This window comes from Leptodactylus fuscus, chromosome 7 (genome assembly GCF_031893055.1).
Source record: "Leptodactylus fuscus isolate aLepFus1 chromosome 7, aLepFus1.hap2, whole genome shotgun sequence".
NCBI lineage: Eukaryota > Metazoa > Chordata > Amphibia > Anura > Leptodactylidae > Leptodactylus > Leptodactylus fuscus.
In genome coordinates, this window is record NC_134271.1 from 96,962,891 (window position 1) to 97,024,517 (window position 61,627).

Below are 61,627 nucleotides of genomic sequence, written 5' to 3' on the forward strand. Positions count from 1 at the left end.
CAGTAGCGCGGCAATCTGCAGGCCCGGCAGCTAAGACAGTCCCCGGCATCTGCTGTAATAGACCGGCAGATGCCGGGGAGTGTCTTAGCTGCCAGGGCCTGCAGATTGTCACGCTCCTGCCGCTGAAGAAAACCAGCGGTGGCAGTAGCGCAGCCATGCTGTAAATCCGCTCCTCCTCCCACATTCGGACTATAAGACGCACCCTCATTTTCCTCCGAAATTTGGGGGAAAAAAAGTGCGTCTTATAGTCCGAAAAATACCTAGAATACCTAGACCTATACCTAGACTGAAACCATCGGCATGTCCATAGGTATGCTTCGATTTCCAAAACCACAACGGTTTTGGAAATTGTAGTGTGTCTGCTGTATGTATTTTCCCGCAAAGTGGGGATAGGATTCTCTAGAATCCCACCCAGTTTGTTGTGAGAGTAAAAAGCCGCAGTGTTAACGCCAAGTGGGACTCTGGCCTTCGGAGAGACTGGAAATCCGTATGATCCAAACCTAGAGCATTTAGGGTGCATTCACACAGAGGAATATGGTGAGGAATTTCAGCGCTGAAAAAAAGCCTCCCATTGAATTCAATGGGAGGTTTTTTTTCAGCGCTGAAATTCCACACCAAATTCCTCCCCATTTTCCTGATTGGACCCTTAAAGGTCAGTACTATCTGTGAATAGAGAGCTACACACACGTGGACAACCAGCTTGTCACATCATTTCCACACTGATGCATCTCCCGCCGCAACAGACACATTGAATATCCCCCATTTTCTGCAGGTCCAACCTTCATATCCAAACCGTATATTACTGCATGAAAATGCGTAGGCGACAGTGACATCTCATACCTTTTTTTGTGGCCTACCAACATATAATGAAATGAGTAAAAGGAGACTGTATATAGGATCATTAGCTTATACATTTTCTTTCATACTGTACATAGACAATTCTAATACAAAAAAAAACAAAAAAACCCCAGTTTATTCAGGATTATAAGTGTAATTTTATACACCCTCCTTATTTTCTGCACCACCATCTATTCTGACAGTGAAGTCGAAATGAAGTGCATGTAGCAGCAGCGCCTTGCGCCACATTATTCTCTGTACAAGGGATGGAATGGGGACAATGTGACCTTTATTAACCAACTGAACTGTCATCATCACCGCAGGTATAAAACTAATGACTAAGTAAGTAGACCTCTGAAAGTATGACAGCAATGTACAGAGGACTTCATTCTGTGCCAGGAAAAAAGGGAAGAATCGGCCTTATGATTCAGCAGCCGAGATGAAATCAGAGTCTGTAGACCAAGCTCACAATGTGCTGCCTTTAAGTGAAATTGGGTACAAACGGGTGCCATAAACTTGACTCGACCCGTTTATTGATGCCATAGACTCCTACACACACACAAAAAAAAAAAAGTAGTAATCCTGGGAATTGCATGTAATTTCCCTAATAAATAAATCCTCTAGTTTCCTGTTTAGCTGGTATTTCCGGTTTTTTTCCAGCTTTGGTGTATAGACTGAGACAGTCAATTGAGTCACTTCATTATCATTAGATACCAGTGTCAGTAGTCGTTTCAATTTTATTAAAAGGCAAGTCAGCAGAGTCATCTCATCAGTAGAGGGCAGGTTCAGCAGGGTCATATCATTAGAGGAAAGGGAACAGAGTCTGCAGAGCCATCTCACTACTAGAGGGTAGGGTCCCCATTCTAATTTAATTGTTAAAGGACAGAGTCAGCCATGTCATCAATAGAGGACAGGGGACTTAATGACAACTTTGTTGCACTGCTAGAGACAGGACCGTAACACTATACACACAGATAAGGCTTTTTATGCAGCTCCACTGGCACTCCATGTCTCTGGAGGAGAACTCTGAAATCCACTTTCTGCAGACTGTATTAGACTATGAACACTTTTCTGACCATTAACTCATTGCAGCTGCCATAAAGCACACACCTAAATTTCATGATACATTTTCCTATTTAAAAAAAAAAAAATGACATTATACACTGCAGAAATCATTCACTTTGTTTATTGATGACTTCAGAGGAAAAGAAAAAAAACAAAAAAAAACAAAACATAGCTGTCAAAAATCCTAGCTATGGTGAAAACCAGAGGAGCCAAGAAGCCACCACATAGAAGCAGCTTACTGCGTGTAGTTTCGGAGGTGTTTACTCTCAGCCCCTCCAACACTGAACTGGTTAAAGCTTTTGTGTGGACCCGTAAACCTCCGAACTACCAGTGACTGAGCGTGCTGTACTAGTCATGTGACTGATGGTCTTAAAATATAGATTTCTATTTACATGTATATATTAAGCTTAACTAACTGTCTTTATCTTGTCTTCAAATCGAGGAAGCAATAGTTGCCTTAAAACAAACTGGGTATCAAAGTCTGAGTACAAAACCGTACAAACTGAGTCTGGCTAAGTGCAGGTCATAAACCTTGTGCAAAGGGATTATATGACAAAATGTCCAAGAACAGCGCCCTCCCTGTTCATAGATGGTGTCTGATATTGCAGTCTCATGTAAGTGTATGGGGCTAAACTGCAATGCCAGAGACAGCCCTTGGACACGTTTGGCGCAGTTTTTGGAAAAAGCAGACATGATTTTTTTTTTAATCACATACAACCCCTTCAACAGGTGAAGACCTAAATCACAGTTTTCCCTGAAAATAGAATATCCTCAATAAACATAAGCTTGTGTCCTTTAGTCATATTGTTTCTAGAAGAGCTGGGAGTCAACCATATGGTCATCATTGTCTCTTTCTGAATGTCTTGGAATCCTGAAAGGTAAATTCACTTTATTGTGGAGCGATATGATTATTAGGTTATTTATCAAGCCGTTGATATTCAGCGCGTTAGAAAGACTTGGCAAAGACCCCTCACGAGCTGGATTTGCAGCCATACTGCTTGTCACCCAGATGCAGTAGAAATTTTTTAAAACTGAAAGGGCTATTAAAAGTCTTATATTTAATGGGGATTTCTTTTTTTTTGGCTTTAAGGGGGGAAATTTGCTTTACTAAAGTGCCAACATTGGCAAATTTGGAATTTTGAAAGAACAAAAAAAAACTTGATATAAGTATATATTATTTAAAAAGCTATTTCTTCTAGGAGCATCAAACTATGCTCTGAAGACAAACCATCAGGATTAAGCAACAACCCTCCACGGGCACCAGTAGTCATTTCTGCCATCTTGCTGCTCGGTGATCGTTGCCTACTCCTGCTCTACGAAATTTAGAGTCAACATTAAAAAAACAAACAAAAAAACCCAAAAAGATTGTAAGCAGCAACATGTCCTGCAGAATTGTTAACAAGGGGAACACAGCGATGCAGGCGCACAGTCTCAGAAACCTCTGCTCTTCTTCATTAAAAGTCCAAACCAGTTCACAATTGCACTTTTGCCTCCTGGCTGCCTTGTGCAAAAACATTTATTTGGCATCGCTGGTTGCGTCGTCCTCTGCCAGGGTGCATTCACTTTCAGGCTTGGTCCCATTGTACATAGAGTCCTTTCCATTCAGGAAGCCATTTTCAGTGATTTCTGTGATGGTGAGGGTTTCCTGTCTTTTCATTTCGCTGACTTCTGCCTCTTCATCGTCAAGGTTTCTCAAGACCATGGGAAGTCTGGTGTCAGAGGCAGTGTTCTCCAGGAAGGCGATGTTGCTCTCTTCGTATTTGGGCAGTGGGTCTCCATCCTCCAGGTGCTTGGTGTACAGCTTCCGGTTATCTGAAGCGCTTTTTACAGCTTTCTCCAAAATTTCTTTCTCTACAAGACGCAACTTGACAGCCATGGCTGCATGTAGTGAGAGCTCGGCACTGTCCAAACATCGTTTATCATCCTAGGATTGAGAAGAAAATAGGAGAATTTTTTGTTTTTTTATTAAAAAGGATATCATCAGTTGTGGGGAAGCTTTGCATAACAGAAAGGAAAACATGTAAGGTGCAGTCTACTAAAACAGATGCAACAGGATAATACTTGTTTTTCTATAGAGCATCTTTAGCTATGCACTGTGCTGTTCCTCTGTTATTCTACCTGTAAATGTGGGAAACAACTGGAAGTTACAATTCTGCTTGTAATAGGGTATAAACCTTTATAGTCTGACACTGTTAATGCTGCTTGGACAGTGTCAAGCTGCAAGTGAGACGTCCTATTGACAAGGTAAAAGGTAACACCCGGTTGTCAAGTTGTTTATTGACAGGAGTAATAACAGACTAACAGCACAAAGCAGAGATCACATTGCGCAAACACAATAGTTAGCCTCTCTACAAATGGTTTTTGGGCCCCAGGTTTGGTGTATAACTGGAAAATGCTCTCCATCCACCCAACGTAGGTCATACAGTGGCCTCTGTCCTAAAGGTACGAGTATGTAGTGGCATTTATTTTTTCCCACTGTATAGGAAAATGCTGCAGACTGACAATGTTTATACAGTGCGCAAAAAAAAAAAAAAAAAAAAGTTCTACCAAGTGATATACATATATTATATATCCTATATCCTATCCTATCCTACTAATATTATAAATGTGAAGGTTTGGATGTTTGTGTGTTGTTAAGCAATCACGCAAAAACGGCTGAACGGATTTGAATGAAATTTGGCACACAGATAGGCCCCGTTCTCACAGAGTAACGCGCCGCTCATTTAGACATGTAAACACGTGTCAGAGAGCGGCGATTCAAAACAGGTCCCATTGACTTCAATGGGTGCAGGCTTACTCGCACTACCCATTGAACTCAATGGGAGGCTTTATAACCCATTGATTTAAATGTGTAGTGCGCATAAGCCGGCACGCATTGAAGTCAATGGGATCTGTTTACGTGTCTAAATGAGTGGCGCGTTACTCCGCGATGGTAACCCTCAATTAAAATATAGGCTACTATTTATCCCAGTAAATGACATGGTTTCATGACAGTTATGAATTTAGGTTCACATACTATATTAAACAGCTCTTAGCAGCAGCCTTATCTCAGCCAGGGTTGTTATCGCTATGTGTAAGCACACGCTAACCCTCAGTGTGTATACACATTTGCATATTATCTGATCTGCTCCAGTGCTGCCAAACATGGGCAAACACCTTTCATCTAAATTGGCAGTTTGCCAATTTTTAACATGCCTGGAAAAAAAGAGAATCTAAATTGTCGTAAACAACGACAACTATGAAGGGGCCAGAAGTCACAAAGTTCTTCTCAAGTGCAGCTGAGGGGGATCATCAACGCCAACATGCTCATTATATGGCTTCCCAGCAACCCAGGAGCGAGTTCAGTGGTAGATCAGCTTGAGAGCTGACAAAACGCCGGAGCATGCGGACCACCAACAACACGCTCATTATATGATGTTCCAGAAAGGTGCTGAGATGCCAGAACAATCCCAGGCAGAGTGCAAGAAACAAGTTCAGCGGCAGGCCAGCTTGAGAGCTGCCGAAACATGCGGATCATCAATGCCAAGAGCACGCCTAATTAATATGGTGTCCCAGCGAGCTGCTGAGATGCCAGAACAATCACAGGCACGGTGTGAGGAACAAGTTCAGCAGCAGGACAGCTTAACAGCTGCCGAAATGCCGGAGCAGCCAAACCATTGACGGCAGCAATTTGCTAAACATAGGCAGATCATCGACGCCAACAACCCGCAGACGAAGTCGCGGGCAGAGGCTAGTTATATTATATATGTTCTAGGAGGGGACTCTATGGTTCATACAGTAGCACATGTTGGAGTCTGATAAAAATCTGTAGAGAGCCTAAAATAAATGTCCCCATAAATGGTAATATCTGAATGGGGTGGTCCAACCACTGAGCTGGGGTCCAGGCACTGGTCTTGGTACTGAAACACAGCCCTGTTCAATATTACTAGTCTGAAGTATGTCAGAGAACAGTGGTTGGACCACATCATTCAGATACTGTCCCAGCTGTTAATTTGTCATATGTAAGAAAAGCCCCCAAACACTCTTCTGAATTGGCTGCAGCTAAAGAAATGGTAGATAAGACACCCTGAGAGCTGACTGTACCTCTACTGTGGTTCTGTAGGTTTTGAGCAGGAGCGAAGCCCTCGCTTCTAGGAAGGTCCACAGCTTAATCTCATTGTCCCAACTCACTGGAAACTCACTATTCCCCAAGGTGAAGATCTTATCGATCGCATGGTCTCCCATTAAGTGTTCTTTCAACTCCTCTGTAAAGACGTAAATGGAAGGTCAGTGATGAGATCGCCTACAAGATACACTGCAAAAGAGCTCATAAGAGATTATGTGCATGACGCCTTTATGTTGCTTCAGTACTACAAATTCCAGCATGACCTTTGTCTATTATAGAATAGCCATGAATGAAAAATTGTAAGAGTGGAAACATACACACATAGATCAGTGTAGGTTGTCAAGGTGCAGGCTTCCAATGCCCAAATAACCAGCTAACTTTACTGGAGAAAAATTACCATTGGCTGTTTATATCCCCTGTAATAGCAGAAACACATATGGTCACATCCAAAGTCTCCATCACTGCACTTGCCATCTGACTGTGTCACATACTGATATGAGGTCAGTTCATGAGAAGAAGAAAGCCATTCTGCCTGCTGGGAGGACAGTAATTATTTCATCCCCCACCCAGTAACACCTCTATGGATACAGTCCAAGCACTGATATCACACAGGAAGCCCTGGAGCCTCTACACGTGACATAAGGATCCTTACAGACTTAAAGGGGTTGGTCACTTTCAGACCAATATTGAGAGACCAATGTTCTTGTTTTGTACAATTTTCCAATATACTTTCTGTAGCAAATGCTCACAGCAATTTCTAGAGCTCTGCTTACTTTTATTCATTCTGCTTACCCCAAGTGAATAAAAATCAGTCCATAGTCTTGAAATATACAGTCCATGGTCATGTGATGGACACATAGGTGCACGGCACGTTACAGTCACATCACAGTAATCAGACATCTGCCTGCTAACAAGTGTACATCACATGACCCATGGACTGATTTTTATTCACTGTGTGTAAGCAGAATGAATGACAGCGAGCAGAGATCTAGGAAACTGATGAAGTGATACAGACAGTATATTGGAAAATTGTAGAACTTTTTATTATACAAATAGTAACATTGGTCTCTCAATATTGGTATGGAAGTGGACAACCCCTTTAAGCAAAAACTGAGTTTAACCAAAGCAGATTTCACATTGTTGCCATGTAATTGGTCTAGTGAGATATATAGGGATATGACCAACAAGAAGTATACTAGGAACAGATAAGAGACTGACACATAGAACTCCTTAATGGAATACCTTATATATGTCCTTCAAAGGATAATGGCATTCTTGGATGACATTTGTCTACATTCCATGGTTAATATCTGGATAAAAGGTTCCACAATTATTTCTGTAGACACGTTACATATGAGGCTTTTTAATTATATGATGTTTTATGGGTTAGTTAGAATTCCGCATACTGTCAGGACATGCTGGGAGTTGTAGGACGTAGCTTCCAGTCTCCTATGTAGTCTGCTATGTAAAAAGGCACTCTTCATAACAGTAAGACCTCCACAACCATCTCTAATGCAGGCCTGTTCATACATGTATTTTACCTTCACTCATGCAGAAGACTCGGAGGAAAGCCAGAAGCTGAGCAGATATTGGAGGCTCTGTGATGTGCAATGCAAATACACTGGACCTGTGCAGAGAGAAGTATTAGAGCATTAAAGCCAAGATACAAGGAGGAGGGGAGGGAGAGGGTCAACATGTGCACCTCAATATTATACCATTGTTAAGTCCAAAAGGGGCTAAAGGCTAGAAATAGGCAGCCATTAGTTACACTGGAATAATCGCTATAAGCTCATTGCAATGCCTGTAAGAGTCCTCGTATCCTCTCTATGCTAATTACATCAGGGACCGATACAGCACTGACACGCTTTATGCACTTGATACATATCCCTAAGGTGTAGCACCTCTTAATTGTATTCTTCAATGCTGAGGAGTGGGAATTCTCCAGACAAGACTAGTTCTCAATATAATGCAAATGGAAACACAATGACCTATAGGATTATTAGATTGTTAGCTCAGATGAAGAATATAGTAGTGCACAATATGACAACGTGTCACACATGGGTGGGATATAAGGCTTCTCACTTATAAGAAGTCATGGACTTCATACACTCGTAATGGAGTCACACTTCAATAAAAAGAAAAAAAAAAAACTATAAAAGGGGTTAAGCAGGACTTGCCGCTTTCTTCTTCTCAGGAAGTGACATCATGTCTATTGGTCACATGGTCATGCTGCAGGTTGGGTCCATTCATTTCAAAGGCGGTAGAATGTAGCTTTGTCATGTGACCAGAAGACATGAGGTCACTTCCTGAGAGGAAAAAAAACAGCCATGGTTTCTAGTCCTGCATAGACACTTTAATAAACATTAAAAAAAATTTGAAAGATGAGATACGATAAGATTAAAGGGGTTGTCCCATCACAAGGATCCTATCTATACTGCTTGTTAATGTGGATGTAAGACTTTTCCTAAATACACTGCTTCAGTAAAACTGCTTTGTTTGTCCACTATCTTACTTTATTCAATTCTTTGTGGCCACAGCCCTGACTTAGCTGCTCAAAAGTCAAGTGATGTATCTGCTGCTCTCAGGGGGGAGGGAGGAGGAGCTAAGTGCAGGAAGCGAGCCTGTGTATCTAGCTATTCCTGTGTCTACACCATGTGACCTAGGTCCTGCTCTCAGATAGAGGAGAGGAGCTGCTTTCATTTCTTCTGTTCTCCCAGTTATCAGGCTAGCTAATTCAATTGTGTTCATTATGGCAGAGACAGGCAGTCTCTGTATGCAACACAGAAGGAAGTTGCTCCTGTCTGTACTTCATAGTCCAATATGGGTGGCTGGAGCTACACACACATTTTTGGGGCGGAGCTAAACAGCAGGTTGTATGTGAAATCCCTCCCACCAAATGATGCAAGAAACCAGGAAGAAAGAAGATTTTACAGGCGTGAAGACTAGTGAATATGCGAGGTGGGAATACCCCTTTAAGCTGAAGGCTGAAGTCTCGAGGCTGCACTACTGAGACATTCTGATAGCAACATGACCCATTCTGATGTTTGTTGGGTGCAGAGTTGTCATGGAGACCTTGTATACACATAGATCATCAAAATCAGGGTTCCCACACAATTCAAGGTACAAGAACATAGATACTATTGGATTTAGAACGACATGATAAAATGGCGATATCAAGCAGTTTATAATCCGGTTTTTGCATTGTTGGTGTAAAGTCACATAAGCAAACCTCCCAAATTAGTGGGCTTCACTTTTCACTGCTAGCACTTTTGGTTGGCAAATTATTGGGTTTTTCACAGTGACAGACTACATTTTTACCATGCACCCAAGTTAAAAGGGATATTGCTTATCTGGGGATCTAAACTGTCTTATGAACATGAGCGATACAGAAAGGTCTATAGCTTTTCACCACAATGGAAGTTAAAAATAGGTTTCCATATCCACAGATGTAGCAGAGCTGAATTTGTCACATTTTCCATGGGGGGGGGGGGGATCCATTACTGTGAGTATTGTGATAATCCTTTCATTGAATGAACACTCTGGCTGTCAATGAAAGAGTTAATCATAGGGGCCCTACAAACAAGGGATCATCCATAGGAACAGAGGATGTTGAAAATTAGACAACCAATTTCAACTAGGATCCCTGCTGTCCTATACAAATGTCCATTAATATACAGTATCAAAAAGAACCGTGCCAAGATGTAGTACTGCTAAATCTGTGAGCGCATGTCAAAATCAACCAATGTATGTTGGAACTGCAGTGATTAGGAAACAAATGGGGGCTGGAGAGGATGTGGCAAATCACAAAACCACCGCTATACCAGGCAATGTCAGCCCAGATCCACAAGCAGTTGCACATTGTACTTACGTAGGTATGCCAGCTCGTGCCAGGACTTCAGCCTTCATGGCATAAAGCCTGTCACTCTTACTGACGCCCAGCTTTATCTTCACCCGGTCATGAGCATTATTCTCAAAGAAGAATCCGTTGTGGATGACAAACTCTGCGTTTGACCGAGTGCCATAAAAAATGTAAATCTGGGTTTGGACAGACAGAACAGGACACGAGTCAGAATTTAACAAGACAGTACAAAAAAGGGTAAAGCCTTGCACTAAAATCTCTTTCCAATGTTGACTGGGTTTATTCGAGGGCTCCCTGCTGCTCTGTTTATCCAACTGTGATAGCAAAATAACAATTATCTGCCTCCCACCCCATAAAAGTTATTGTGCGCTTTATGTGTTAGCGGCTGGACGATTCGCTCCATAGATGGCTTCTCATGTCAGCCTGTGAAATACAGCCAGCCCAGACACATGGACAGAAGAGCCTGCATTGCCCAGGAGTCTGCCCGCATGTACATGGCATCCTATCCACTAAGTAAAGACAGACAGATGAAGTTCTAAAATTACGTACGTGAGAATTTTAAAGGATTAATCTACCAAATAGTGATATTAGGACACAGGAAAATTAGGGATGACGGCCCGTCTGATCTTCATGTTCCTGACACTACCATACACAAAGGGCTATACAAATCAATGGTGCTTTGCCTAGATAGTTCTATAATCGAAATATCTGGTGTGCCAAAGGGGTCCTGGCAATTTATATAGAATCATAGCCTCTTTATAATGGAAATCAGTGGTGGACTGTGCTCAGAATAATGTGACTGTCTGACATGTACTACATTAATGTAGTAACATTACTATGATGTGTATATGACATTATTGAGGCTGGATTTTCCCTTTTAAGTGGTCTGATCATTAACAAGATCTGAGCGTCCTTGGCATGTCAGGTACTTCAAATACTAGTATGACGTGGATTATTAAATTATAGAGGCTAAGCCGCCTGCCCTGTGAGCTGATGGATTGCCATGCTCGGCTATACCACCAGACTGGCATGAACCATCACTTTGATATGTAAGGTGCCAGATCTGACAGGGTGATCCAGCTTAATGAGGACCACCAGTCACTACTCCTGACATGTCTGCTGTGGTAAATAATTGTATTTCCCATGATGTAACAATTCTGAAGCATCTATTTTTTATACCTTTGTGATATGCCGATCATCTTTTGTTCCTCGTAGAAGTTTATGAACAAATTGACAACTGGGCGTTGCCAGTTGGGATGTCTCCTTACACAGTCTCACACTGCCCAATCAATGCTGAGCGTATGAGACTGTATAGGGGAACACCCATTTACAAGCAGAATGTTATCACCCACTTGTCAATTTACTCACAAAACAAAAAACAGTAGAGCTGCCAAATCCTCTTTACAAAGCTGGACAATGACAACTCTATGGGAATATGCAGGTAGTGGCCCAAATCACCAGTTACTAAAGAAATTCCTGCACCCATTGTGTGCAGAAGCAATTCTAGCTGTACATGAAAACATCAACCATGTGAACATAAATGGGTTAGGTGGTTAATACAGCCTCTAAAGAAAAATGGTCCTATAAACTTGACAACCACATTTATATGTCAAAATGTTCTGAAGGTAGTTGTCACTTCCCTTCCCCCACTCCTCTTGGTGGCTTATACAAGTTCATTATCTAGCACTGGTGACAACTCGTCTCACCAGAGTAAAGGGAAGATGCAACATGTTCACTATACTGGGGCAAGATGTAAGGACACAAAATATAAGTAGCCAAGCCTATCTTCACTTTAGATTTATTTGTCAAAATATCTGATTAATAGTTCAGTGAGGGATAGAAAATACTGGCTTGAGCCATGAGCTGTGCCAAATGTCTTTGTCCCTTCTCTGCCCTGAGTAATCTGAGACAGACTGATGGCTAGGGGCGAACTCTCTGACAAACCGGTAGTGAAAGCTATAGATGTTAGGCGGTGTATCTATAGCAACCAATCTGTCTCAATGTTAGTTATTAATCAGATTTTTCTAAAACTAGAATTGGCTTGGATTGTTCTTCTAGGGCCGCCAGACCGTTAAATCACATGTATGAGGTGAGTTTTCAGGCGGTGATGCAGAGGGGAATATAATAGAGTACGTTATAAATAGACGAATGTGAATAATCACATAATTTCTTTAAATAATGGAGGCCGTTCTAATGATTCCAGCTCTCAGCAGACATCGCAAACTGCCCTTCAGCTACAGCTCTTTATGCACAAATGCTGCTGAGTCTCAGCTCTTACCTGCTCGCCTTCCTTAAAGTCCTGCAACGCCACGCACTCACATCGGTCATCCTCTAAATTATAACCGGTAGTTATCTAAGCAAGGGGAGAAGTAATGAATAAAGATTTTGACTCATTAGATACTATTTTACCTGAAGCAAGATTGTCTCTTTAGACGGCATAAAACATTAATGAAAATCATTCAACGTGTGACTCTGTTCCACCTGACGTGACAGGTTTGGAGCTGAATATTTCATGAAACCTACTGGGGATCACAAACACTTCGTATTTAGAGAAGCAAAACTGGATTCCCGTTCGACACCTGCTTTCTGGAGACTGGGCTAAAAAAAAATGGTCACCACAGCACCCAGCTGCAGGTGGCCTCATTCACTTAAGTGGGGATGTGCAGAAGCTCCCTGCACGAGGGGGAAGGGGGGCTGGGAGCTGGGGGCTCTGCTGTGCAGGAAATACAGTTGAGAGGATGCAACACAATCGGCACTGCAGCCTCTATCTAATATGCTTTTATTTGTCAACTTGTCTAGTTATGCAGAGACATCGAAAAGCCGGGTGAAAACTTAGCTAAGACTTAGGATAGGGCTAGACAACCCCCATTGTGCAACCAAATATCATCCCATGAGAATGGAGTCACATTGTGACCTAGAGGATGCAAAGCGACAACGTGATTTTTGGTTTGCAAGAGGAGTTGCTAAAATTGCTGTGCAGCCCTTGCTTAATAATGATGGTCCTATTGGTTGTCACTAGTGTTGAGTGAGTAGTATTTGATCTTATATCTCGCCGACATAGAAATGCGTGTAATCCGCTGAAAACCAAGGGGTTAAACGCTTCGAATATTCGATGCATTTAACCCCTTGGTGTTCGGCCAATTACACGCATTCCTATGGCGGCGAGGTATTCGATCGAATACTAACCGCTCAACACTAGTGGTCACCCATATTTCCTAGAAATGGACAGAACCAAAGGCAAATTTATATTTACTCCATGCATGCACCAATATACTAGTGTATGGTCACTTAGGTATCACTTACCAGGCCGTTGGTGTGATTACACATGTCCCATAGTGGAATTAGGGCCAAAGTAACCCGAGAACCATCCTCGGTGGGAATCTGATTCTGACGCGTCATGACAGATGACACAGCCCACCTGCAGCCAGAAAAGACCCCACAGGAGCTCACATGAATTCATATGTATTTTATGATGAGGCCGGCAGAGTATTGCTATGAAATGCAGAATTTACAAATTGCTATAGGCAGTAGATAAGACACCAGGGGCAATGTGCTACTTTGTTGTTATTGCTGCAAATACAGTCCATAAATAAAATACATCACTGATTGACGGAAGTGTCGACTGGAGGAGGGTGTGGGGGGGGCACAAAATGGCACAGTCAGCTATTCTGTCATAACCCTATAGAGAATCGGCTTTCAATCAATAATACTTTATGGCTGTTAAATGTGTTTATTAATGTGAATTCTATTTCTATCGACCAGCAGCTTTAGTGATCCCCAAAACACATCCATATTCCAAAATACTATCCCAGAAAATGGATAGGTTATATTCCATTTTTAAAACTGAAAAAAATAAATAGGAGGTTAGATTCAAAAGTAAATATATTTTTAATGGTGATATTGGATGATGGATGATGCAAGGAAACAAGAAAAAAAAAAAAATGCAGAAAATATACGTAGAATTTACTGACCAATACTATCCATGTCTTTTTATTTGCCCAACTAATAAATGTTACCAAAAGGTTTTCAATAGTGTAACATAGCAAGTCTTACTCTGGACCCCCACATTTTTGTGCTCCCCTACTAATCCCCCTCTGGACCCCCAGGATTTGACATGGAGTCATGTGTCCGCTGCAGGCAGTGATACATGACCATCAAAAAGTCATCTCTAGGAACCAGGAAAGAAACCTGGGAAGACTAGCAGGGGTCCAGAAAGAAAGTATGACTTATTTTACACCATTGTAATAACGCTTTTAGTAAATCATTTTATGGGCTGGACAGCCCCTTTAATAAAATAAGTCACATAAGGTGAATGAAACCATGTACTACAGAAACCCCTAATAAATAACACCGTGTATTCCCCTTCTGCGATACATACAGCCTCAAACAAACGGGGTGTTTTACAAGCAGATAATTAATATATTGACATTTTCTCTCAAGCACTTTCCATCGGATTCTGCAAAGCATGAAAAATGTACCCCAAGCTAAAGAAATTAGCTCCCTTTGACTTCTCCCATTACATAGCCATTTGCTCTATATGAATCTAAAGAGGCATGTTGCTATTGAAATACCGCAACACAACCAGCTCATTATACCATGAGTGAGGTTTTCTGTAAAGGTCTAAAACTAAAAATACATAAATAACCAACCTGTAGTCATCAAATGTGAAAGCGTCCTTCAGGGGCAGCTTGCTGGCATTAGGATGGGTCTGAGGTTATGGAGGGAAAAAAAAAAAAATGGGACAAGAAAAGAGAAAAACGTCACAAATTGCTGAGCAAAATTTCATAATTTAGCTTCCTAACAGATCCTAACAAGAGCCAAATGAAACAGGAGGTGCCCAGAAATGTTACGCAGGGATCATCGTGCTATTATGTTCTCATATATCAATGTCAACTTAATTTGTTGTGCCCAGCAGGTTCCATTAATCTGCGTCTCCGTATTCTGAGACAGAACTCGCAGGCAACGCAAATTTAACAATATAAGGTGGACGCTATGGACAGGGAAGCGGCCATCATTTATACATGTCAGCGAGGAAGCAAGAATTAATTAGGCATTTCAGCTTACGCTCTCTAAACAAATGTTTCAGACTTTTTTTTTTTTTTTATTCCTTCCTCACCGTCAATGGCGGTGATTTCCCAGGGAAAATGGAGGGGTTGCCCATAGCAACCAATAAGATAAAGTCCTGTGGAAAATGAAAGCATTTGCTTTATAGGCAAGTGCAGTCCTAGTTTGGTCCCCCCCCCCCACAGAAGGGTCATTGATTCCCAGTAACCAACCAGGGCACAGTTTTCCTTCAGGGCTGAATTCTGTCTGGTTACTACTGGCACCACTACCACCCAATACCCAAACGTTACACTAACCCCTTGATGACTGAGCCCCCACGATCGGACACATTTTAGGATTTCGTCCCATTTGATTTCTATTACTTTTTTGGTTACAGGGATGTTTCTTCTTCAGTCGCATTCACAAAGTTGTGTCAATGGCATTTGTAGAAAAATAGACGTCAGCAGTGCTGGTTTCTAAGCATTTTTGGGGTAGTGCTAGGGAGAACTGGGGTGCGATCTAAATTGTGCCTATGATTTCTTTTTAAAGGTTAGTAAGATTGTGTGACATGTATACACCCCTCACCCTAAACTCCAGAAATCACATGAACAGTTATGCAACCATTTACACATCGGAGCGGTATATTATAGCCAAGCATTTGTGGGCCATTTAGTCCATAAAATGGCCGCTCTTTCCCTCCAACTCCTCTTGAGGAAACCCAATAATATCACTATTCAGGGTTCCCTACACACCCCTGGTGAGCGTGTTCCCCAAAAATTAGAGGTAGATTGCAATTGTAAAACAAATTTCTGTCATTCCCATGTCCCGGCTGTTTTTTTCGTCCTGTTCGCGTCGGCCCAATAAACCGTATTAGAATCTTTGAAGGAGGCCGCGGCGTTCTTGTTATGCTGCAGAATGTAATCAAACACTTCTGCCTGGCTAAGAGAAAATGTGAATGTGCGGGGAGGCCTCCTACCACTGTTAATGAAGCCCCGTGTCGTACCCGGTTTTACTTCTGATGCATTAGCATCTCGAGTGCGAGGTAATTTATCATCCCTCACTGTAATGTACTCGCTGGCACTGTGTGCAGGACAGTAGGGGATGAGGCAAAAGTGGCTCAAACTATAAATCAATTATAAAACAAAAGCCTTAGCTCAGTGAGCAATTTGAGGAAAATTATACACTGCAAGACTGCCAATTGGGTGGGAGATCTCCGTGGCTTCTTCTCCCACCCCCTCCTTGCCACTCTCCTATAACCCTTTCATTCCGAACTCTTTCAGCAGCTTAGGCCTGCCAGCTACTATGCTCTCAGATTATCCTCCCCGAAGATTTAACCCTTTACAGTCACACTAGCGTTTCTGAAACTGCAGCTATCACAGCATGCTGGACCTTGTAGTCCAGAGACACAGCAGGCAGAAGACCGCTAAAGCAATACGGTAGGGAGAAAAATCAAGTTGTGGTTCAAGCCTGTAAATGGGTGCAAGCCATACAAACTGGTCAGGATGCTGCCATAAAGCTTATTCTCTTATGTCGTGGTTAAAAAAATTCGCCATGGTAAAAACAAAGAATGAATGATGATGGTAACAGCGTACATAAGACATTTATGTTAACAGTCAAACAAAGACTTGTCCCTATATATGTGTCACACACACACTGTATATATAACTTACCAGCAGAGGGCAAAAATGACCGTGGGGGAAAAGGGGGGAAAGTCTCTTCTAGGATATGAACACTGTGAAAGCTGCACTCAGTCCTGAGCACTAGTATTTCACAAAATCTATTCATTACCTTGGATTCACCATGGCACTATTAGTACTTATATACCATATAATGACATGGTTATGGCCATCAGGTCAGGATGCTGGTAATCATTCAACAATGACATATGAATGTTCTCAAGGGGCACAAATCCAACAATGGTTTGGGACACAGTCTGATCCAAGACTATACAGAATATAGGACGCGTGATATACTTCACATACCCAGGCACAATGTCTTGCTACAGAGATGTCAAGAGCATTGCTGTAACCAGGAGCACTAATGCACAAGAAGTCTTGCAGGAATAGGTCCAGGTTGTAGTGTAGGTGGAAATAATTGATACAACAAAGATATATCTGCTCTCTTACAGGTAACAAGTTACTGGGTGAATTCAAGGGCTAGGGCCAACACACGCAGACCATATGTGCATGGAGGGGGATGGGGGCGACTAAAGGCACACCACTATAGGCTGACTATCTATATACACATCATGCCGTCCTGTAGCAGACATGAATCTGGTGTTTAACTCTCCGTCATCTGCTACAGAGTCATGTGTCAGGGAGTGGAATCAGTGGTGTAATGTGGGCAATTCCATAAACAAAGCCCTCAGAGAGCCCAAATCTTTTCAGGAAGTGTTGGAGAATTCTGCTTATAGAAACGTCAGAACTTGTGGAACAACAAACCATTGCATCCAATGACATGGAAAAAGGGAATTAGATATTGCCAGGCTACGAACTCTGTCTCGAGGGAAGGATTGGATTCTTTTCAGAACCAACAAGATCTTAAGTCCATGTCACTTTCTGTTATGCTTGCTTGCCCCAATAAAATGGCTGCACTTGTGCCATCTCTAGCTCTGTCACTAGTAGACAGGTGCTGGTTTATGATGCCTGCAGAGATCATTTGCTTATATGTTGTATGTTCATCATACATTCACTGTATAGGTGATAAGTGTCTGATCACTGGGGCCTTTTAATGGGGGTCCTGATCCCACAATTCCTTCATCCTACCTACAGGGATGAGAACTTTGAGCAAACATTTTGTATATTTGGGCTGAATTTAGTGCCCGACAGCCTTTTAAACATTGAAGCATATGCGCTAGCACTGCTCCAATGGAAGTTCTCCTCACCAAGGTCAATCGATTGGTGGAGATCCCTGTATTGGGGCTCCCAGACGTAACACTTATCACCTACCCTGTCGATAGATAACTGTTTATTGTGGGGAACCCTAGTCAGGTAATATTGGGTGTAACTCTTCTCTGTAAACCAGCGCAAAGAATTCTTGAAAAGCAAACCTTTACACCAGGCAAGAGCGGGTGTTCAGTGTACTCCAATGAATTTCAATGATGCTCCTTGGCTAAAGGAAGTGCTCACTGGGGATCCCAATAGCAGGAACCCCAACCATTAACCTGTCCTTACAGAACAACATTTGCCTGGACAGACAACTTCTCCAGGGAGTTTGTGGCTAAGGATCAAGAAGTTTTCCAGGAACTTTAATTAAGTTATAACTGCAGGACACAGCGCGCTATGAAGTGTACACCGCACCCAGTCCTCACATGGGTTCTGTCAATAACAAATGTTTTCCTTCAATAAATAGACACATAGCTACGACTGGTCACAGGATGAGTGGAGGTACACAAATTACAGCCCTGAGGAATATTGTATATTAATAAGATAAGATCTACTCCACCATCAGGCAAATTTAGTTGTGTCTTATAGTCACACTCACATTCCTTGAATCCCCAGAGGTGGCAGATTAGAAAATATTCTGAGTCACAGTACAAAGTATAAAATCTAAGCTACTATCATCAAGTGGGCACAGCAAAGTACGTAAAACGTATGCCACCATCCCTCGCGCTTCTGCTTTCGGTCACATGATATCTTGTCGTACATTGCACCGAATGTTCTGGACCAATGGATGCCAGTTGTCAGAAGATATGTACCCCACAATTATTGGAAATAAAACCAATGCAATGTGTGATACTACCACCTTAAAGGGGTGGCGTTCTTAAGCCATGTGGAGGCAAGGGTCTGGTTCCCCTTATTAGTCAGAGCAGAGTTGCTACAAAGAGCATCATTCATTCTGGAGACTGAGTATTTCATGGATGCCCACTGAATTCAATGAGCAATGTGTAAAGTTTCACCCTGCAGGCACTAAGTGGCAGCTAGTCATACAGGTTGGGGTACCCCTCAACTAGGAGAGGAAACCAAAACTACAATCAATGTTGCTGTCACTGTACAACGTATACTCATGTCTTCTATCCAGTGTGTACTTGGTAGGTGGCAAACACAACCTCTGTCTCATTTATCAATTAACAGGAGAGTAAATAGACCTAAAACCTTAATAAATATTGTAGAAATTAGAAGATATTAATACTTGTATATGTACCCGGAAACCATTGTCGAGAATAGCAAAAGAGAAGGAAAAAAAAAAAAGCGGGTAAGGAGGAATAAACTGGGATTTTAATCTGAATGCACATCCGTGTCATTCTACTGCCACCTAGTGGGACATAGCTGTATTTTCCAGTATCCTAGAATATATGTATTTCTATAGTAGCATATGCTGTATTGACAATGAAAAAAAAAATGGTACACTGAAGCAAGGCTTTCTGAGAGTTGTAGTTCTACAGTAGCTGTGCTGATTATAGATCCACCCGGGGCGTTTTTCCCCAGACGGTATGGTACATCACTGAAGGGGGTATGTACTTGTGCTATCACTACTTCACTGGGGTCTGTTTATGGAACATGGAAGGTTGTATATTGGTCTGCCTGTTAGCAGCATTATTGTGGACATCTCCTTCTAGGTTTATATACTTGTATATTTATATACTCGGTCTTATAGTGTACCTTATGTACTAACATTATTGTATATTTGTACTACCCCATGTGTCTATTTTTATTACCCCATCAGTATTGGGTCCATAGTCATCTGGGGTCAGGTATGCTTTGGTATTTGACCTATTGTATCTCCCCCGCCCCCACTATATGTATATTTTGTGTGTCATTTTTATTTTATTTTTTGTAATTGATAACATTTGGTAGTTTTATAATATTTTTTGTGTGTAAGTTTTCTTGGTTATAGAAAATATACTAAGTAAGACCCTACTGCTGTAACTGGCAATTTCTGCTCTACCCCTGTACCCGTAACCCCTCACCAAAGGATCAGGGGTATGTTTATCAAGTGCACACAATAACTTGTACCATCCATCCATCCATTTACACATTATGTTTCATCATTTTCCTTACACACCTATTACAATTTAGAGGGGATTTCCAACTAAATTTATTTTTGAAAAATCTTGAAACTTGGGGTAACTAATGATTCGGAGAGAGCACTGGCACAGTTCCAAATCCATCTCGGACCAGTCCAGTTGCTAGGGATGCACTGCATAGCAACCACATCTTGTATTCTAAGCCAATTCATATTCAATGCATGTATGAAGCTTTCTAATTGAAATTTTTTTGTTCCACATCCCAACCAACCATACTACAACCTTTACTGCTTTCAGAAAATATAAAGTTGGATGGTGACTGGCAGCTAAGAGCACCAAAAATGTGTTGGTTTTTTTTCCTTTTATCTGCCCCTTGTATTTGTGATTTACACTAAACTCCATGCTTCCTGCCTTATAGGATCCCCGCACTTTATCAGATTGACAAGATTGATAGAGAAATTAATTTTAATCTGTCATAATCCAATATGTCCTACTGATGCAAGATTAAAAGGAACCTTACGTTAATTGGAAAGATGTTCTTATGGTTAACTGTATAGTTGCTGGGTGTCTGCATCCATAGGGTTAATAGGACTTTGATTTATTTTGCTGTTATTACTTTCGCTGTCGCCAGGCGCGTTTTAAGTAACATCTTAAGTCCAGGGGGTTTGGAAACCGCAGGAAAGGTTTATGAGATGATAAATCCATTTTTATTAAATGAGAGCACCTCCACAACACAGGAAAGTCATTTAGTAAACAGCGACAGTCTGCCACATGTAGAGTCCGGCTCCCCTACCTCGTCTTAATCAGAATATTAAATGGAGGCGTTTATATACTACCTGTGGGGAAGGGAGACCTAGTAGGAAATATGTGGCTCTCCAGCTGGTGCAAAACTACAACTCCCACCATGCCCTGACAGCCGCAGGTCTTCACGGGCCAGCCCATTAATTATGTCAGAAAACTGGTGCTAGTAACACCTAAAATCTACGGCAGATCTATCACCAATTAGTAGTAAGGGTGCATATGATGCCAGCAAGGGGCCCGAGACTGGCGTGTAAAACACCGGTCTCAATAAATAGCTACAGAGCACATTTCTAGTGACAGAATTTCTGGGTTATCTGATGCTGAAGTACAGGAATTTCAGTCTATATGAGAGATATATATATATATATATATATATATATATATATATATATATATATATATATATATAATCACACACACACACACCTACCTATGGGGTTGCATGTCACATCCCACCCTAATGTGAGAAGCCATGAAGCCATGTTTTACCTGTACTGAGCGAATCGAATACCTCACTCCCATAGGAATGCGTGTAAGCGGCCTAACACCAAGGGGTTAAGCGCATTGAATATTCACTGCTCTTAACCCCTTGGTGTTCAGCCGCTTACACGCATTCCTATGGGAGCGAAGGTATTCGATTGAATACTATTCACTCATCTCTAATATATATAATAAATTAAATAATAAATATATAGAGAAAAATTATGTATTTATACCCCCATTTTCCTCTACTGCCATCCCTGGCTATGGGTGGGATTGCAGCTGTGATGCATTCAAATGAAAGCTATAATACCAGACACAGCCCATGTATGAATGTGGCAGTGTTTCTGGAGGAGGGGGAGGCGGTGAAACACTTTTCTAAACCTTTCCTCTTGACTATCCCTTCAAACGGTATCCATGGTGGAGATCCCCTTTAAGCAGTTGGCCTAATCTTGTTCCTATGCACCAAGTCCATGCAAGGAGGAGCAAGTTAAACAAGACGTCGCTCCCTGACAGAAGGCATTCATTACAATGTCTTTCACAGAGTCTTTGAAACTTCTACACATGTAAGAACTACAGTCACAATCTCCCCTTACAAGCAGCAGAACACAAGGTTGGGGCGAGAAACACTTCAAGAATATCAAGCGGCTTCCTGGGGATGTTAAACTGTCCACCCAAATTACACCTCGATAAGACTGGAGGAAAAAGGAATCTTATCGGGAAGTGCCGCAGCCTCTGTAGTATCAGGGATGATGAATGGAGGAGGCCTGGGAAATGTTGATTATATTATTCCCTTGTTGCGCACACGTGGATGCGGCTGATGCTTGGAGACATGACTAATATTTGGAGGGTGTGAGGGGCGATGGCATGATTGAGCACCGGGTGCATGAATACATAGTGCTGCCTCCATGGATTCTTGTCATTATGCAAAATCTTGTTCCTTGTCTTGGGAACAATGTAAGAAGTTTCAATGAGGACTGGATAATGCAAGAAAGTTTACTAAACAAGTCTTAAAGAGTTTTAACAAAGAGGAATACACCTCAAACTGCTTGCAACGTTAACCCCTGCAATTTGGCAATAGCTACGCCATGATTTAACAACAGCTACAGAAACAAAACCATACTAAACCACAACCATGGAGCATTAGCACATAGTCAGGGAGGTCTATTATATCGCCAACCCCATTATTGAACCTGCGATCAAGTCAGGAAACTGCTTAAATAGCAACTCCCTAAAGAGAGCCTACCACTTCCCCAAGCATACTCCATTCCTACCACTGCATTACAGAGCACATTACAGTGATATATCACGCACCTTTCTTATGCATGACATGAGAAAAAAAAAACAACAACACTGAAATGTTATGCAAATGAGAGTTGGTGCACTGGGGGCGGGAGTGCAGCTCTAAGACAACTGTTTGGGTGCTCAAGTAGGAAGGGTGATGTAATAGCAGAGGGAGGAGCAACTGTCACTGCACAGGGTGGTGGAGTCAGGAGATGGCAGGGATAAGAGAGGAAAGCAGCACTCCTGGAAGCTGAAAGCCCGCCCCCAGTGCACCAACTGCCTTATTCGCTTAAAGGGGTATTCCCATGTCCAAAATTATTTTTAAATTTGTAGATAATTAAAAGTTAAACATTTTTGCAAATATAAGTAATTAAACATTTTGCAGAGTTTAAAGATTTTCTCGAAATATCTTGTGGTTACAGTGTTGTCCTGATCGGTTGCGACTGGATACGACCATGAATGCAGGAACTTTAAGGTCAGAAAATCAGCCATGATTTCCTTATTGTGGCCGGGATATCTTCTGATACATGCAGTATCCCTGCCCGATATCCCGGCTACAATATGAAAGTCATGGCTGGCTTCCTGACAAGTCCCAGACCATAGAAAGTTTCCGCATTATTGGTCGTATCCATGGCAACCGATCAAGATAACAGACTGTCACCACTAAGAAAGTTACTGAAAATCTTTAAAACTCTGCAGAATTTTTAATTACTTATACTTGCAAAAATGTTTAACTTAATTATCTACAAATATAGATATGATTATGTACATGGGAATACCCCTTTAAGACTGTGTTTTGTGTGTTTTTCTCCAAACCTACAAGAGTGACACTCATAACCTGAATGCTGCTGCCTCTTTGAGAAGATGAATTGTAAGGTTCCTGGGTGTTAGATCGTAGAATAGAATCTGGAACCCCCTCCCCCCTTAAGCAGGCCATAAACATGGATTAATGTAAATTAGACCTGTCAACCATCTAAGGCTATGTGCACAGTCAAAGTGTAGAGACTCAGTCGCAGGGTGTGTCGAAAACAGACAGACAAAAAAGTGCTGCAAGTGCTCCTCTTCTTCTGACCGATCACATTTTAATCATTGGGATCCATTGGGCACTGTTGGTGGCTGCCATTTTAAAGGTCCACGTGTCTGAACAACAGACAAATGTGAACATAGTGTACTGTGTATGGCGCCACCAGGCTTTTCTCTGATGATAATTTGGTTATGATGGTATACAGGTTATCATGAGAAAAGGGTGGCAGTAGTAAAGTCCACTCTCCCCATCAGAATACATGCAAACTCAGCTTAGCCAAAAGTACTGACAGCCATCTAAAGTGTAGGCCAGAATTGTTATATTACGAATACCACAAGTATTAACTAAAGCATGTTAGAAGATAGAATAGTGCTAAAGGAAGTCTGTCAGAAGGAAAATCGGCAACAAACTGATGACAGTACCTTAGAGGGCTGCTTCTACCCTTTCCAAACTTACTTTTGTTATTCTTCATTGTGGCTCCATTTTCATGAATATTGCCATTTTATTCTTATGCAAATTAGCTGAAAAGTGATTTATGTGGCGTCTTCACTCTCTGCCCTATATAACTGCCCCTAATTGTCACCCAGTTGCAACCCCCAACACTTGGGTGACATCTTCCTCTTTATCTGCAGTTAAGGGCAGTTATTTTAAGCAGAAAGTGAAGCATCAGAAGAAGAAGAAGAAGAAGAGCCCTTAAAGACTTCTTCAGATAATTTGTATAAGAATAAACACCAGTTTTTATGAGAATGGAGTTTCAATGTGGAATAAGCAGCCCTACAAGGTACTGTCATTGGCCGAATGCAGATTGTCCTACGGTCAGACTGTCTCTAAAGGATTGCTAGTTATGCAATTCCCGTAACAAACATCCATCACTACATAAGAACCTTCTTCTGTCAAGTTATATTCCATTGTTTCTTATATTTGTTTCCAAGAAAACTAACAGCCAATATGGCATCCCTAACATTATGTCTGTCACCCAACTTTCCAACCCCCTGAGCTGTACTATACCCCTGTGTAAAGGTAACCCTATTATTTAGTCACCCAGCTTTCCTAGAAACAGCTAAATCATACTTTGCACACTTCTGGAGTCAGTTTTTACTTCTGTCTACCACATTTCACACCTGCTTCTTCTCATCACTTAGGGCCACAGGCTGGTTTGGAACAGCAGCTGCAAAACATAAAATGTGTGTTTTCTTCCCGTCCATGGAGTCTGCCGGCCAAGCAGGTTTAGTCGCTCTCCCAGCACAGAATCCAGCCATTTATGGGCAAGCCAGTGAGAGAAAGCAGAGGCCAGCTGAAATGTTTATGGAAAGCAGAGCGGCCTAACCCTGCAGTTCACGGGTCTCTTTCATGGGATTCATTACAACTTAACACTAAAACTGCCGTGTTATCCAATGCAGTAAATGCATGACATTCAGTGATAAGGGAGAGATGTGGAGGAATCCTCAGATCTGCTCCTCCCTGTGTGACCCAATGTCAACTTCACCTTAGAGGCCCAAGCTAGAACAGCTGCAAGTCCTCCACACTTGCCTTCTCAAAGAGGGTCAATGAGGGGGAAAAGATTTACTGGAAGGAAGATTTCTATACAGCAAAAATGAATGAACTTAGTAAATCTACCCCCCCCCCCCTCCTTTTTTTTTCTCCTTTATGCTATTTTATTGCATTAGAAGGTAGGAGACATTCATCTGAATGCCATGTGACAAAGGACAATTGTAGTGTGTGGTTAAATAAAAAATATATAGTTTTCCTATTGTTTCCTGAGAATATTCCGAAGTATATTATAGAAGAATAATGAAACATGAGAGAACTTTGTATACATGGCATCTGTAAAGCAGCGTGTTGAGTTGAAGTTATGTCAAGAAACACGACAGGACCAGGTTCATAGGTTTTCCACAATGGAACCTTGGTAAAAATGCAAGTACATTTATATATATATTTATTATTTATATGCACATTTAGCTGCAGCTTTTACTCCTCACGATACAATTGGTGCAATGAGTTTAGTCCTTTGAGGCATCTTTGTGTACAAGGTGTGACAATGACTACTTGTAAGGCTAATGGGATACTTTCAATACAATGTACAATGTATATGCCTGCATTAATTTATGTTGCTCCAATGCATCTAAAAGAGAAAAATACAGCAACTTTGCAACTATTCTTTAAAAATAAAAAAATCTCCAACTAGATCATTTTTTTCTATGCAGATGTGTCTCCATGGTTAGACTACAAGCCATGCCTCTGTAGTCTGAACCTGCAGTCATGTGTTAGTCCACTTCCTATTCTTGATAAGTTACACACAATAGAAGAGAAGGCAAATGCAAAAGAGTAACAAATGATTGTATGATAAAATTACAACAAACTGTCTGTAACCGTTCAGGCACAAGGGTCTGAATAGGAGATGAACAACCAAAGCCACACACACTGACCATTTGCAACACTGCTTTCAGTAAAGGATTCTAATTGGTGTACATACCTGAATGACCTTGTAGAAGTAAGCGTACTGCCGTGCAGTGTTCTTGTATTGGCTAAAGACATCATGGATGGCTTGGGTAGATTGCAGATACTGCACTTCCTCCTCCTGAAAATAAAGTGGGGTGTCGTACTCGCTGGGGAGAGTCTTGATGTATGGAAGCCAAAATGAATTGGGATTTGCTCGTTCACACAACAGATGGAATGCCAAGGTGATATTCCCCATTGCTTGCAGAATGCGGTCTTGAGAGTACAGCGATCCTAAACACACATATATTTATTGCAGAAGTTGTCACCTGGCTACATCAGAAGCAAATTCCTGGGTTAGAACAGATCAAGCAATACATAAAGTGGTGATAAGGGATGCCAGAAGCTTCTAGTACTCATTAGTCTTCAAACAGTTAAGGGTATATTCCTAACTGTGACATTCATGGCATACATGCAGGAGGATCAGCTACTATGTGTAGAGTAATGGGTACCCAGACCCCCGATTCATCTAGTGAAGCGGTCACTACATCCATACAGAATATCAATGGACTGGCATCCAAGTGAGTTTGTGGCTCTCTTCAGTCACTATGTTGGGAGTTATAAAACCAGCCAAACGAGTGCCCCATGAAGGCACAGACATTCTCCACATAGGAGTGTGTACAAAAAGCAGACATTTATGGCTTATCCTACTGTATATGTGCACTATAATAGGGAAAGCCACAGCTAACAATGTCCAATATCAAGATTAGTTGTGCCAAATGTCAAACAGCTGTTCTCCTTTCATATATACTGCACATAGAACATTTAATGCTCTAGTACTGTTATTAGCATTGACCTGACAAATGCACACAAGGGAGACTCAGATGAATTTGTTAGTTCACTCTGAGGTTGCTATGTTTGTATATTATGAGATCTTTAAAAATATGTCAGATAACGCAATTGTTCTAAATAAAGTATATTCTGTTGCAGGAAAGGATTCTGCCAATTTTCTTACCCAGGACTGAGTTTTTTGCAGATTCCACAGTCATCAATAACTTCCTTGGCACCCAAACAAATAACTCTTCAGCCTGTAGGGAGAAAAGGCCATTGCAAATTAAAGGCAGGTACTCCATGCCACATTGGTTCCGGTCACACCACAATAAGACGAAAGGTCTGCAAAGAACATCCACAGTGGTATATTATTCAACCAATACAAATACATAAAGGATGTAATTCTACTTTTAGCTCCATCTTAGGGCTAGTTCACACGGGGCACGGAATGGGGGATTTTGGTCCTGATTCTGACGTGGAATCCACCTGAAGAAAGAGCAGCTCGCTTCTTTTTTCCGTGAGCGGCAACATGCTGCTCATGGAAAAAAAGTAAGATAGCGGTCTACATAGACCTCTATTGTGAGGGGGCAGATTATGATGTGGATTCAGCGCCAAAATCCATCCCCTCTTGCCCACTGTGTACGAGCCCTTAGCTGCGTTGTCTAACAGCAATTTTATACCTGCATCTCATTATTCTTCCCCTTGCCATGCTTTATACTACAGCGTTGCTTGCTCAAATTGGCTGCTGTGCACTAGTACAAGCTCACTAGTTTACCAACACATGAAGAGGCAATTTACTGCACTGAATGAATAGAATTAATAAAATTGAAAAACTATTGAGAAAGGAATCAACTTGGCTCCTGTTCGGCATATACTAGGCAACAGCTTCACTATGGGGTTCCTCAAGATGTACTTGCCCCAGATTTTCACTCAAAACTTTAATTCAGCATCAATTAGACTTTATATGGCTCAATCGTATACAACTTCATTCCTCTTCCCTTTCCATAACTCAGCCTCAGTATAGAGTGGGCCGACAGACCCTGGTCACTGAAGTCATCATCTGTGCCCACCTGCTTCATTCACATACTGAAGACCAGTCTGACCTACTGAAAGTTCCACCTTAGACTACCACATTCCCTGTACTGCAACGCATGCAAAAGAATGAATGGCTACATCCATGCAGTGCTCTTTTTACCAGTATGACAGAATCAGCAAGTAGTGTCAGATGCAATGTCTCAAGCCCAGGGAGTTGCGTTTTAATGGAAGTGAGCACACACATGCAGATCAGCCCCAATGAAAAAGGCTCATCTACGTGAGAATCCGCAGATTATTCTTCTAAATGATCAAATACCGAATTAATGGGAAGTCGGCTGTAATTGGGTGATAATGCTGCAAAAAAAATTAAAACTGCAATTCCCTGTCCTGCGGCAGCAAAGGATCCAAATAATTATACAGAAAATCATCAAACTTATCACTGCTATCATCAATTGCAGGAAATGAATGATAACGGACTGGAGAGTGCCGGCAAAAAAAACCTGACCAATCAGGGGCTGAAATTCATGTTCCAGATTCAGCCAATTTAATAAGGGGGGTGGGGGGGGGAATAAATCTATTCTGTGATTGAGTTTGCAGATAATAATACACATGCTGGAGACTGGCGCTCTATTATCTGGCCGGCCATTAATATACACAAGATACCTGCTGACTCCATTTACTGGGGACAGAACACAATCTGGATTTTTTAGCGCTGCCTACAAATCATGTGAAAGTGATCTGTGCGCACAGTGGGAAAGCGGCGAACATTCAAATAACAGAAACAACGTGTCCTAACAAGCCACAAACCCGCTGACGGTACAGACGTAGAAGACGGAAAGGTGACTGATCGGATGAATATAAAGGTAAAGTGTAAAGTAAAAGAAAACACAATAATACAATTATTACAATTGCAACAAGGTAAGACAGGGAACACAATCAGATCTAATAAGAATAGAAGCGTACACAACCTTTCAATAAACTTTACACAATACCCGAGAAAGCTCTTTAGAGCAAAATGTGCCTCAGGAGCGGTGTGTTTGTAGGAACTGTATTAGTGAGGTTTTATACTGATTGTCATGTAACTCTGGGTGACCATTCAGCCCCAGATATGTATTATGTATATGTCATAGGACTGTATTTGGTAACACAATTCCATCTTTTGATGCTCCTGTAAGTTTTCCATTTTGGATTGCTTATGTATAGGTTTTTTGATCGGCTTATACATAAGAGATTAGGTCTAACACTTTCTCTATATAAGTAGTATGGATACAAATAATATGTGAAGAGTAACTATTTCTGGCCGTTATATGACTTCTATTCTACAGCTTTACAGTGTTGCACTCTTCAGGCTCTCTATCTAGTTTTCAATGCTTCCTGATCTGGTGGGTAGAGACTAGCTGCTGTAACCTGAATTGGGATGGCACTCCATGTATTTCTCCAGGTGAACGGGGAAGATTTGTCCCTCATTCTGAATCTATGGAGGTCTCAGCAGTTGGATTCCCATTGATCTGCAATGGCCTTTTCTCCCTACAAAATTTTATAGATTGAAGATCACTTAAGATGGGAGTAATCCCTCTAGCACATTCCAGCAGGGGAGAGAATAAACTAGGTAGGATGGTACAGGATGTTGGAGTTACACATATGGAGTTTGAGCTAGACTACCTCAAATGGATTATTCATATTGATGACCTATGCACAGGATAGGTCATCAGTATTTGATCTGTAAGGGTCCTCTAGGAACCAAAGCTGATGCAGTAGACGGAGAGCATGCACAGGTTGCTACTGTTCAAGTAACAGGAACTGCGCATCAGACTCTTAAGCTTAATAGAAGTGGTTCTGGGAAATTGCAGGACTCCCCTCCCCCCTTTACTAGGATCAGCCTGTATGTGCTTCCTGTCCACTGCATAGAGGCCTGCAGAACAGCTGATCTGTGCAGGGTCCGGTGCCAGACCCCAACAGATCACATTCTGAAGACCTATCCTGTGAATGGGTCATCAATAAGAGAACTGTTTGGAGACAGAAAAATCGGTGGGACTTTAAGGATTGGATTTTTTTTTTTTTTAATGTGCCTTGCTGACTACAGTAAGTGGTCTGCAAAATTACCACTTTCTCCTAATTCCTTTGAAGGGGATACCTTTTGTGAGAAAACACCCTTTATCTTGCATTATACCATCAAAGACACCCAAACCACCATCAAGCAAAAAGACATTACCCCAGGGTGTGTCCCAGGGAAGAACTACCAATACCAACATCCACACTTCTCCCAGAAACTGTGACCAGAGCTCTACTATGACCAGCCTCTTTCCACCACCCCCTAGTGGGTTGATGAACCTGTATTGATGTGAATAAAGAATGTGATAACCTTTATTCAGCTGCTTGTATTCTTTTCTAGGTCTCTTTCACTCAGCTCCTGCTGGCTTCTACCCCCCTCCATAGACTTCAGTACGCAGTAACATTACACCTCTGTGGTCTTCTGTCTCTCTCGCTACAGCAAGACCAAGCAAAAGGAGAGATTTTAAAGTGAAGTTCTGGTTATTGGAGAAGGAAAGGGGACAAGTAAACAACCAGAGATGTTGAGAGAGAGGTGCCCTGGAAATAGTGGCCCTTTAATAACAGGATAGTAATAATGTATAATCTGCAGTAAGCTCCCCTAGTGACAACTGCACAAGACAGAAACAGTGAGCTTTGGATGCTATAAACATATGAAATTGATCAGTGCTGAATTTAGGATCTTGTTAAAGAGTATACATTCACTTATATCCGTTATTATAAGGAGATTACGAGGGCTCCCACTATTAGGACCTCTGGTGGCAATCTGTCACGGACTTAATAAAAAGAACTGCAACTGTTCAATTCCCCTGCAGCATTGACCTGACACATTATGGGACTGATTTACCTAGGTTTTTGGTTTTTTTTAACTTCTTGGGGATATGCGCTTAGTTTATTATGAGGTGCACACCTTGTCATACATTAGGTGAATCTTCTGTGGTCTCTCTGCCTAAAAAGAAAACTACACTAGTGTGCAGAGGAAGTGTGCAGAGCTGTGCAAAAAAAAAAAAAAAAAGGTGTCTTTCTTCATGGCTGGTATACTAGTTTTTTGTTTGTTTTTTCTTTTTTAGTGCACTTAAGCTGTGTAAGCCCAGATCAAGATACCTTCTTCATTAATGCTAAATGTCGAGACTTTATGGACTGGGCATGTCTGAGGAGGTACACGATTTAATAAAGGGTTATAAAAAGTTTTACCTTTATTTCTCGTGTTGCTTTCAATCCATAGCCCTCACCGGGGAAATCAGACAGTTCAAAGCCTTCAGTTGATGCACCGTTCTCTCTTGCCCACTCGATCAACTCAGGAAAATAGTCTTCCCTCTTGCCATCAAAAACTACAGATAAACCTGCTGAGGAAGAGTCAATGTAGAAGGTGTTACAATGTGATTTGGTATCACGCTGCACAAGCAATATACAGCCATTAGGACACGACTAATAAATACATTATTTATATAGTGCCAACATATTCCGCAGCGCTGTACAATTTGTAGGGCTCAAATACAGACAGAAAGATACATTACAGAGAAAGTCATTTCACACAATGGGACTGAGGGCCCTGCTCACAAGAGCTTACAATCTATGTGGTAGAGGGGGTAACACAAGAGGTAGCAGGGGCAGCATTGCTTATACAGTGGTCAGACAATGTTGTAATAGAGGTGACTGTCATTACACAAACATAAAACTTTATGAGCCGTCACCAGTCATGACCTTTAACATGTGGATGGTGCTTGGACATATAGAGTTAGCCTGAAATGGCATCATATCATGTGGGGAAATGTGGGAGCTGTAACAGAGGAGGGTAAGATTTTGAGGATTCCAATGACGGTACGGAAGGGTTTACATTAAGAATTATGATAGGCCTGTCTGAAAAGATGTGTCTATAGTTAGCGCTTGAAGCTGTAGAAATTGGGAGTTACGCTCGGTTCACACCAGCGTTCGATCTCCGTTTTCAGGTTTCCGTCTTCTGCATGCAGAAAACGGAAACCTGTCATGCAGAGTCTGGCCGTGAGCGCCGGTGAGCATTTTATGCGTTACGCAGCGAAACCATTTTTTTTTTTTTTGAACCGGACACAGAGTACTGCATGTCCAACTCTGTGTCTGGTTTTAAAAAAACGGTTTTGCCCCGAAGCACATAAAACGCTCACCGGCACACAAATGAATGGGCTTGAAACATTCCGGCAGGTTTCCATCTCCTGCCCCTGTTTTGTGCAGGAAACGGAAACCTGCAGAACGGAGTAAGGGCACAGATGTGAACGGATTTGTGATAGGCTTGTCTGAAAAGAGGAGTCTTTAGTTTGCGCTTGAAGCTGTAGAAATTGGGAGTTAATCTGATTGTCCGGGGTAGAGCATTCCAGAGAAGTGGTGCAACTCGGGAGAAGTCTTGTATACGAGCGTGGGAGGTTCTGATAATAGAGGATGTAAGTGTTAGGTCATTAAGTGAACGGAGAGCACAGGTTGGGCAGTAGACAGAGATGAGGGAGGAAATGTATGGAGGTGCGGCATTATGGAGAGCCTTGTGGATGAGAGTAATAACTTTATATTTTATTCTATAATGAATAGGCAGCCAGTGTAGTGACTGGCACAGACCAGAGGCATCGCTGTAGCGTCTAGCCTGATAGATGAGCCTGGCCGCTGCATTCAGAATAGATTGTAGAGGGGAGAGTTTAGTGAGGGGAAGACCGATTAGTAAGGAGTTACAGTAGTCAAGGCGAGAATGAATCAGAGAGACAATAAGTGTCTTTAGTGTATCTCTGGTGAGGAAAGGGCGTATTCTGGAGATGTTTTTGAGGTGGAGGTGACATGAACGTGCGAGTGATTCAATATGGGGAGTGAAGGAAAGGTCTGCGTCAAACATGACCCTGAGGCAGCGGGCCTGTTGCCTAGGAGTTATAGTAAGGCCTGAGACTGCAATGGATATATCAGGGACAGATCTGTTAGATGGTGGAAACAGTAGTAGTTCAGTCTTGGAGAGATTTAGTTTCAGATAGAGCGAGGACATGATATTTAAGACAGCAGAGAGACAGTTGCTGGTGTTCTGTATGAGTGCAGGGGTGATGTCCCGGGAAGATGTGTATAATTGGGTGTCATCAGCATAAAGATGGTACCTGAAGCCAAATCTGGCGATGGTTTGTCCAATGGGGGCTGTGTAGAGAGAAAAGAGCAGGGGGCCTAGGACCGAGCCCTGAGGAACCCCAACAGCAAGGGAAAGAGGGGAAGAAACAGAGCCCGCAAATGATACGCTGAAAGTGCGGTCTGAGAGATAAGAGGAGAACCAGGAGAGCGCAGTGTCATTGAGGCCGACTGAGCGGAGCATAGTGAGGAGGAGTTGATGGTCAACAGTGTCAAACGCTGCAGAGAGGTCCAGAAGAATAAGAGAGAAGTCACCATTGGATTTAGCCATTAGGAGATCATAGGAGCCTTTTGTGAGAGCCGTTTCAGTAGAGTGCAGAGTGCGGAAACCAGATTGTAAGGGGTCAAGCAGAGAGTTAGCAGAGAGATAGCGGATCAAACGAGAATAGACCAGGTGTTCCAAGATTTTAGAGATGAAGGGGAGGTTAGAGACGGGTCGATAGTTAGCAGCACAGGACGGGTCCAGGGAGGGTTTTTCAATAGCGACTACCATTCTCATAGTAAACAAGGGTGAATGAGCGAGAGGCAAACTATTCAGGGTCTCTCCACTAAGACTGACAGAGACGGACTCAGATCATGCATGTGAACTAAAAGGGAAAGACTGGACAAAACCAGGTCACAGTGATTACCAGAAAGTGAGCCCTAGTGAATGAATGTGTTTGCACTTCATACATGTGGTGATCCACTGTGAGTACTTGAAGGCAGAACAGTTATGTAGGACGACAGCGTGCATCTTCTGTATCAGTCTGTCAAAGAGCAATGTATGAAGCTATACGTAGCAGCTCAAAATACGCTAGGGGTGGGAGACATTTTTATAACTATTGGGAGTCACTGCAGTCAGTATTCTGGGTGGAATAAGTGAGGAGTTCTGCTGTAATAGCAGGGGGGGACTTGGGTTTTAAGAATTCTTCTCTGGAGATATAAAGTGGGTTGGCAGGAATTACTGCTCTGACTATTGAAAGGGGGTGGGGGGTGTAGTGCCATTGTGATTACAGTCAGGGAGGGACCCTTTTTGACTACCAGCAAGCTCTATTCGCTATACTGAAAGGGAGGAGGCAGTGAAGGCCTAAACTACTGCCTGGTTGACACACTTTACTGGACTGTTTGTTGTTGTTGCTGACTCTTAGACTTTGCTAGACCTCTTTAAAGGGCATATGGACAGAGGTTGCCCTGTTGGAATACCCCTTGAAAAAAGAAATCTGCTTCAGATCATCTGTAATATATACATTTCGACAGGGTGAAAACAAATCTCACAAATCCCACGACTATGACAAGCGAACAGAAAACTTTAGGTGGACATTCCCTTTAACATACAGTTTAAATAAACTTTATATATAAAGAATCCAAAGAAAGAACAGTCTCTTTCAGGCAACCATTAATTATCAGACACACAAGCTGCTGCTGACCTTTCTGTTTCTTGCGAATCCTTTCAACAAGTCCCCGGATCTGCACGTATTCTTCCCACTCTCTCCCTGGTGCGGAGTTGGGGTTACTGCACTCTGACGGAATATAATGACAATAAGCAGCAGCTCATACCTACAGGCGTCTTAATAATTGAGAACAAACAATTCTTTACCAGGATAATAAATTATTATATATCACAAATGCTCAACTTTAGCGTTCATATATAATGCACGCTTATAGCTAAGTCAATGTGTACACACATAGTATTACTTATCCGCTATCTTGAATTACAGCCTGTATTATGCTCCAGAGCTGCATTCACTATTCCGCCAGTGGACTCACTGGGAGAAAAAGATTTATCATGCTTTGTATACCACTTTTCTGTGTCCATGGTTTGGAAAAAAATAAATAAATAAAAATATTTATATATTTTTTTGCGCAAATTAGGAGATTGTAAAATAATTTGTGACATACTGCCCAGCAGAGGGTGTGTGCTTCTCCTTATAAAGGAGCTCAACAAGGAATATTTTACTCCTACTTACTTTCTACCTACCTCAGACGTATTTAGGACTGCACAGGTAGAGCATTTACCACTCACCCCACCCAATGCAGAAATTTCCCGTACTGACTTTGAAAGAAAGAAGCTGCTTTAAAAAGGCATAGTCGTTCATATATAGCCTGCCGAACCCCCCACCTGCTGATACTAAGCTTGCTCCATTGACCTCAGCTCAATGGATTGTTGTATTTCAATTAGTAAAGGCAGTTGACAGCTCACCCTTATGGAAGAATCTCTAGTCTTATAAGTCTCTAGACTTATCTAGTCCCTCATCCATTACATAGTATTTATCCTACAGTTTTGCCCCTTTGTTTTAAGGAGCTGCAATGCCTTAGGCACTAACTTCCACTTTTGGTTGGCCGTTCATGGAATGGCACAACGGCTCTTCGGACAGTCACTCCCATTGTCGGCCCCCATTTTTCTCCTAAATCTTGAGCCTGCCGGCCTCAAATATGATCAATTCAAATTATTTCAGTGCGTTCTGATGGCTGCCCAGATTCACGTTGCCTGAAACTGGAGGAAACCCATCCTCTTGTTGACTGATGTAGTTTGGCAAATTGACACAGTCATGCTCCGTAAGGGGGAAAGAAAAAAAAAAACAAAAAAAAAAAAACACCACACCACTATCATGGACACCCATCCGATCTTTGACAAGGTCTGGACACCTGTATCAATAAACTGACGGACCTAGGATGTGCATACTGTCTTCAGCTATGATTGGGTAATAAAATCAAATATGTTCCCACATTCCCTTTACTTAGACAGGATCTTTAAACAGACTTGTATTTTGCCCCCCTGCACTTCCCTCTACCCCTTCATACCCCTCATGTTGGTGTTGTACCCCTTCTCTTTTATTTCTATACATATTGACTTTGCTTATCTAGCAGTTTCTTAGACTTGTGATAATATTTCATTTGCATTTTTGTGCCATTTTTTATGACTGCATTAATGTCCTTCATAATTTGTTACTGATAATATTCAATAAATACCTTTGAAACTAGAAAGAAGATGTGCCCTCTGACAGGGCAGGGATATGAAGACTGGCATTGAAAACACCAGTCTTTATAAATCTGCCCCACTCTGTATATACACATTACTTATCCAGAGTTACAGCCTGTATTATTCTCTGGGAGATGCATGTACTAATCTGCTGGTTAATTCATTGCATATACACTTATTGACAAATATAGCAAAGAATAAATAACGCACCATGGAGTTGTTGGAATGGAAGGACACTTTCTAGATGTGAATGTAATGATGTATGTAAGGGATTACAATATTAGAAGAAAACAGCAAGTTTATTATGGAAAAATGGTACAAATGAAAGGAGGCTCCTATGCCCTGCTATACCACCTCTAGCCTGGAGGCAGCATTAAATATGGTTCGGCATGGAGGCGTACAGGTTCTGGCCACATATGTTACAGCTAGGCCTGTAGTTTTCGCACACTCCTAGATTACTGAAGCTGATGCCTCAGCTCGCCCAATAAATTGAAGGTTGATAGATCTGGCAACTGGGCAGATCATGGAAGTGTTGTAATCTGATGGAGACATTCCTGGGAAACCCTTGTGTGTGGGCGAGCATTATCCTGCTGAAAATACCATTTGAAAGCCCTGCTGTGAGAAGAAGCATATGTAGCCACAAGATAGGGGTGTGTATGGAAGGTGTCACCTTTGTCTAGATAGTGAACAAGCAAACCGTGACTACTGCTTTACTCGTTGGTGGATCAAACAATCCTTTCTACATGTGGTGTGTCTGGGCTGCCTGCAGCCTACTCACCATAACCACTGTTTCCAAAACCTTTTAACAACTAGGTCAAATGGACTAGATGGTGGACAATTAGATAAAAACTACCATCCTACTTTTTCAGTCCAGTGATGTGTTCCCTCTCAAAGTTTGGGCAAAATGTCTTCAAGTGTGTCGTAGAGGCATGTCTAGCAATCAATGATCTCTCACCAACAAAGTGTATTACGTCTTAGCCCTGCAGTTCAGAGCAACTAATACAAAATGAACAATGCAATCATTCACCAAGTACATTGTTCACTTTATTCAGCCTGCGAAGAGTGATCTGGCTGGTAATGTGACCAGCAGACTGACCTGCAGATTCATTCACCTGTCGAAAGTCATTTTTTCTGTGCAAGTCTGGATGTTCAACTCTCATAGACTTACATAGAAATCAGTGACTGCTGGCTGGGGTGTGACTTGGCAGGTCACTCTGACAACGTGAGCAGCCTGATCACTTTTTGGTGGCTGAAAAAAGTAAATAACGCTCTCTGTGAATGAGCAGCAATGCGACTTCTTCAGTCTGAGGACATCGGGATGCTGGAGATGGCCTTTTTTCATGAAAACATCAAAGTTCATTCTTCCCACTACAGTCTGACTATTTCTTTCTTACTTTGCAATAACTCGCTGATTAGGTTCATCATTTCTTTTGGAGAGACGGCTGCTGTGGCTCCGCTCCCCGACTTCTGGGTTTTCACTCTGCTTTTCTTTCCCATTTTGGATTCTGTCTACAAAGACAAAGATATCAGTCATTAGCAGAATAAACACATCCGGTTATTTCTAGCAGCTCATCTTGCTCAAAACTTTAATGGATTGATGTCGATATTTAATTTAAAAAAAAAAAAAAAAAATAGATTATTCACAGCACACCATGCTTTCATTTTTTGATGACACGTGTGATGTAATTCTGGTGCATCACACTTGGTAGCAGGGTTCTGGGGTCCTACTCTACCCATCATGTGCATCAATGTAGCCAAACACGTCACAATTATCAGACTTGAAACTTTACATTGGTTTTAATCCCCCACTCCTGTATCTAAATACCTTGACAAAGGCAGAGTGGCTTTATGTCTACAGTTTGCTATACAGACACGAACGGTAACAGAGTTGGATTCAAGACTATTTACAAAGTTGCTCTATTTTGTAAAAAAAAAAAAAACAACAAACAAACAAACCACACAAACAAACACATACATACACACACACTAAAGTGCATATTCAATGATTGCATTTATACATGTTCCCTATATTTTATTAAGGGAGATCTCTCCATATCAGGTATAACTCTTTGGTGGCATGGACAACTCCCTTAACAAAAGCATGTTTAGGGCAGAAGGTGGCCCACAGTCACTATGGGGTATCTATAACTCAGGCGGCACTATTGCTATTATAACAGTCCCCCAAACATAGGCAATGTTATGAACTGGGGGAAGGGGGGCATTATAACTGTAATAGTGCCCCCCACAGGTAATACCCCACCCCCTCCACAGGTAATATCTGTGAGGAGCACTACTACAGTAACAGTGCCTCCTTCCCCCAGTTAACAACATTACGTGTGGGAGGAGGGGGGACTACTAGGGGACTGTTACAGTAATAGTGCCCCCTAGTTAATAACATTACCTATATGTAGGGGGACTGTTATTAACTGCAGGGGGATGGCACTATAACTGTTATAGTGCCTTAATAGTGCCAAACCCCCCTCTCAGACACAGGTAATGTTATTAACTGGGGTGGGGCACTATTGCTGTAATAGTGCCTCTCTCAGGTAATAGTGTGTGGGTGTAAGTTGGGGGGGAGGGCTATTATCTGTGAAGGGCACTATTACAGTTATAAAGCCCCTCCCCCAATTCATACCTATGTGTGGGGACTGTTATTAGCTGGTGCATTATAACTGTATTTATAGTGCCCCCACATACTGTAACTATAATTACAATGGCATTATATTTACCTGCATATTATTGCAGCTCTTCAGGGATCTGTTCTTGCACACAGGATGTGTGCATCTTCTATTCTGCTCCCCGGCCCCAGCGGCACCATAGCAAAAGGTTCCAGGAGCAGACTAGAACATGCACACATCTCATGTGCAAGAACAGGTCCCAGAAGCTGCATTAATACCCAGGTAAGTGGAAAGTGATCTGCTGGTGCAGGCTAAACCAGGAGATCACTCTCAAAAACAGGTCCTGTACCAGATGTCTGCCCACTACACGCACCATACAGAGGTCTCTGATGACTGGGCTGGCCGAGTATCACGTGATCCACGACCCAGTACTGGTCCACAGCCCAGCCTTTGGGGACCTCTGTTATAAGCCACAAATCATGAACTGGCTCACACCACATTACCTTTATTTCTTATGTAGCACCTTATATGTAATTCAGGAGCACCTGCAAAAAACAAAAAAGGAGAATATTAATGTAAAAATTCAAGAATGATCAAAGTTTTAAAATAAAAAAGATCAATCTAGCCATGTACATGAAACAGCCATTGAGGTCTGGCAGAGACTTATTCCCTAAAATATTGGGCACATCAGGCTCCTCATATATGCTAGTGCTAGTTATGTATTTACTACCGCTGGCTGCACTTGCACAATGTCGCTCTTCTTGTTGTGACTGGCTACAGTACACTAGCACAACCTCACCCAAATATCCACACTAAACTGATAGAAATATTATAAGGTGCAAGGAGCTAGACCAACATGGAGAAGGTTATCGGGTAAGTTATGCGTGAGACTGAAGAATGTGATCTTCTATAAGGGGAAGAGAATCTGCGCCTGTTCTGGAAACACATAAAACCTCATTTGGTGTTTTTCTTCGTGTAAAGAGAAAACCACGACTTGTATAAGAATCCAGTATCATTTCAGCCTAAAAAGCATAATTATTTTGTCACTGGCACCATGGAAACAGAAGAAAGGGTTTATTTAAATATCACAAACAATCTCAGCACAGAAGCGGAAAGAAGTGTGAAGGGGGATCAGCTGTCAAGATGCTGTCTAGGGGCGACACCATGGAATTGAAGTCAGTGGGCAGCACACAGGGCTGTCCATCATTGACACAATGCATGACGTCCATCCATAGTGATCAGCTGAGAGCTGTGTCCCAAAGACATGGCTGCAAAGCGGAGTGGTGTAGGTAGACTACTTTAACAGGGATAAGCGGCTAACAGATTACTTGCTTGCCTTTTATCAATTCCTGTTTTTTTGTTTTCATATACACTAGACCAGGGGTCAGCAACCTTCAGCACTCCAGCTGCTGTGAAACTACAACTCCCAACATTCACTTCCATGGGAGGTCCGAGAACAGCAGAGCAAGAATGCATGCTGGGAGTTGTAGTTTTACAACAGCTGGAAGACCGAAGGTTGCCTACCCCTGACCTAGACGGTTATCGTTGTCCACCTATTGCAATACTACAATTCTCATTTAGGACTTGTAGTCTACTAACAGCTGGAAACCGCTACAAAAAAGATTATTAATAGGGTCCACTCTCAGGAACCCTCTTTTATATGCTTTATGAAGCAAATGGATGCCATAGACATAGGCATCACATACCTCTGACAGAAAGCTCAGATGTGAACAGCTCCTTAATGCACAGCCATGAGTGTGAACACTGGTGGCTTTCTGCAGCCTTCTGGCAACCAAGTCATTCTTCGAAGCGAGAACTGTGCTACTTGGCCGTAGTAACCAATGAAAAGACTGTTCTCCAGTCTAAGGTCACTACTGCTAGCCCCAACCTTAAATGGTTTTCACATAGCAGCAAACCTCCAATGCTGCAGCAGTGGTGAACAGCGTCCATTTTGCCCTGCACAAAAGTCAAGGGTACAGAGATGACAGCACCAAATACAATGCAGTACACCACTTCTGTGGGATACAATGAGACCATGGAGTTCCAAGGTGGTCACCTAAGGAGGCCCAAAATCATAGATTACCTAACAAGCTCAGAGATTGCAGAGAAAATTCCTTAGGAAAACTGAGACAATCCTGGTGAATGATGACAATGAAAGCCTCATCTTATTTCAACCACAACTTTCCTTGAACCGTAAACTAACTTTCAACTTCTGATTTTCTGGCAGCACTTGTCACGTTAAAAGGGGTTTTTCAGCCCTAATATGTTTTTCGGCCTTTTACTGGCTGTAGGGGTTGGTGGATTTCTGTATAATGTAGGGAAGAAGCTGGGGGAGGAATTACTTTACACAGACATATCTAGATCATTGTATAACTTAGAACAATGGTTCTGGAGTCATATGGAAGAGGAAACTCTCAGCTTCCATGACAGGGTTTACCGGTCAACAAGACCAGCTTTAACTGCATTATTTCCAGAAATATCATCAGATGAGAACAGTTGGGATTGGCAAATTTATATGCAGCTTCAACTGCTCCCAGACCTGACTGTTGTTGGCCAGTGATCTGTCTATAAATACAGGAAGAACTGGAGATCTTGGTGTCAATGAAGGGACAGCCCTGCCCCTCCTACCACGCAGCTCCCCTATATTATACATGAGCTTGTCCATCCATACGTCTAGTTAAAGGGGTTGTCTAGGATCTGAAGAAAATTGATACTGATGACCTATCCAAAGGACCAGGTCCCAATCATCTCTTTTGGCCGCAGGAAGTAACCTTGGTCTTTTCCAAGTGAACGCAGTTCCCAACACCACCACTATACTGTCAAGGGTATCTTGTATCCATACAAGGTAGTGGTGGCAAGGGGAACTGCAGCCCCACTCCCATTCACTTGACTAGGAGCAGAGCGGCTTCCGGTTATATACCTTGTATATGGCTTCTGGAGGCTAAAACAGCTGATAGGGCTGCCGCCGAGTATTGGACCCCAACTGATCTGATAATGGTGGCCTATTCTGTAGTTAGCTAAACAATTTTCTTTTAGATCCTGGACAACTCCTTTAAAAGCACTATACAGATTTCTGCTGACAATAGAGAAACCCATGAAATAAAGCTCATTTCAAAACAGGATTTTCCAGTAAGGAACTTTATTAATGGAGTATTATTACAGTATTTATCAATGTCCCAAATGCTGTCAAGAAAAAATGTTCGAAAGTTCAGTTACGCTTCCATCCCTTAAACAAGACCTTTCATTACCTCCACCAACTCTCTGCATCCTGATACAGAGTTGGAGTTGACCCTTTAGAGACATAGCCAGGTTTAAGCCTTCAGGATATAGCAATTTAGCTGTTGCGTTCTGAAAGCTATAGTTTTGGGGGGGGGGTTGTCGCTGAAAATGTAGATGTTTGAGGGCGCTACTTTACGATTGAAACCTGCGTGTACAAGCATTTTAAAGCCGTTCATTCAATAAAGAGGAGTTTCACCCTTTCAAATTGGCCGCATTGGAAATCTTTTACCGTTTATGTGCATATCTAAAGCTTCAAGCCGAAGGAGTCAATTTTTCCGTGCGAGAGCTGATGAAAGATGCGAAATGGATGAAGGATTTTCTGAAAGAATCTTTACTGTTGGTGGCTGAGTATTCCTTTCCCTTTTTTCCCCCAATATTGTAAAAAACTGGACTTGGCAAAGGTGGTGAAATGTCCTCTCTAATCCATAGGGTTTTAAACAGTTTACTAATATTGAACAATAAAGATACTTCAGGGCTTCTTTTTGTGAGGTCACACTATATTTTTCATTGGCAGCATGCCCAAGCACATGAAACTTTTTGATCAGTTTTTCTTCCGTTGTATGGAAGTTAGGTAACCGGCATTGCTTTTTAACATTCTATTGCAATTAATCATGTAGCATAGCCCTAGAGGGAGGACCTTATAAGGACCACAATGATCAGCACCATCACCATACATTCACAGAGTAGAGTAAAAAGCCCTCCATGTGATGTCAGATGTATGGCATCATGCCTAAATGGGTTAAAGATCTCTCTGCTCTCCTTCCATGTCTATTTTAGTAAGTACTTACTCCCATAAAATAATGCTGAAGGCCAAAGTCCTGTGACTTTTGTGGTTCTCACTTGTGTGTGATGGTTCCAGAGGCCAAAGTCCTGTGACTTTTGGAGCTTATGAATTGAAATAGAGTTTGCAAGTAGATTCAGTATTGCTTCGCTTTCTTAACCCCTCGATGCAAGACTGGGGGGGAGGCGCGCAGGGGTTTGTGTTCAGCAAAATGCACAAGGTTTCATTTGCATATGGCAAATCCAACTGTTACAATTGCTAGAAGTTAGAGATGCATTATAATATAGTAGTGACCAATGATGAACTTAGTGCTTAGTCACACAACAGGGCTTGACAGTCGTGCGCTAGCGATTTCATTTATTTTAAACAGACAGAACACGGCCCCATAGAAAATAATATTCACATGACGTTTCTTTAACAGTCCGTGTGACCCATCTGTTGCATAATAGAACTTGCCATTTCTCAATGGACTCCTGTCTCTGAGCACCAACCACATCCTACTGCCTTCTTCCCACTCAAGTGATGACAATACTGCAGTTAGAAAAGGCTGCCGTCAGGTAGGGGTTAACTTTACGTAACAACATTAGCAGTGTAACTCAAGACTTCACAAGACTGAGTTATATAATCGTCTCAGATTCCAAATCAATGTAGGTAAATACAAAGGGAACACCAAAATGTAAAATGATAGCGGTGAGGAAGACAGAAAGCGAGGGTAAAATCTGCCCTGATACTAGCACCGTGCCCCACTGACTCTTTTTACCATGAACCCATAAAACCCCATGGCATGGGGTGCCAGACTGAAGACAATGCTCTGTTGAATGTAGCTGCCTGGCTCAGCTTCATATAAGTTAATACATTGGCATACACTGCCCATAATAAGTGACCAATCTCCAAAGTTGCTGACCACATGTCTCACAACCTCTGGAGGCCGCATTCACGGGGCAATGCCAGGTCACCAAATGAACTATACTGGATAACTAGAAGGAACACTTTAGGCAAATCCAATGCATTCCGGTGCCATAAGGATTTGCTCTTTGGTACTCTCCGTCTCCTCCAGGCACAACACATCATAAGTGATCACTGAAGCCTATCATTGGATTCAGCAGTCCTGAGCTACATGTTGGCATCACTACTGAGGTCAGCGACTGGCAGTACCTGACATGTACATGTATGGCACAAAAAATTGTGGATTTTACAGGTGAGTACCTGGAGGGTTTTGTTTCATTTTAGAACATTTCTTACAGAAATTTTACTGTCTAAAACTCTCAGACAACTCCCTGACTCTCACAGGATACACTCCCTGCTAGTGCAGCACCTCCACATAATATCAGAGGCTTTGGGGAATGTTGGGCAAACTTCTCTGCAGTGCCAGTATCAATGGGCTCTACAGGAATGATATTAATTCAGCTCAGTTTCTGTGCCACTTATCTACCAGGTGTAATACCATGGCACAGATGGGATGTCATACGTGACTACACTGCCAGTTCCAGCTGACTAGTGTGAAGTCTGCATGGACAAACATCAAGAAGAATATGAAGATTAGTGGTGCTGCAATGGTCAATGTATTATTTCATTCTAGGTAGAGATCCATCCTCCATGCTTTATACTGCAGCTCTGCATGTTCAGACTGGTTACAGTATAAAGTTGTAGAGAAGATTACCAGCTACCATGCATGGTAGTGTGGTCCCCATTATGATCCATTGGTCTATACCCTGTATATCTCCAGTAGTTGTTGCAGATGTTTTTTTGCCCTTGGTAGGATTTGAACACCAGGCTGCAAGGCTGTAGTGCTAACCATTGAGCCACCGTGTAGCCAGAACCACAACTTTTGTGTTCCTTGTCCAAGGATGCTCTTACGGAGATATGGCTCAGTCCCAATATCTTCTAAGGGACCAGTTATCTCTAGCGCGCAACATATAAAGCCATACAGAGCTCCCATCAACCAGCTTTATTTATAATGTGCATCTCCTGGTCATTGTAGTACATAATAGCTACAGTGAACAGCCAAAGCTATGTTTGGTGCATGGGGGTCAACCAACTGGTGTCATAGGATATGGCCAATAATCTCAGGTCTCTGGGGACGTCCAACAGTCTATCACCTGAGGCATCATAGACGGGACAGGATGGATAAGCGGCGCCACCAATAGCATGACTGCTCAGTCAACAAGTCTTTTATGTCCGCATGCACCAATAGGTTTGTGAACAGCGCCCAGAGAGATTATCCTATAGTAATATAGACAGGGTCCAAACAGTCTGCCACAGCCAGGTACACACAGGGTAGTGCCCTACAAACCCATAGCCCACATCAGGGGTGACGCAATGTAACAATATATTATTGCAACCTGATGGGCACCATTCACATGAATGAATGGACATGACAGCCAAGCTGACTTCTATGAGGAGAAGAGGAAGAAAGCTGCCGGGCTCGAACCGCTGGAAAGACGCATCATGTGACTGGACTTGTAGCACAGAAGTAGTCCTAGCCTGCTCCGGTCATCCTACTGGTATTTAAAGGGACAGGATGACACTACAGCTTAACAGGACACAGCACATGACGGTACTAGTCAGATGGCGCCCTGTACTCAGACACAGTGCCCTACAGGGTAAGCAGCAGCATAGAGTGCCAGCTCTTGGGTCTATTCCGCAGTGCGCATGACGTGCAGTGCTTACACAGAGGGAGTGATGCAGGGGGACGGGAGGACAGTTGCCACTTACCTCCCGTTTCCCCCCGCGACCCTATCACACGAACGGCCTCTCTAACCGTCACCGGCTGGGGAGAAACAGACGTACAGCGCCGGAGAGATGGAGAGAGAGGAACCCTGCACAACCAAACCGTCCGCTGCCAGCGCCCAGCATCCCTCACAGGGGATTGGACAGTGGCTCTTATAGGAAGACTATCATTGGCCAGTTCACTTGTCTATCACTCGCATGTTCGACTTTCAGTCATGCTCAACAGACTACAGCAGTCGGGTTTGGTTGCAGTACAGCATCGCTAAACACGCCCCTAACTCTGACGTTTATTAGTGTGATTGGTTAATACAGGTCCTTGTCCTTTTTAGACTGTACAGAAGAGGCGTGTCAAACTGTGATGACGTCACGTCGCACATTCTGTTGCAAGATGGCTGCCGGTGTGGTGCTGCGCTTGTAGTTTCTCCCGTCTATCTACGGAAGCCGCTTAGTACAAGAGACCGGGTGCCGTGGGTGAGTCGTTGGTGTTGTAAAGCTTTGTGCTGGACTTTCTGCTACTGTACTGCCATTCATTTTAGTCACGCGAGCGGTCAGCCGTGATACTTGTACGTACTCCACTCCTCACTCTGTACACAGCGCTGTTCTTTTCATTGATTCCGCACTTCATTGACATTTCTATGCTAAGGGCCGGTGCGGAGATGAACCGTCTGCCGAAGTGGAACTACACGTATCAGCATCCTTCGACAGGTGTAATCAAATACGTGCTGGTACTTGTAGTTCTACCTCACTCTTCAACTTCTCCAAACTAAGCTTCCGGTTTTCCCGTGTGATCTCTATGGCAATCTGTGGCGGCCTGACCCCTGTCTCCTCTATGATGGGCTTGTGTGTGTTGGCCTTCACAGTGACACACCTCTCTTCTACCTATAAGTCTATGGCAGATGCATCTGTGACCTGGCAGTGCTCTCCAGTATGTGCTGAGCCATAATTGTGGGCAGTGCAGTCTGTATAACAGGCTCTAGGAGATCAGATAAGTTTTCAGGGGTGTCTGACATGCTGGACACTAACAATTTGTGTAATTGTAACTCCCAGAAAGGAGGCTGCAACTCAGGATCAGCATAGGGCAAGTAAAGGGGTTTATGGGACCCACACCTGAGACCTCTGCCGATCAGCTGTTAGAAGAGCTTTCGACCCTTGGGTAAGATCCCTTTCCTCTTTTCAGGCCTTTGACATTATGTCCATTGGTCACATGGCTGTGCTGCAGCTCAACCAGGCAGCTGAAATGAGCAAGGCTGTGTTTCAACACCAGGCATAGCCGCTGTACAATGTATGGTGCGTGGTAAGGAGCTAGGAGGGCATATCACTGCAACGCCTTCAGGCAGCTGATCTATGCTATCTACATGTCAGATTCCCCAACGTTTTGATATTGATAAGCTAAGGACAGGTGATTGATGTCTTAGTCCTATATAGTTCCTTTTAAAGCTTACTCAAAAACTGGCAGCGACTGGTGCTATATATATAGTAAGCCGATGGCTGGTCAGGTAATGGAGGGGGCTGGACATGTCACCCAGACTAATAAGGTGGGTGAGATGAGAACTCCAGAAAGAATGTTTCTCAGCAGATAACTATTGTCTGCTGAGGGTTGTGTCAAAATTCTGGTTACTGGGCTGGATTATTAGGAATGGCAGGTAGATTGGTAGTGGGACCTGTCATTCCACCCCCCCTCCCTCCAGTCCACACTTTGGGGATGTTCCAGCAGCGACTCAGCTGCAGAGAGTCTGCTCATCAAGAGAGCTTAAGAAGCCCGCGCCAGCAGCAGACTGTGAGCAGAGCTTGGCTGGAGAGCCAACAGAGAGGTCCTATTTTTGGAGCTGTGTCCTGACTGATTCTACTGGCTTTTGGATTTCTGTTATTCTAGGTGAGGTAACCTATTCTATGTTTAGTTAGAGCCTAGCCGGGCAGGGATTTATTTTTGTATTGTTTCCTTTTGTTGCTGCACTACCTTTTTGAGTGAAAATAAACTATGCCTTTGTTTTGGACTAAAGAAACTGGACTTGTGTGTCTATGCCACCCACCTAGCAACCCCAGACCTTATATACACACACACATATGTGTCCAGAAAGTAAGTGCACAAAATTAAAAGGGTGGACTTTAGCCTGTATATGAAGCGTTTTGTTTTTTTTTATTAATGAACATGTGGCCGGAAATGCACCGTTGCGATGCTGCAGGTAGACTGAGATGTCGGTTTCCTATCCCTCGCTGCACCGTGTGAAAGGAGAATTGAAGAAGAGAAAGCGCTTTATTGGGAAATCGGTTTAATCACTGTTACTTATTAGAAGAATTGCTCGAAGTGCTGGCCGCCCGCATCAGTACAAGCAGTGCAACGCCGGGAGATGGATTGACGCACCCGTTCACAGACTCCTGGCAGGGCCCTCACCATGATGAATGCAGCCTGCATGTGGTTCACGAGCTCTTCGCAGGTTGGCACAGTCGTTGCGTACACATGCCCCCACAAGAAAAAATCAAGTTGGGTCAAATCCGGTGAGCGAGAGGGTCACAGCAAAGGTCCGCCATATCCGATCCACCAATTTGGCCACCGGTTGTTGATGTGTTAACGGACGATGAGGAGGTGCTCCTTCCTGATTAAGCCACATCCTTGCACATATTCGGGCAACACCAGCAAATCATCCTGCAGAAATGCACTGTGTCAGTCTACCTGCAGTGCCACAATAGAGCATTTACGGTCACATGTTCATTCGTAAAAAAATTACTCATTTTCTGGCTAAAGTCCACCCTTTTGCTTTGTGTACTTACTTTCCGGACACCCTGTGTGTGTGTGTGTGTGTATGTATGTATTTTCAGTGAAATTTTCCATATTAAAAGTACTGGCCCAGACCAGCCTCCATTTCTCCCTATGTCAGTGTTACGGGATATCCATCAGTGAGGCGAGTGCAGTAGCTTTCTACTATATAGGACCATGAATGTTCAAGCTAGCAGAACAGAGAGCTACATGTGTTCATTATACATATGATTCAGTGAGAAGCTGGTCTCATGTCTCATTGCTGTTTTAGCTATATTTCACTCACAACACCACTCCTCTGTATTCAATAGTCCATTGTGACACTAAAGTGCCCCATTTTGATGTCACTGCAGCCCATTGTGCTGACACAGTGGTCCATGTTTAGCAAAACAAAAATAAAGTTGCAGGAAATATCTTTGCTCGGTTTTGGCATTTGGTTACAAAGAAACTATGATGCTAGACAACTTACTGTCCTGTACCGATTACAGTACAGAACTGTATATCACTGAGAGGCAGGGACTCCTAGCATTACAGGTAGCTGTGATGCTAGGGATCCCATTCCCGGCATGAATTTTAGACCACTAAATCTGGCGAACACACAGACCAAGTTTTATCGGGGATGCCATCTTGCTTGAGCTTTTCTCTTAAATGTTATCAGGATTAAGCAACAGTAAGTATCAAATGCAATAAGAGACTTCAGATTTGAGATGAAGTATGAAATCTCAAGTATGAAATTTGAAATCTTAAATCATCTTAAATCTGAAATCTCAAATCATGAGATGATCTGAAATTATTTGAGGTGATTTCAAGTTTGAGGTGGTTTCAGATGATCCGAGGTTTCAGATTTGAGATGCCGTGGATTGAGGAAAAGGGAGAAATATATGAGCTTCCTAGATATTTGGCATTCCTTCTGTTACCACTGCGAAGTTTGGCTTAAAACAAAAAACAGCAAAAAATTAATAAAAAGTAGCATTTCCACAATGTGGGGCTTTAGGGCTAGTTCACATGGAGTTTTTTGGCAGCGGATTTTGACACCGAATCTGCCTCAAAATGCCATGCCAAAAACGGCTCCCATTGACTTCAGTGGGAGCCACTCGCTTCTTTTTTCGCTAGCTAGTAGCAGAAAAAAGAAGTGACATGCCCTATCTTTCCGTGGATTCCACTGGTGAAAGCCAGGAGTGGATTGAGCAAAGTGTAGACGTATAGGTACTTTTTATAGATTTAGCTTTCTTTTAGTAGCCTTTCTTGGCTTTGGCTCAAAAAAACGCAAAAAAAGCATGAAAAAAGCCCCCTCACAGATCATACTGTTCCTGTAGCCTGGGTGTGCTGTGGGTGCTGTAGTTCACTGAAACCTCCACGATACAGTGTACAGGGCTTCTATGCTACTCGTTTTACTTGAATAGAAGTGCTACCAGCTACCATCACCTGGGTACTGCTACAATAGATGGTCTGTGCAGAAACCGATTGTCACATCCTGACTGACCACTTACTGATGACTGATCCTGTGGATAGGTCATCAGTATGAAAATTTGATTTGGGGCTGGAAAAAAACCTTTAATCCATTTATGTAATTATATTGTAGATTTAATGGCCAAACTATCACTGCTACCAAAAGCACATGCAACCTGAACTGTTTCTTCCAGTTTTATATGACAAAAGTGTAATCGCTTTGTAATATAAAGATATGCATGTTTGCTGTATACATTGTTTTATTTTCTTTTGCTGGTGTTAAGATCTGTGCTTGGAACGGTTGAGTTGCTTCTAGTCCATGACAATATTAGATACATTACAATAAGTTATGTACTTGTATGAATAAAGCATTATCAGGAGATGTGTACAGTAAAAATGCTTCATCATTTAATGATACACTGGTATAGATTAACCAATAATATTCAGATTTTCTTGTTTTATCTTTCCTATCAGGTAGTTGAATGCTTGAAAGTATTAGCAATGAAGGAAAACAAAGAAAACTCGAGTCCCTCGGTGGCACCAGGTGCTCTGGACCACTCCAAACCGTGTTGGTATTGGGATAAGAAGGATCTAGCTCATACTCCCTCTCAACAGGAAGGCCTGGATCCTGCCACTGAAGCAAGATACCGACGTGAAGGAGCAAGATTTATATTTGATGTCGGCACAAGATTGGGATTGTATCCTTCTTTTCAACTACTAATTATGGCTTTCTAAATGCATCACCTATATATAAATTGATAGATACTTAAGGGGATACACTAGGACCTCTAATGTATTGTTCCTGAACTGTGGAAATCCAGCACCCGGACCCCGCACAGATAAGCTGTTCCAGCAGCCTCCAGGCACGTGGAAGGGGATAGGAGTATTGGTGCTGGAAAGTTGCAGCTCTGCTGCTATTGAATAGGAATAGACTGCAGGAGCTTCAGGCACCTAGAGGCTGTCTATACATCTGATCTGGGTAGAGCAGACCCCCCCCCCCCCCCCCCCATAGATCAATATGAAAAATGCACTAGGGGCCTGAAAACCCCTTTAAGCACTGCTGAAACTGCTATGATCACTGGTATGGGGGTTGTTCCTCACTTCGACTATGGTGAATGATTTAGACAGCTGAGTACTGTTATTCTCAGTCTCATGGACAATCAATGGAGCACCTGACCTGTTCATCCCCCTTAAAGGGACTCTATCATTCAGAAAACATATTTTTCACTAACCCTACCAGAATGGACCAAATAGCCAGCGGGAGCAGAAGTTCAGAAGATATAGGCTCTGGCAGACTCTGCATCACCCCTGTGCCAGGAAAGGACTAGCAACCCCCACATGCTGCCACGGAGGTTCCACGAGGCGGATGCTGGGGCTGACTCAGCTGCGGAATCCGCCTGAAGAAAGGGCAGCTCGCTTCTTTTTACTGTAAGCCAGAACATACCACTCACGGTGAAAAGGAAGCTAGCGGTCAACATAGACCTCCATTGTTTGGGGTGGATTCGGCGTCAGAATCAGCCCCTCTTGCCCCGTATGAATGAGCCCTAACACAGGAGAGCTGACCACTCCTCTGTACAATACAACATAGGTTAGCTGCAGCTCTTGTATATGACACAACTTAGGTGAGCTGACAGGTCATCATTACGTGTACCAGATATCTTCGATATTGTACTTTTTCCTTTACTCTTGCATCAGACACTATGATACACTTGCCACTGGCATTATATATTTTCACAGGTTCTACATGTTTCATTCATTCAAGCAGTTTGCCAGATATGTAAGTACAGAATTTCTGCACAAACTACTGATTGTGTTCTGCTATCCAGAGATTATATCTGTCTTGTATTCCCTTCAGGTGACTGGTGCCTGCTGTCTCTTTCTGGCTGGCAAGGTAGAAGAAACTCCTAAGAAATGTAAAGACATCATAAAGACTGCCCGCAGCTTGTTAAATGATGTACAGTTTGGACAATTTGGGGATGACCCAAAGGTGAGGAATAAGAATGATAGGATTCATGAATCTGGACCAGGAACACAAAGTGTGCACCTGGGTGCCACATGTGAGATTACAGTATAAGGAAGGTCTGCCCGCGGCATAATTTTTAACTACTTGACTGAAGAAAACAGACCAGAATCTCAGATCATTTTAAAGGGGTTTTCCCATCTCAGTGTTTGTCTGGTTAAAGTCTTTTTCTTTTCAGTTTCTGTATTTCTCCTCCCTCCCCCTTCCTCTTGCTAACGGGTGGAGAAGTCTCACAACACTTCTGCAGATCACATAATATCCAGATGCTTGTACAGAGTGTTATCTGTGTGTTTACATAGAGAGATACCAGACAGGGCTTTATCAGCAAACTGCAATTGGCTGAACATTGTCCAGCTGAGCACTGAGTAACTGACATCACTTGTCCTATCTCCCAGGTCTGTGGTTATAGCAATGCTTTGTAGACAATGGGAAGAATAAATTCACATACCAGGCAAACAAAGCAGAATTTCTAAGGCAATATTATTTAGAAAAAGGCTTCAATTTACATAAGCTACCAGTATAGATGGGATCCTTGAGATGGGACAGTCCCTTTAAGGGAGAAATGAAATAGTGACCTATTTCACTAGAAAGATCATCTCCGTTGATGAAACTGTCCAGTGCTGTAGAATATACATCTGTAAATCTGAAGTGGTTTTTGATTTCTTTTCTATATCTAGGAAGAAGTTATGGTCCTCGAGAGGATTCTTCTTCAAACCATTAAATTTGACTTACAAGTGGAGCATCCCTATCAGTTTCTACTCAAATATGCCAAGCAATTGAAAGGTAATGTGTTCTGTTCATGGAATCTAAAGATTTTATGGGTTTAGCCTGATACGGTGTAAGAAACATGAATAACATTACAGTAAGTACATATACACAAATTAATACAGGTATCGGATACAGTGGACAGGTACAGCCCATAAAACAAATGGTAGTCTCTGGTTTGTGTTCAGGTGCCAGCGGCTGCTATGATTTGGTGGAGGTGCCGAGAGTCTGCCCCACTTCAATCTTTATATAAGGATAAGTCCGTAATATCCTTTTAGCCTGGCAACCAGTTGAATGGTCACTCTGTAGATGGGGAATAACACTTGGACTAAACACTTTAAATGTTCCAGGACACTATAACCCCAAATATATCATATGATGATGATAATACATTTTATTTATATAGTGCCGACATATTCCGCAGCACTTTACAAATTGTAGGGTTCAGGTACAGACCAAAAGATACATTACAGAGAAATAGTCAATTCACACAATGAGACTGAGGGCCCTGCTCGCAAGAGCTTACAATCTATGAAAAAGATATTGAAGAGAGAGGGTTGTATAGAGAGGTTGGAAACATTGAGAAAGCACTGACTCTGTGTCTATCCTTGTGTTTATTTTTTGTATTTTTTATTTTTTTAGGCGACAAGAATAAAATACAGAAGCTGGTACAGATGGCATGGACATTTGTTAATGACAGGTATGACAACGGTTGAGATTTTAGGTTATTGTCATCCAGTTAATTGAACATTTAATTGACCTTGATTACGATCAATGAACAATTATTTTAGGACACTCCCGTTTTTATATGCATTGGCCCTTTTATATATGGCACATCATGCCAATGAGTTTTGTTCACATAACAACAATCCCAATTGGATAAGTGACATATCCTTTATCCATCGGCAGTGTGAGGCAAGATGGCATAAATACAAAATAATTGAAATAATCTATGTGCACAAGTTTAACTATTGGTTACCGTATATACTCAAGTATAAGCTGAGTTTTTCAGCACAGTTTTTGTGCTGAACAAGCCCCCCTCGGCTTATACTCGAGTCAAGCAAAAAAAATATTATTTTTTTTGGGGGGGCGGGGTGGTCTATGACCAACTGCTATAGTAATGTATAGAATCTCCCACAAAATAGTGGGGGAAAAGAGAAGCTTTATAAAAATATAATAAAACAATAAAATGTTCTAAATCACTTCTTTCCCTAGAATATATATATAAAGGTAGAAAATTACTGTGATACACATTAGGTAGCCTTGTGTCTGAAAGTGCCCGGTCTACTGAATAAGGTATCTGCAGTGCTCCTGTTCTGTCGGGAAGGAGTTAATAGGAGCACTGCAGATTCCCTATATTCAGCCAGGCTGAATTCCAAGTAAGGGAAAAAAAAAAACAGTCCTCAAGCTCAGGGAAAGGGCAGACAGACAACCAAACACCCCCTCCCCTTCCCCAACACCCAGCATCTACTGCACCCAAAAACTCCGTCCATTTTAATTTTTGATCTTTTCCAGTAGCTGCTGCATTTCCCCCCTCGGCTTATACTCAAGTCAATAAGTTTTCCCAGTTTTAATGTGGTAAAATTAGGGGCCTCGGCTTATATTCGGGTCGGCTTATACTCGAGTATATCGGGTATTTTGCAATTAATTGCCCATCAGTTGATTTAACTCATACGTGGATTTTATGTTTAGTGGTAAGATCCCTAATTGTATTTAATCCATAACCTGTGCTCTGTCTGCAGTCTTTGCACGACACTGTCCCTACAGTGGGAGCCGGAGATTATAGCAGTAGCCGTCATGTATCTTGCTGGACGATTGTGCAAGTTTGAAATCCAGGAATGGACCTCAAAGCCGCTGTACAGAAAGTGGTGGGAGCAATTTGTCCAGGATGTGCCAGTCGATGTGCTTGAAGGTAAGTTGTCTGAACACTTCAGTCATCTAAGCTCAGAATGTCACCAGTGTCACTCCATTTCCTAGACCTGCCATTGGTAAAGTAAGCGCATGAGTTGTCCATGAGATTAGCGCATTCTCCTTCGCCACCCATAAAATACTCTGTGTTGCTGGGGGAGTCATGCTTCCTTCCGATACCAAGAAACTTTCCTTATTCAATGCTTTCATGTCATTAATTTGATCACAGAAGTGGATATTGATAGTCCATAAAATTGTGAGCTCTTTCTCTGTAATACTCTTTGCTGTTGTATTTATTTCTGGTGTTTTGCCCTTCCTTCAAATTTAACTTCGAAGTTTAATAACTGCCTGGCTTCGGAGAGCTTCATTTTAAAATTGAGGGTTTGTTTTGTGGTTTTGTTTTTTGTTTTTTTTTTTTTGAAATTGTGATCAAAATTTTTAAAAGTGTAGAAAGGATAATACTAATGCCATTTTTGACAAAGTTTGGGTATACATTTATAAGCTGGTCAGGTTCTAGTAGTATGGACATTCTTAATACTAATGTAGCCCAAATATTGGCTTTCATGTTTAGAGAAAGGGTTAAAAGTAGAGATGAGCGAGTACTGTTTGGATCAGCCGATCCGAACAGCACGCTCGCATAGAAATGAATGGACGTAGCCGGCACGCGGGGGGTTAAGTGGCCGGCCGCCGTCAAAGCGGAAGCACCAGGTGCATCCATTCATTTCTATGGAGCGTGCTGTTTGGATCGGCTGATCCGAACAGTAATCGCTCATCTCTAGTTAAAAGTGTAAACAGCTGAGTTTTTATTTTGACCAAAATTTGGCAAACCATACATGGATCAAGCAATATAAAGATTTGTAAAGGACTTTTCAGGTACTTTAAGCTAAAGTACCGCACTTAAAAAATTATGGAAGATAAGGATTATACTTTGTTCTGTTCCTTCATTTCTACCTAAGGCCCCACGTAGAATCTTGCTGCAAAAAAAGAAACGTGGTAGCAATGCATTGTGGTTTTTCCAGCAGCACTTTTCACAGAAAGTCTACAGAGGTTTCCTTTGTAGACTTTCTGCTTTAATTATACCTATAGGTAAACCATCAGAGTTTCTCTAGGTATAATTGACCTGCGGAGATTTCTGAAACCACAACTGCAGGTATTTTAGAAGCTCCTACAAAATTTAGTATCCTTTTTAGGTCAACAAACTCTAAAATTGGAGTTTCTCCTTTATTAGACATTTGCCATCAGATTCTGGACCTGTATTCTCAAGGAAAGCAGCAGATGCCACATCATGGAGCCCAGCAGCAGTCGCCACAAGTCCAAGCACAGATTGCTTCTGTGCAGCCCCAGCAGTCCTTAACCACAGACTCGCAGGCAGCGCAACAAAAAGATCCACAACAGTCTGGAGGCCAGCAAACTAAGAAACCATCCCCACAGTCCAGTCCTCCAAAGCAAGCCAAGCGACCTCTGGTATGTGCTGTCATCTAAAAATCACTTGGACTATTGTCTGATATGTTTAAGAACTTTTAGTGTAGTTTTTAAAAAAAATTTGACCAAAGCATCTGAGGGCTTTTCTAACTTTTTGGATGTTTCCTAATAATATTTATACTCCTTGTGGAGAGAAGAAGAGGTTAAAGACAAAGATATTTATTGCACAGGCAACACTTGAAACTTGGCACAACTGTATGTGAATCATCCTTAGAGCGCTTGTAAACAAAGATCCAAGCAGAATTCAGATTGAAGATCTTTTTACTACATCTTGTGATATTTTAGGTCTCTTTGAGAGCACCTTGCATGGGATAAAAGAACCCTCTGCCCATCTAAAGATCTCAAGGATGTCCATTACTAGTCACCCTTACATTCAGCCTGGGGGGAGGAACACTCCATTCTTGGGTGGGGTTCTCAGCGGTTCAAATGGTTATCGTGGCAAAACCCCTTTAAGAATTCTGCCGAGTAATTTACCTTCTACATTTAAATTAATTATAATTTTCTTCTTTTTCAGCCGACGTCACCCAAAGAAGAGGGTAAAGCACAAGGTAGGTTTATTAAAGCCATGCGGTGCATTCTGTGCTGAAAAACCCTAACAATGTACAATATAAAGTCAATTGGGTTTTAGCATCTTCTAAAATATTTTTGAAAACAGGATGTAATGTAATTTTTTATTTTTATCTTCCACCACAAAGTTTAAGACCCTATTTATCCTGGACAACCCCTTTAAGCTACTATAGGTATGTGAGTAGAGCTGTAGTGTTCACTCCTCACACTGTGCTGCTCATTTCTACAGATCAACCATTGACAAAAATGGCTAAAGTTGAGACTGTGCACCCTCCGCTTCCTCCAGTTATTGCTCCAGCAGGTATGTGCTGTCTTATGCAGAAATCTGTTTGGTGTTGAACACTATCGCTAGACCTAATCTTCATCCCATGTTGATCTGGTTTTTAATTTCCACCTGACAGAGAGGAAACCGGTGGCTCCAGTTCTTGCTCCTGGCGAAGGAGATCCCGTGAGTGTCCCTGAGGCCGCAGACTTGACCAAGCTCCCAATTCCTCCACCAAGTCATCCTTCTACAGTTCATCAGCCGCCTCCTCTACCACATCGGCCACCACCACCTCCTTCTAGTTACATAACTGGGATGTCTACAACCAACTCTTACATGTCTGGGGAAGGTTATCAGAGTCTCCAGTCTATGATGAAGACAGAAGCACCTACTTATGGGAACTTGCCACCTGCTTATGGTCCTCCGACACACATACCATACCATCCCCATGTCTATCCACCTAATCCTCCACCATCTGTGCCTCCACCCCCACCACCTTCTTCATTTCCTCCTCCTAACATTCCTCCTCCTACCCCTGTGTATCCTCCTCCACCTACTTACAATCCAAACTTCCCTCCACCTAGACTTCCTCCTACACATACTGTACCAAATCACCCACCTCCAGGAATTGGTATGCCCCCAACTAACTATCCCCCTCCAACAGTGCCACCTGGAGGGCAACCGCCTGTTCCTCCCCCTATTCCACCACCTGGAATGCCACCTGTTGCAGGACTTGGACGTGCTGCCTGGATGAGATAGCATGGCATAGAGACCTGTTAGCACTTGAAGGGAAGGAAGTGATTGACATGCCACATACACCCCTGCTGGCTGCAATGAAAGTATGCCACAATCTCTGTCCCTTATTGCCATGTCTGGATTCACAAGGGGGTGTTGAATGTCTTTGTATTGTTGCAATGTGCCTGGATAATATTATACAGTATAACGACCTGCTGATTGGTGTATAATTGGCAGCTCCCCACATCTGTGACTAGCAGATACACTGAAATCTAATCTCGGTTTCGGCTTTATATTGTGAGGGCCATATTGGCCAAACTAAAATTGTAGAAAAAAATAAAAACCAGATTCACTAATGGGAAAAGCAAAGGTTATCTCATTTGCTTTATGTTTGACACCATTATTTTGTTTTTTTTTTCTAAAAACAACAAAAAAATTTTGACAAGATTTTGAAAGTTTTACAAATGTTTGTAAATATTTTTTAATGTAAAAAGAAAGTTTAAATGTAAGTGCTCAGCAAAGTGCTCTGCTGTAACTGTAACCTAGACCATAGTGAATAAAAAAAGATAATGCAAATCTGTCTGCGCCGTCTCTGGAAGAATGTGAACTCAAAGGTTTGCGCATTTGTGAGCAGTATGCTCATGGTCTGTTGTGTAAGGTTATATACATGGCAGCCAGACCTGTCCACAAGTTGTGCGGCATTTATGTCTGTGGAATTGAGCTGCAGCACAAAATACAGCCCTTGTTCAGATGTGGCAGGGGTTGAAGAACAAAGCAGTCATGCTTTTCTAATCAACCCTATTTAAAACAGTCTACTGCCACCAAAATCTCACATACACCATGTAACTGTTGTTGTAAGGTCAGGTAGTGGCATATTCTTGTGTCACAATTACAAACATGCTGCGACTGCTGCCCCTACAATATATGTAGTGTGGAAGCAATTGTGGTGGTGGAAGGCTCTGCCTTAAAATTGACCTTTCATTGATTTCACAAACTTTAAGGGTAAGTTCACTTGGGGTTTTTTGGACCAGAACCTGAGGCGGAGGCCACCTCAGGTTTCGGTCCAAAATACGGGTAGCTGTGACTGGATGAATTGAATTGAAAGTTTCATCCATTTTTAATAACCATTGTGACAATTAGGGGTAGTTTAGCATCAAAGGTAAGCGGTTTTCCTGGAATTACAGAGGTGTTGTTGGTGCTGTGTGCCAAATAGACAAACAGAAGATCGGGTGGTACAATCCAAAATAAGTGGCTTTATTCAGCTTATAAACGGGAACAAAAATAACAGCCTAGCCCACACACAGGGCAATACCCCACCTCTTGAACCCTGTCTAATCTACCAAGGGCAAGATACTTTGCTGAGGTTTCTTCTCACCAGTCTAGCTCACACTGAGCTTAACCAAGTCTTTATGGAATCCAAAAAGAGAGAACAGCCCCGAGCTGTATATGGTGACGTAAGGATTAGATTAATTATAATGAAAGCTTCTCACCTTATATGGTTGTGATGAGCACAACCATCAAAAGAGCCTGTGAACCACTTGTAACGGAGGTTCCTCCCTAGGTGTTGGAGCTGCAGGATCTGTGCCACCCAAGGTGTCAGTACAATGCCAGTGGGACCAAAGAATGAAGATCACCGCGCTTTTGGACATCAATAAAGAAAGTTTTATTAATATAAGGTGAAGTGCGGTGATCTTCATTCTTTGGTCCCATGGGCTTTATGGAATCCAGTATTCTTGGGATAGACCTCCTGTCTGTCTCCAACTGGTCCACAGTGCAGGTCACCAGCAGCACTCTCCTGCTGTGTGCACTCCCTCTGGAGTTGAGCCCCTTTTTCTCTGGTATGGGTGAGGTCCAGGTCGTTTTCAACCCTGTTTTGGGTCGCTCTACAGCGCCCTCTAGGTTCACACCCTCACACCATCTTTTTACAATATTAGTCTGCATGTTGCCCTGCAATTTCCATTCATTAATGGGCTCTTCTCCACAGACTCTGGTGCAGTTGGAATTTTTCTATCGCCCTGCTATTCCAAAGCAATAATTTGGGTTAGTTTCAGCACCATATGTGCTAATCTAACAGCACTCATTGCTTGGGAATAATGGGATCTGGATCAACAATTCTCAATAGTGTTGGAATCTATAGAGTCAAATGTATTGCAGGATGCAAAGAGCTGGAGGTGGTGAAAGGTCCTTTTTATAAATGTGGTTGAATTGAATGTGTGGTAGTTTCCTTTTTTAAATTGCCTAGTTTACCCATGGTGCTATACATCAAGTTCTTGTTGATCCTGACCACCTCCATTAAACCTAATACTGTAATATAGAACTAGCTCGGCATCAAAGAAAGTAGAACAAAGTCAGAAAACTGTAGGTGGCGATAGAGCACCATGCTGGCTACAGACCAGGACAATGTGTAAGACTACCGTACATATCATCCACAACTGCACTAACAAGGAGGGTTCCTTGCATGGCCGGCATTAGTTGGAAGGGGGCAAACTGGGCAATTGCCCAGGACCCCGGCAGCTTAAGGGGCCCCCTAGCTTCAGCACTTCATCACCATTAACTGAGCCAGGATATGAACGATAGTCCGGACTGTCAGGCTAACAATGAGAATGGACGGTGACAGAGCTAGGCCGGGCAGCTATGGAGTAGTGATAAACCTTTATTTACTTTCACTATTGTAGTAGTAGCGCAGCTGCCGAGCAGAGATTTTGGGGAGGGGCTTCCTAGCTGTTATTTGTAGCTCTGCCTCCAGCCCAGCAGCAGGGGTCGAAGGTGCAGTCCTGACCTGCATATTACTTAGCACAGAGACAGGGTCTACTGCCTCAGTCTCTGTTCCTGTACAGTGTAAAAAATATGCAAATTTATTCTCGAGGATGTAATTAGGAGAACAGTGCACTCTGTACACCACCCTCTAGAGGGCAGCATCCTTAACATCATGAACGACTCAGTTATAAAGTCTTTTAATCATGATGTGGATTTAATTGCCAAATCAGTATTTCTGTCCCAAAAGGAACAGATTCCCAGCTATGGACAGCGCTGTTTCAGCCTATTGGGCCATCCTCAGCATAGCATAGGGATACTGATTTGGCAGGGTCAGGGGACAATCGTACACATCAGGGAGAGTGTTTGCCTACATAGGCAGTACGGAGACTTACAAGTCATTCCTGCTCCGCTAGGGATTCTGGGTAAAAAATATGACAAAGAAAGAAGGGGAGGATCCAGCAGAAGATAGAGGCGGCGCAAGATCCTGTTCTCGGGCAGCGGTGGGGACGCCCTCATCGCATTTTTAGTGCTGGGGCCCGCCTCCATCGCTGCCAGAGAACTAATTTACATACCGGTAAAAACCGGTATTACTAAGGAACGGCGCGGCGGAGATCCCATGTAAAGGTAGGAGACGAATAGCCTTTCTAAAGGCTATTCCGACGTGTTAGCCACAGAAAAAAGCGTCTTAAAGGGTACCTGAAGGTAATGGATACTGATGACCTATCCACAGGATAGGTCATCAGTATCTGACAAGTAGGTGTCTGACACCTGGACCCCGCTCCGATCGGCTGTTTCAGCTGCCTGAAGCTGGATACAAGGTATACATCTAATAGCAACTAGGCCCTGTTGGGAATTTTTGGCCAACAATACCAGTACTTGACATGATCAGTTGCTTTAGGCCAGTCATCAGCCAGTTGGCACAGACTCACTATGGCTGATTTATAAAAACTGGTCTTAGTTGCCCATAGCAAGCAATTACAGCGCAGCCTCCATTTTATAGTACTTTTGAAAAATGGAAGCTGTGTTGTGATTGGTTGCTATGGGCAACTAAGACTATTTCTCTTTATGACACTGCGATTTTATCATTATCGGACAGTTTAGATGTAAAACTTACAGATGCCCGGTGTCCTCTGAGATGAGTCCTTTGCTGGACTCTGGCACACGATCTGTGCGGGCAGTGAAGCTTAGGTCCACTTGTGCCCAAAGTGTAAAGCATGTGCAGTGATGGAGGATGTACTGACCTTGGCTTTACTGCATGAAATGTGCAGGTTTCATAGTCCTTCAGTGGACTCATTTTAGTGCAAACCGGCATCTTCACTCTTTGATTCCTAAGGCCTGGGTCACATCTGCATTCAGTATTCCGTTTGGGGAATCTACTTGGGAACCCCCCGAATGGAAATCTAGAAGCGTTAAAAAGCGGTTAGCTAAGAAACCACATGGACCCCGTAGACTATATTGGGGCAGTTGTGTTTTCTGCGCAGTGTCTGCACGAGCCATGTGGAGAGAAAACTACTGTGAGCACCACTTTTCTCTCTGCATGATTCGTGGGGAAACCGAGCGGAAAACAAACGAACCCCATTATAGTGTATGGGGTCCGTGCAGTTTCTTAGGTAACTGCT

At 42.5% G+C, this 61,627-nt stretch overlaps 2 protein-coding genes across 5 annotated transcripts; one reads left to right on the top strand and one right to left on the bottom strand.

The window, feature by feature from the left end:
• Window positions 1–2,010: 2,010 nt before the first annotated feature.
• Window positions 2,011–45,418, bottom strand: SETD3 (SET domain containing 3, actin N3(tau)-histidine methyltransferase). Of its 3 annotated transcripts, none has more exons than XM_075282579.1 (14): window positions 45,294–45,418; window positions 39,022–39,063; window positions 37,295–37,405; window positions 34,348–34,440; window positions 31,010–31,161; window positions 26,916–26,988; window positions 25,938–26,194; window positions 14,516–14,574; window positions 13,170–13,284; window positions 12,145–12,219; window positions 9,876–10,042; window positions 7,549–7,634; window positions 5,986–6,146; window positions 2,011–3,826 (listed from the first exon to the last, which is right to left on the bottom strand). In XM_075282579.1, exons 3-14 carry the CDS (start codon window positions 37,395–37,397, stop codon window positions 3,419–3,421), a joined length of 1,749 nt encoding a protein of 582 aa, XP_075138680.1. In that variant the 5' UTR covers window positions 37,398–37,405; window positions 39,022–39,063; window positions 45,294–45,418; the 3' UTR covers window positions 2,011–3,418. The 3 variants fall into 3 exon arrangements, with proteins under 3 accessions (XP_075138680.1, XP_075138681.1, XP_075138679.1); XM_075282580.1 differs by having other exon boundaries at window positions 31,010–31,158; window positions 37,295–37,409; XM_075282578.1 differs by having other exon boundaries at window positions 37,295–37,409.
• Window positions 45,419–45,684: 266 nt separating this feature from the next.
• CCNK (cyclin K) lies at window positions 45,685–57,827 on the top strand. Of its 2 annotated transcripts, none has more exons than XM_075282582.1 (11): window positions 45,685–45,779; window positions 49,987–50,210; window positions 51,208–51,289; window positions 51,368–51,499; window positions 52,210–52,315; window positions 52,940–52,997; window positions 54,040–54,209; window positions 55,434–55,669; window positions 56,202–56,235; window positions 56,484–56,555; window positions 56,656–57,827. In XM_075282582.1, exons 2-11 carry the CDS (start codon window positions 50,014–50,016, stop codon window positions 57,273–57,275), a joined length of 1,707 nt encoding a protein of 568 aa, XP_075138683.1. In that variant the 5' UTR covers window positions 45,685–45,779; window positions 49,987–50,013; the 3' UTR covers window positions 57,276–57,827. The 2 variants fall into 2 exon arrangements, with proteins under 2 accessions (XP_075138683.1, XP_075138684.1); XM_075282583.1 differs by having other exon boundaries at window positions 45,699–45,770.
• The last annotated feature ends 3,800 nt before the right edge of the window (window positions 57,828–61,627 follow it).

Coding starts and splice junctions, on each gene's coding strand:
- SETD3 (XM_075282579.1), bottom strand. CDS start 37,397: ATGGGAAAGAAAAGCAGAGTGAAAACCCAGAAGTCGGGGAGCGGAGCC. Junction 31,162..34,347: donor GATTCGCAAGAAACAGAAAG/GTCAGCAGCAGC, acceptor ACTCTTCCTCAG/CAGGTTTATCTGTAGTTTTT. Junction 6,147..7,548: donor AGTCTTCTGCATGAGTGAAG/GTAAAATACATG, acceptor ACGTCTTTACAG/AGGAGTTGAAAGAACACTTA.
- CCNK (XM_075282582.1), top strand. CDS start 50,014: ATGAAGGAAAACAAAGAAAACTCGAGTCCCTCGGTGGCACCAGGTGCT. Junction 51,290..51,367: donor TCAAGCAGTTTGCCAGATAT/GTAAGTACAGAA, acceptor TATTCCCTTCAG/GTGACTGGTGCCTGCTGTCT. Junction 54,210..55,433: donor GCCAGTCGATGTGCTTGAAG/GTAAGTTGTCTG, acceptor CTCCTTTATTAG/ACATTTGCCATCAGATTCTG.